Genomic DNA, 69,721 nt, shown 5'->3' with positions numbered 1-69,721 from the left:
GAGGAAGAAACACAATCCACCCAAGTGGGTACATAATTTATTTACCTATTAGCTATTAATAAGCTGGCCTTTTGTATCAAGTCTCCCGACGTCCTTGTAACAACTTCAGGCCTTTCTGCAGAGCATCACCCTTTCTGGGTGTTCCTATGCCACTTGCTATGCTAACATGATTCTTGATATGTCCCTCACCCGGCACTGCGCCTTCGTTACTACCATTCAGCTGAACAAGTAATTAATGTGATTCCCCATTACTGCACCGTAACTGTAACCTCCAGGAAATACCTGTGAGGTGGGAATATCTCCTAGGGACACTGCTTTGGGTACTGCCCAAAGATTGAGGGAGGTCTTTGGGCCCTCCTTGTGAGCTGTGTTGAAACAGAATGGCCAAGCTGATGGCCTGGTTGAGCAATGGACCTTCCCTTCCACATTTTGCTGTTCATGATTACTGCAGGACTGGTTGTGATACTTGATACCAAGCCGCAGATCAGCTGAATGTAGCAAGGAGAAGACCCTTGGTCAGCAAACTCACAGCTACCCTGCTGAACTGAGTGAGTAGTCTCCATTGTGTTCCCTCCTCCCATCTTCCTTGCCAAGCTTGAAGATGGACAAGAAGTAGGTTTAACCTTTCCCATGTATTCTTGGGAGAAAATGCACTTAGAGGCATATTTACAGGGTAGTGACCAGGACACCATACAGTAGGCTTGGAAGGACCCATTAGAGTAGCCAAGCCCTCCTATGCCTGTTTCTTCATGGTTCAGGGAATAAGGTGGGTTTTTTACTAATGGGAAGACACTTCTGTGATCTGGGACACATCACCTCTTCCCTGTTGTTGCCTAATGGTGCTGCCCAGAGCTGAGTGCATGGCTGCTTTTTTTTTTTTTTTTGCGTTTTCTTGTAGTGAGGGATGTTTGGTGCCACTTGGGAACCCCCCTTGAAAGGCTCCCAGAGCCATAGATGTGCCACAGTTCAACTGGTCCCCAGAGTATGTACCTGGTATCCCTTGGGTGTTGCACAGGACAGCAGCAGTGAAGTGAGGCCAGCACCCAAGCCTGGAGCCACACAGCTCCCATCAAGGTGGCAACATGCCTTGGTAGGACTGAGCTACAGCCCACACCTGGGCAGATAAAACTCTTTAGAGTCCTTTAATCTTAAAATGTGAATGCTGTTTCTTGAAGCAGGCATTGCTTCTAGATCCTCAAGTATGAAGTTCTTAGTGGGAAGGGGAATCCCTCTCCTTGTGTGTGTGATATCTGTGGAGCAACTACTTCCAAGTACTGAAGCTGTCGGCTAGGTGACCAGCTCAGGGGCTGAGCTCTTGGGGGTACACCCCTCTTGGGGTCAGTTGCAGAGGAGTTTTGCTTTGTTTGCAGCAATCATTACCTGTGAAGATGTGCCTGGATTGTCAGCACAGCCCTGCTTGAAATGCCATGTTTCTTCCCTGTGTTTCCTTTAAAGCCAAGGACAGCAAGGCAAGATAGGGTTTCACGAGGGTATAGGGTTTCTGAATCTGAGTCTTTCCTGAGACAAACTCTTTCTAATCCTTACCTGCGTGTCAGAGCTGCACAGACACTGACCACATCCATAATCACCCATAGGATCTTCTATTGCTGGAGGAAGAACTGTAATTTAGGCTGCCTGAACTTGGCTGCAGGTGAGTGACTGCTTTTAGTTTTATTTATTTTGCTTATAAAAGTCTGTATGGCATTAATAATATCACAGAAATGTAATGGAGCCTGACACCAGTGCAAAGCTCCTACCTACATTAAGCCACTCCTTTTATTTTATTTCATCACCCATAGGATGCAGAAGAATCACCTGGTTGACAAGGTTCCCATTTATCTCCAGATAAAATGGTGCTTGGCTTGTAGCTGTATACCAGCTTGTGCTGATATAGGATTTTTGGATGCTCTTGGGTTTGTGCCTGATCCCAGACAGATACGCTCTGTGCTTTCAGCATTTAAAGCCTTTATTTCTTTTCCAAGACTTAAATAAAGTAGTTATTCTTGGCTGTGATCTTTTTAATGGGTTTGAATGCTCTGCAAATCTTCTAATGGAAATGATCAGCCATTGCAATCTGCTTTATTGGAGGGTATGCAAAAAACACTGAAGACACAAGAGGAAATATTAGTTGCATCCAGTCCACTCAAATTAAACTGTACGGGCAAACAATTCATAGGTATTTCTGACAGGCTGAAATCCATTGCTGCCAAGTGGTCACTTAAAACCCAAAAAAGGGGAAGGAGCATCCATTTGATTGGGATGAATTAAATGCAGAGTGGGTGAGATTCAAGAGCAGGTTACGTTAGATTCAGACTGCAATAAGAAGAGATAATGGGGTCTTTCTTTTTAGTTTGGCTTAATCTCACCTGGAAATAAAGGGATGTTTTAGGCAATTCCATGGGACTGAGAATGGGGATCTCCACTGAACCCTGTGAAGTTGTACAGTGTTTACCCAGTGATGCAGAGCAGAATTTGGGGAAGATTAATGTAATTTTGGGTCTAAACTGCTTCTAATTCTGGTGGATTCAGTACAGTTTGCATTTAATAGAAAATAACATGCAATTTTTGGTGAGTCCAGGTTAGGTCATCTTCCCTGGTCTTACAGATCAGTGCAAGACTGCTGCCTCAAAGCTCCCTGCAGCTCTCATACTAATGAGCGCTTCAATCCTCCAAGTGCTAATGAAAAATCATCACTGGGGATAAAGGTGGTATGGAAAGGTTCAGAAGGGGCTAAAGAGACTTTCCTGGGTTTGTACTGGGTTCAGATGCAAGCAAGCATCAGCCCTAAGTCACTCCACAAGCATACCCGGGTGTGTGTCTGACATGTGATGAGATGCACAGTCCTGAGGCAAAGCGATCTCAAGGCAGGATGAGTGGTTTCTGGCCAACACGAGCTGATGCTGAGCCATTGTTTCCTTCCCCAGTGTGCACTGCCCAGCCCATGCTGGGGCACAGCTACAGTTAGTTATTGTCCTATTTCAGGGGGAAAAATCCAGTGTCGCACAACCTTCCTGACAGTCTAAATCTGCTCACTCCCACTCCTCAAAGAGAAAGGGGGAGAAAATACAATACAAAGGGCTCAAGGTTTAAGATAAGGACAGGGATATCACTCAGCAATTATCGTGACAGACAAAAGAGACTCAGAGTAGGGAGATGGATTTATTACCTATTACTAACAAGCTAGAGAAATGAGAAATAAAGGAAATAAACCAAAAATGCCTTCCCCCTATCCGCCCTCTTCCACCTCTTCCCCCTGAGTGGCACAGGGGAAGGAGAATGGGGGCTGTGGTCAGTCTATGGCACTTTGTCTCTGCTAGTCCTTCTCAGTCCCTCTCTGCCCCTGCTCCCCGTGGGTCCCTCCCATGGGATGCTGTCCTTCCCGAAGTGACCCTGCAGGGGCTGCCCACAGGCAGCAGCTCTTCAAGCAAGGCTCTGTAGCACAGGGAGCAAACTGCTCCAGCATGGGTCCCCCATGGGTGGGCGGCAGCTCCCCCCAGACTCCCTGCTCCACGTGGGCTCCTCTCCACGCGCTGCAGCTCTGGCCCAGGGCCTGCTCCTGTGGAGGCTCTCCATGGGCTGCAGCCTCCTCCAGGCCACATCCACTGCTCCACCGGGGGCTCCTCCACAGGCTGCAGCGTGGAGATCTGCTCCTTGTGGGACCCATGTGTGCAGGGGGACAGCCTGCTCCACCAGGGGCCTCTCCACAGGCCGCAGGGGAACTGCTGCTGCCTGCCTGGAGCACCTCCTGGCCTCCTGCTGCACTCACCTTGGGGGGCTGCAGGGCTGCTTCTCACTCCTCCCTCTGTCAGCTACTGTGTGGCAGTGTTTTTTCTTCCTTAAATATGCTCTCAGAGGCACAAACAACATTGCTTATGGGCCCAGCTTTGGCGAGCAGCAGGGCCCTTATCTAACATGGGGCAGCTTCTGGATTCTTTTCACAGAAGCCACCCCTATGGTCCCTACTACCAAAACTTTGCCACGTAAACCCACTGCAGGCAAATGGGATGTCTCATCATGTCAGCTGCCAGGAAAGTATCTCCTTTTGGTATCTGACATATATCAAAGGGATGAAGATGTGTTTCCCTACCAGTGTTTTGTTTCTATTGTTCTTCTCAAATTGCCCACTAAAAGAGCTCCAAAAACATGAACTGCTTCTCAGTTCAGATTTCCAAAAATCAAAACACTTGCTTGAAACAGCAACTTTTGCATCCAACCTGGACTATGAACCTGTGCCCCAGTGAATAATTTCCCCTCACACATGGGAGAAGATGCTCAGCCCACACCACAGCTTGGAAAGCTATGGATCTGCCATGGCCACTGCTGCGGCGCAGTGGCCAGACCTGGGCTCACCACTGGGCTTGGCTGCTGCTAGGCTTGGACATATCCATTTCCCAAGGTCATGGGAAGGAGATCAGGAAATCACACCAAAACAGAAATCAGCTCTAACATGGCACAAGGAGCCCAGGGCTGCTTGGGGGAAATAGCCCCGAGGGGGGGCCACTTCTAACTCTGTGCATTGAGATCCCTTTCCCCACATTTTGTGGGAGATTTTCCAGGGCTGGTTTTCCAGCACCTAAAAAGGTAGTTGTGTCCCTTGTCTTTCCCTTTTTTTTTTTTTTTTTTTTTTTTGCTCAGCACCTCCTCTGGGAGACCCTGACTTTGTGTGCTCGACTGCCAGGATGCTGCTGAAAGGGCTAAGCACAAATCTGAGGTTCTTTTCCCAATTCACCAGCAGAGTGTGGAAGCCTGTCCTGGTTGCACCAACTGGAAGGAAGCTCAGGGGAAAGGGTCAGCATCTCAAGCCACTGGCAGGAGGGTTTGAGATGCTGGGGTGGATGGGAAATGCCCTGACTGATGCTTGCCCCACTCCTGTGTGCTGGGTCACCGTCTAGGGCAATGCCCCAGTGCTGCCTTTGCTTGGCAAGTTTTGTGGCATGGAAGGTGATGCTGTCTGCATGGGCTGGAGAAATAAATGGAAAGGGAAATATCTGCAGTTTTTTCAAATCCTGCAGGAAAAGCAGGCAGGGGCTTGAAACAGCAGCATGGAAGCCTTCACTGAAAGCAGTAGATGATGCTTGCAGCCCTAACAGACCTTTGGACAGACCCAGTGGCTATGCCTGCATCCTGCAACCTCTGATCTGCAGCTGGCTGGGGCTGCTTTTTGGCTGTGTCCAGGTATGGCTAGGACCCTGCGCTATATGGGCAGGTAATGCCACGGCATGATCCGCAGGGGTGCACAGAGGAATACAAAAAGCATACAAGGGTGCAACTTAGGCTCCAGAACCTTCAGCAGTTTGGGAGCCAACAGCGATTGCAGGTTCCAGGAAATGGATTTTCCCAAGCACCAGGACAGAGTCAGGCCCTGCCCTTTGTAGCAGCTGAGGGAATGCCTGGTCAACAGGACCTATGGCCAGATGAGCCCCAAACCTCTCCACCTGGAATGGAGACATGCTGAGGGTGGGAGCACCAGAGGGGCTGAGCAGGGGCAAATTAATGCAGCCCATGTGAAACTGGCACCATCCTGGCTACCAATCAACCCTGCAAGCAGCTCTGCAAAGGGGGGCTGGGGGGGTGGGGTGTATCACCCCATCTTCCTTCATTTGATACTGTTCCTTTTTCACTGTCACTTGGAAAGCAAAGGCCATGCACATATCTGCAGCCAAGAGGGTGGCAGGCTGGGAGCTTGAACACTGCTGCAACTTGCAAGCAGAACCCAGTGATGGAGCAAAATCCCATTTCAGGCACAAGGAGAATGAGGGCAAGGAGTCCCACCGGGCTCACGTGGGCACTGGCATCGCCTTTCCGCCCGGTGCAGGAGGGGTACAAACGTCCCGCGCTGCCACAGACACACACTGGGAGAAGTGTGGGGGCTGGAGGAGGCAGCTGGAGGCAGTGGGACCGGGTACCCTGAAGCCGGAGCAGGATGAGGATGAGAATGATGCAGAAGCTGGGTTTGTTGCTCCCTTCCTTTCTTTTTGCAGCAGGTTAAAAGATGGGGGTGGAAGAGAGGAGGGGTTAGCATGTGACCTTAGGGGGCAATTGTGTTCTGCACTCTTTTTGGTGGTGGTGGTTGTTATTTATTTATTTACTTAATATGGGGTGGGGAGGGGGGGAAGAGAAGAGGAGGGAGGGTGGTTCTTTGAGGAAACACCAGGGAGTCAGAGGGTTGCTCCTGAATGCTGGGTGATTGTAGCAAGCAACCCTGGGGTTGCCAGGAGCTGGAGGGTCCCATTGACATTATCCCAGTCCCTTTAAATCTTAATTATGTTCCTGCTGTGTCCAAATTATAATGTCCTCCCCTGGGACCGCAGGGTCATGGTGACCATCCTGGGAGAACCGCACCAATCTCTGCTGAGGCTCCAGCTCAGTGCAAGGTGCTGCCAGTCTGAAGCAACCCCAGGTCTCCAGCCCCTGTCACTGCTTCCTTTTGCTGCCGTTGATGCATAAATCAGGATCGATACAGGTATCAGCATGACCTGATTAGCAGCTTCCTATTGTTTTCCATTTATACCACCCATCCACTTTTGGCTGCGGCCGCAGCCTCTGGGGAGGGTTTGTACCTAGAGGCTGTCGGTGCGGAGGCAGCTGGTTTTGTTGGGGTGAGGTCGTTTGCTTGTCCCCAGGAGCAGGAGGAGGTCACAGCACTGGGCTCAGTACTCAGATCCCCATGGGGCTAGGCTCTGCCTGTGCACACAACCTCGCAGCACTTTTGGGCCGACCAGGAAAGTTTCCCATTGATTTGGCATCGACTTGTCTTTATCACGTTACCTCCAAAAGCCCATTCAGCAGCACCAAAAGGCGCCAAGGCAGGTTTTGCATTAAATACCCACTTAAATCTTTTTCTGAATCAAGATAAAACACTGACTCTGGGCATGGGGAAGGTGGGGAGGGCTGCATTTCAGCAGAGCTTGGATCAGGCCCAGGCGATTGCAGCCAGCCTCGCTGCAGAACTCATTTCACCCCATCTGTCTTTTCCTGCTGCCCAAATGGGTTTGCGGCAGCTTTATGCAGGCACCTGAGATTGGGAACACTGCAGCTTCCTCCAAGCAGGGGTGGCTGCTCTTGACCTAGCTCGCTATTAAATTACATCCTGACCTGGTTAATCCATAGCTGATTAATTTGGGCTGTATGGCTGGGTATCAGAAAGGTTTCATCTGTTTCATGGTGTGTACTCTATGTACCAGGTTCTCTGTTAATCTAGTTTATATATATATATATATATATGGGAAAAAAGAAATGGGAAGATGCGTGCAGGACAGCTGGGCCAGGCATGCCACCCTGCCTGATGTGTTGGGTTGAGGCAGCAAAGGATGCCTCTGTCCTGGACTGGGAATCCAGCTTGGGAATTTCCTCCTATGCATCATTTTCCATGGGTGTCTGGCCTGGCTGTGCAGCACATCAGGAGGGCTGGGGAAACTGAGGCACAGAAAAGGTTGCAGCCCATAGCAGTTAGTGGCTGCCAGTTTACGCCAAGCATTTCTTTGGTGGTGGGATTAAAAGGTTTAAATGTTGGGGCTTATCCTAGCCTCTCCGTTTTAAAGCAAAGCCCTCTCTACACATGGAGATGTCACAGACTGGGCTGTGGGGTCCACTGGTGCTGTGAGGCAGCAGAAATTGTGCTTCTCTGTACCCCTTGCTGACCTGCTATTATTTCATCATCTCTCAGTGCCTTTTCCATTTCTCTGCTGCTCCCACACTTGAGAGTGGAGGGAGCTTTTGCCAGACCTCTATCAAAGGTTTGAATTAGTATTTCCTATTTTTTTATCATCCACAAACAACCAGTCACTCCCTTCTTGCCCCAGCCCTGCTTAGTCCGCTTCAGCTGTGAATATTTGCCTTGAATTTAAGGAACTTCATTTGCAAATACATCTCCTGAGGATGGGGATGCCCCACAAACTTTGGCAGGGTCTTTCTGGGAAACAAAGCCACAAGCAACTCACTGGTGCTGCCTGACCTCAGTTTTCCTGGAGGGATGACTCCTGTGCTGCTCCCCAAGCCTCTGAGGGTCCTCTGTGACTGAACCAGGGATCTGTAGCTCCTTTAATTATTGCCAGTTCCCCATTTCATTATCCTCAATGCCAGAGCAGTCTGTCAGGCCGGAGCCAGTCCATTGACCCAGCCATACACTGAGGGGGTTGAAGTTTGGGTTGCGCTCATTCCACATTGCAGCCCTCGTGTGTTTCTCTGTTCCCAAAATCCAGCATTCCCTGGTGCTGGGGGTTTCACTGATTTAGGGACACTTTATGCAGCACTGAGAAATAACAAAAAGTCACCCCAACGTCTCAAAGATCCACAGAAGTGTCATGGCATCAGCCCAGCCCCATCTGGGAGCAACATAGCTCAAATGAGTACTGCATCCCCAGCTAATTAGTTCTGCTAAGAAAGAGAAAAATTAACAGGGGCTCATTACTGCACTAAATTGATCTGTGGGCTGAAGCTCAGGTCTGGCTGGTGCAGAGCAGAGCACAACAGGTATGGCTGTTTACAGAAGAGTCTGTAAGCATCATTTTGCCCTAGAATTAGGGAAATATCAAGTTGGGTGCCCTCACTTCATTGCATGGAGTGGTGATGGTGTCTGCAGGACCCCTTCTGGCTTCCCCCCTGCTCCCACCCTCCTCCAGTTTCCCCATGCAGACCACAGGAGAAACTGGTGTGATGAGCTGGTTTGTCCTTTGCTGCCCCCTGTGCATGTTATAAGCTTCCCATGCAAAATAAAACACGTGGACCTGCTGCAAAAAAAAAAAAAAAAAAAAAAAAAAAAAAAACAAAAACAAAAAAACCTCAGCCGGCAATCCTTCTGTGCAGGTTTGTCCTCCCCATCCACAGCAGCACTGTGCGTGCGGTGCTGCTGGGCAGCACTTCCACAGCAGCACTTGCTGGATGTCTGCCTACCCCTTGGGGGCAAAGTTGCCCCTGGGATAAATCCTAGGAGCTGCTGCCAGGGGGATTAGTGGGACAGAAGTGCAAGAGGAGGACAGGGCGCCCAGCTGTGGGTGTGAAAATCCTTGCATGTGTAAAGTCTTCTAAACTGAATGTGAAGCAGAACTTTCCCATGGGGTTGTGGTGGGTATGTTGTGTAATGCTGCACCCATCAGCCTGCTTTGACCTCAGGGATGTTGCTGGTCACAGCAGCTTTTCCTGCCAGAGCTGATTTCTCAGCCCAAGCACAATCCAAACTATTAGCATCTTGTGGGTGGTTTTCATGCTTCAGGCTTCCCTCAGCCACAGATGCTCTTTGCCTGGGTGTAGGATGTGACCCTCATTAGCACCAGGGAGATTTGAGAGGAGAAAAACAAAAAAACAAAAACAAAAACAAAACAAAACAAAACAAAACAAAAAACCACAGAAGTCATTTTTCACCCGAAAACACCATCACCCCATGTTTGAAGTCCTCCCAAAGGATGGGTTTGGAGGGCAGACAGGCACTGGCTGGGGCTGAATTTAGGTGCTGGGAATGTTGCTTTAACTCCCTTCTACTGGTAGATTCCCAGCAGGTGGGAATACGTGCTTACATATAAGCACAATACTATATAGGGGTGCAGAAAGGGATGTGCAAAATGATGAACCAGCCCTGAAGAGCCAAAAAAAAAATCTGCATGATGTCATGTCGCATTCCATCACTGGCTGCAGCTGCAGAGGGTTGGACCTGAGTATAAGATGCCCCAAGCCTGTGGGTCCCATGCTCTCCTGCAGGACAGGGCACTTTAATGTGCTCATTAACACAATGGGTGGAAAATATCTCTGAGGACAGTGGAGGGAGCTGGAGGGAGGGAAATTGAGGTGACCGAGTCCCTCAGGAGCAAAGGAGCATCACTGTGGAGTAATTCAGGCTGTGGCATGTGGGTAGAAATGTACCAAAACACAGCGCTAAGGGGGTGAAGAAGAGGAGGAGGGTGTGGGGTCACCTGGGTGGGGATGAAGATGGCATCCATCCTTGCGCGAGTCCACCCAACAGGGCTGAAACCTCTCCAGGGTCCTTATGGCAAGGACGCAGTGGGGTTATGAATGTAACCAGCTCTAGAAAAGAAAGAAAGAAAAAGTGGGGAAGGAAAAAAAAATCTCAGTTACTTCAGTGACTCACACCATCCTGTCCGGTGACGTTCCTTGGGGCCATTTATTTAGTTACTACTTGCTGCTCTAAGCCCGGTGGCGCTGGTGCCCCAGCCAGGTGTGCAGAAGGAGCTTGTCCCTGCTGTCCATTGTCCCTGCCGATGCCCTCTCAGGACTGTGCTGCCTCTGCCTGCTGCTGCCACAGCTCCTGGACACGTCAGGGGGGACGGGGACGTCCCACGTGGTTGTGGCACTGTGGCCATCCCCTCCTGGAAGGGAGCCCACTGTACCTGCAACCACAGGCAAGAGGTAGGTGGGCATCTGGGGATGCTCCAACCCTTGGGCTCTCCCCTCCCTCCTCATTTTAATACTGTTATTTTATATTAATAACAAACAACAACAACAACAAAAAAGCCTTATTCCCTGCCGTAAATCTGTCTCTTCATGCCAGCAGTGCTTGGGTCCCTGGCCCCCTCTCCACCTCCCTTCTGGGGACCGGCTCAGACCTCACCACGTCACGGACAAGACTTGTCCCCGCTGGACCAGCCGGAGCATTATTGGGGATTAAAGGTGGCATCCGCCAGAAGGGCACATCCCACCCTGGCCCGCTCCACAATGAGTGGGTGGGGGAGGAGGGTGGGGGGCCAGGGGCCACTCCAGCCCCCCTTCCTGATGGACCCCTGGCTCTTTTCAGGGCAGAAAGGGTGCTTTTTCCCAGGGCAATGTCAGGGCCAAGGCTCCAAACCACATCGGATCCTGCCAAAGCCCATCCCTGGTGTGCTGGGCTGCCAATTATACAGTGAACCAAATAGAGGAGAGCGTTCTAAATGACATTGCCTGCTTTATCCCAACGGGACCTCTCAAGGGTATGGCTGGACTTTTTTTTTTTTTTTTTTTTTTTTTTTCTACTTCCCCTACACATCCCTATGTGTGTTTAATAACTCTCTTCCCAGATGCAGAGAGCATTGGCACTTCCATGCCCTGCGTGGGTAAGTCCCCATAGGTGATGGCATGGGGGGTTTATGGAACAAATTGTTTCTTTTCTCATTGAGCACAGGGGTGATGGGGAGGGCATGGGAGGGAGCAGTGCAGTACCTCTGATTTTCTGGGAGGACCTTGAAGAATTCTGTCATTTGCTCAGGCATGTGAGGTTTTGCTGGGGAGGGAAGCAGAACCGGTGGGAAGCAGGAGGAAGTTGTACATGGAGAGGTTTTGACTGCATGGATGCAGAGGGGCTGGTGGAAACCACAGACCAAATTTACTGATTTGCTAGTGGGATGTGATGAGAAAAACACAAACTCTCTCTCAAATGACCTTTCTTTTTTTCAGTCTCTCTCCCTTGCATTTTTTTTCCTCCCAGCCAGGGATTTTGGATGAAGCGTATTAGTTAATCAGATTCTGAGAAGCAGATGTTAGGTGATTTAGGAGGAAAAAATGAGACTTTCTAGTTCAAGCCTTTGCTAGAGCCTACAGTGTGCATTGCAAACCATGTGGCTCTGTTCTTGCTTTGAGAGATTGCTTTGCGAATTTGGGAAGTGCTGGTAATTTTAGCCTAAATCTGAAGCGAGACAGAAAGGGTGGTCTGGAGTCTGGGGACAAGTGGGATACCTATCTCTGGTGATGGGGACAGGCAGATGTCAGCATACTTTGTGGCTCTGAATGCAATGAAAAGAAAGTCACAGCCCTGAACCCTCTGGGCAGCATCCTGATGGCATAAAATGGGGCTAAAAAAACTTGGAAAAGGGCTTAAAAGCTTGAAACTGAGCTAAAACGTTCCTTTCCATGCCCTGCTGCGAAGGATGAGCACAACTTTCCACTCCCAGCAGTGACCATGACATGCAAATTGTCCCTTCACAGCTCTCAAGCCTCCATTTTCCCATGGGGGATGATGCTGGGTGGGCTCAGTTCGATGTGCATGCAGGCTTCAGAGCTAAGCCATATTTCAAGATATTGCAGATCAATATACCATGATTCAACACGCCACAATTGCCTCTGTGGTGGAAATTGTCAGGCTGAACAAGCCCCACCAAACAAGGGCTTGGGAATTTCCTTGCACAGAGTGCCAGCATGCAGTATTAGGAGTTAAGCACCCTTAATGCTTTTTAAGACTAAGATCATCTCACAGTGCTGACTTTGGATGCAATTTCACAGTCAGCTTAAGCTGCTCTAAGGTTGCTCTGGTGTTGAGAGAGCTGCCAGGCACAGGCTAACTTCTGGGCTACCAGCAGGACCGAGGACTGGTGAGCGTGGGGTCAGCTCACTGCTCTGCCTGAACAGTCCTGCTCTCCTCATTCAAACTGATTTTCTTTTTTTTTTTCTTTTTTTTCTCCCTCATTAAAAATCAACTTTGGGGTTTAGTATTAAGGAAAAACGAGAAAGCACAAAACAGAAAGATGTGTTGCTTTTCCTTTTTTTTCTTTAACACTTGTTTTTCCCTCTAAACGAGCTTTGCTCGGTCTGGGTTTATCTCAGCATCCCTTCTCCCAGCCTGGCTGCTGATGGTGCAGGGGCACTGAGGTGTGGGATGTCTGCAGCTCTCAGTTGCACTGCACTGTCTGCACCCTGCATTGCCCTGAGGCTACATCTCCCCTTGCCCACAGCAGCTTTTCAACAGAGCTGTTGAAACATCAAGTATGAGCCGAATCTGGCCCCATGGAGAGCTGCCCTCAGGCATGCTTTAACCTTGGCCATCCCAAGCAGGACACACCTCTATTGCTGGGACTGGAGGACTCAGTTCTGGGGCTCCTCATCTTCTCAACAGGCTGCTTTGAGGGCTAAAACACACCGCTGCTCCCCCCAGACATCATTTCTGCCACATTGCCTTGAATGCTCCTCCCTAAATGTCCCCACATGGGAAAATGGACACAAAAACAGAGCCAGACACAGCTGTACAGAGATGGGTACCTAAGAACAGCCATGCTCCGTGGCTTTTATCAGGTAAAGACATATGATCTTTAAGCAGCTTTACCTTGGTTCCTGGTAAGTTCTGGGATTCATCCCCAAATGCAGCATCCCTTGACTCTGCTGAGGAAACAACATGGTTAAGCCATCATCTTAGATAAGGACTCTGGCTCGTGCACAAAGTTTTGCTTTTGGGCTTATAATGCTGACAGCAGAAGAGCCAGGATGCTAACATCTCCTCCTGCAGCAGATTTGGGTTTCTAGCTGGTGTGTACCCAGTTTGGGCAGCAATGCTTCAGCACAGATGGAGGAGTCCTCTGCAAAGACAGAGGAACAATTTCAGAACCCTGATGGCTCCAGCTCAATAAGGAGGTTTGGGCACCAGCTGTGTCCCTGCGGCCCCAGCACAGGACCAGTCCCCGCGCTGCTGCTGCTCCATACAGACATGGCCCAAATTGCATTGCTATTCCTGGCAATTGAGGGCATTTGTGTTTTTCACCCTTCTGATGAACTTCACTGGGTAAGAAAGGCAGCGGGCCCTTGGTGATCAGTGGGCACACAGAAATCAGAGCCACTCTGTGTGTCCTTGTGTGGTTTCTTATGTTCAGAGAATACACTGGAGAGGAAATAAATGGGGGTGAGGTGGGGAACCTGACTAGCAAAGTGCATTTTGGGGGTAAATCTCCTCAGAACTGTTCTCTGTTAACTTCTAATTTCCCTTTGTGGTTCTCCCTGAGGCAGGACAGGTACTTTCCCAGTTCTGTAACTTGGCCTGGTCCTCGAGCTGCTCTTAGATTTTGCCATTGATCTCAGCACTACAGTGGAGGCCTGCTGGGGATATGAGGCCCAGCAGTGTTTTGGGGACATAGTGCCAATAGCACCTGCCGGACCAGTCTTGGGAAAAGATCCACCCCATGGCCTGAAAAATGCTCTCCAGTCTCTCTTAGTAACCTGAGTGCTTAAACCTCATCTTCTTCCTATGGCTGGGAATATCATTTTTACCACAAGGAAGGCCTAGGACAGCTATAGAGGATGTTGTCCTCACCCCAAATTTCAGATCAAGACAAGGGGTTCATGTCCCTCTTCACACAGATTGGAGGGGTTCTCCAGGGCTGGTGGACATGTCCTTCTCCTCCTGACCTGCCTTTCTCAAGTCCCAGCCTGGCCCTCATTTGGGAATTGCTTTTGTAGTGCCAGGTGACCCAACTCCTGGGGTTCCACCAGTGACTCTCCCAACTGTATCAGGGGCTGTGGCTAACCAGAACACCTGTGTTTAATACACAGAATCACAGAATCACACAGAATCACAGAATGTTAGGGATTGGAAGGGACCTTGAAAGATCATCTAATCCAATCCCCCTTCCAGAGCACAAACACCTAGATCAGGTCACACAGGAATGTGTCCAGGTGGGTTTTGAATGTCTCCAGAGAAGGAGACTCCACAACCCCCCTGGGCAGCCTGTTCTGGTGTTCTGTCACCTTCACTGTGAAAAAATTTTGTCTCATATTTAAGCGGAACCTCCTGTGTTCCAGCTTGCACCCGCTGCCCCTTGTCCTACCATTAGATGTCACCGAGAAAAGCCTGGCTCCATCCTCCTGACACTCACTCTTTCCATATTTATAAACATTAATAAGGTCGCCCCTCAGGCTCCTCCAAGCTAAAGAGATAAATACCTCCGAATCCTGCTCCAAACACTGGACCTGCAGCCTGTGGATTAGTGCATACTTGGAAATGTCTGAAATAGCCCCTCTTGCTCTCAGGGCTGGGACTGGTGAGGAAAGTCTGCATGGGATACCTGAATTCTCCCGTCTTCTGCTACTGCCTGACTTTTTATCCTTGGATGCTGTAAGCAGTATTGGGAGGTTTAGTGGTGATAGTGAAGCCATCCCAAAAAGGGCCTGCAGGATCTGGAGCTGAAAAATATGCTGCAAGTATAACGTCCATGAAATTAATGTTTGCATTAAAACATACAGGGTTTTCTGACCTTGGGTTTGTTTCATTCTTTTCAGTCAAGCAAAGCAATCCACATGCACAATTCATCTCTCTCTCCCTGTCCATTTGCTTGCAGATCCTCATAGCGTGGGAAAGACGCAAACTGCTGGTATCAGACCTGGGGATTTATGCTGCTAATCTGATTAGTGTATGATGGACGTGTCCAGTTGGAAGGAGATGGAGGTGGCACTAGTCAGTTTTGACAACGCTGATCAGATTGTGGAGGATCCCTGTTATTCAAATGACCTCAGTCCTGCTGGGCAGTCGCGGAAAGGCCATCCCAGCTGCCCCAACCTCCTCTCCAACTGGAGAATCCTCATCAACAGTGAAAACGCCAACAATGAGACCATTTTCTCCAGGTTCTCTGCAGAGCTCAGTGAGCACCTGGTGGGGGAACGGGTGGGCATGGAGGAGGGGGACCAACGAGTCATCATCAATATTGCTGGGCTGAGGTTTGAGACGCGGCTCAAGACCCTCAACCAGTTCCCGGAGACCTTGCTTGGGGACCCAGAAAAGAGGATGCGTTACTTCGACTCCATGAGGAATGAATATTTCTTTGACAGGAACAGGCCCAGTTTTGATGGGATCTTGTACTATTACCAGTCTGGTGGGAAAATCCGGCGTCCAGCCAATGTACCTATTGATGTCTTTGCTGATGAAATCACCTTCTATGAGCTGGGTGATGAAGCCATGGACCAGTTCAGGGAGGACGAAGGGTTTATCAAGGACCCTGAGACCCTCTTACCAACCAATGACTTTCATAGGCAATTCTGGCTGCTCTTTGAGTACCCCGAAAGCTCCAGTGCAGCCAGAGGCGTAGCTTTGGTCTCTGTCCTGGTCATTGTTATCTCCATCATCATCTTCTGCATGGAGACCTTGCCAGAGTTCAGGGAGGAAAGGGAATTTAAGTCCACCCAGGAGCTTTCTAAGAATCTGACAGACACCTTGCTGGCCCACAGCACCTTCACAGACCCTTTCTTCGTCATAGAGACTGCCTGCATCATCTGGTTCTCCTTTGAGCTGTTTGTCCGGTTCATTGTGTGCCCCAGCAAGACTGACTTCTTCAGAAATATCATGAATATTATTGATATTGTGTCCATTATCCCCTACTTTGTAACTCTCACCACCGAGCTGATCCAGCAGAGCGAACTCAATGGGCAGCAGAACATGTCCTTGGCCATCCTGCGGATCATCCGTCTGGTCAGAGTCTTCCGCATCTTCAAGCTCTCCCGGCACTCCAAGGGGCTGCAGATCCTGGGGCAGACCCTCAAGGCTAGCATGAGGGAGCTGGGCTTGCTCATCTTCTTCCTCTTCATTGGTGTCATCCTCTTCTCCAGCGCTGTCTACTTTGCAGAAGTGGACGAGCCACAGTCCCATTTCTCCAGCATCCCTGATGGCTTCTGGTGGGCCGTGGTCACAATGACAACCGTCGGCTATGGTGACATGTGTCCCACCACCCTGGGTGGGAAGATTGTGGGGACTCTGTGCGCAATTGCAGGAGTATTGACCATTGCGCTGCCCGTCCCTGTCATAGTCTCAAACTTTAACTATTTCTACCACAGGGAGACAGAGAATGAAGAGAAGCAAATTCTGCCTGGGGAGGTGGAGAGAATGCTCACCAGTGTGGTGACGGGAAATGGCAGCATGGAGTCACTCAATAAGACCAATGGGGGTTACCCTCGAGACAAGGCCAAAAAATGACATTGCTGTGATGGGACTGAGCACTGTCAGGTGGGATTGTCTGGATAAGGTATAAAGCATCTGCACGCTGTGATTTTTTTTAACTGAATGTGCTGCTGCTGTTTTTTTCTAGACATTTTTCACTCTCTGATTTCCTGTGGCTGTTCAAATAAATACCATCTTTCTTATCTCTCTTTCCTGCCCATCAGTCTATTTTTTTTTATTATTTGATGCTCATCTGCTTGACATTTAGCTTTTTTGTCTGTGATATCAGTGCCATTCTCCATATGCAAAGATTTTCCCCATATACCAGAAGGGGAAAAAGGCAAAATGACATGAACTGCTTTGCTTGGTGGCACCCAGCTGTCCAGGGGTGGAGCTGGTTGCCATCTTCCTGCATTTCTTAATCCATTTTAAATATTTCCTCCACTACTCAGAATGTGGGTATCTGAGCAATCCCCAGATCTGCAAGTGGTCTGCTTTTATTTATTAATTTATTTTTCTGGCTGAAAAATAAGTTATATTTTTAGCTAGATGAGTTCCCTGGTGTGTCTGCCTAAATAATTTTGCTGATGCAGTAGGGTGGGCAGTGATGGATAGGATTGAGCCACTGGGTGTAGGGATTAAGACAAGAGGGATGGGGACCAGCTGCACTTGCACAGCCACCAAGAAAGGCCCCAGGGCGTGGTGGCTCAGTGCCCACGGACATTCATCTCTGAGAGGGACAGGGGGGATTTTTCCTGCCACAAATGCTTGATGCGTGGGTTATGTGGTGCACAAATGCCTTTGGGGATGTACCTCTGTGACCTTGTAGATTTTTTGTCACTTGTGTTGCTGAAAATGGGGCACAGAGTAATGAGGGCTGACATTTCCTGACATTTTGGTTTTGCGTTGTAAAAATCACTTCTGGTTTTGAAAACATGCAAATTTCCATAGGCATTTTCAATGGGAGAAACAGAAACAAATCATTTTGCTGTTCTCTCTAATGCCAGCAGGTTTCCTTCTGACAAAAACATTTTATTCCAACTTCACTGTTTCAGTTGGCTTTTTTGATGTTTCTGCCTTCATTAAAATCACAGTTTCTCATACAGTGTCTACACATCTGCTTTTATATCCCACATCTGTTATATATGATGTCTCATCTCCTCAAGGTTCAGCATGATCATTGCACAATGTGCCAACATCTTTGGTTTGCAATTTCATTCAGAAAGGAGTGATGAAAGAATGTTTATTTATTTTTGTACCTGTTCTGATTGAAAATGTGAGATAGGGTGTGCTGGGATTTTCCCTCTGGCAGAAATCCCACACCCACTTGCTGCAGAGCTCGGGGTCTGGGGGGATTCTTATTCTGGTTTGGGGTATTTTTTTTGTGCGCTTTCCGCAACACCTTTGGTCCACCTGCACCCCAGGCAGGTGGATCTGGAACATGATCAGGACAGGTGTCCGTCAGAGACAAATCTCCCTTTTAATTTTCTCCCATCCCTCACCCTTTTCCTCACCCCATCCCTCGCCACCCTCACAGCATCATCACCGACAGAGGAGGAGCGGTGAGAAATGTTTACTCTTCCCTCTGTGCTCAAGGGAGAAATGCCTCATTATCTGCAAGGATGGATGGAAGAAGAAGAGCTGGGCACAGCTGGAGGAGGCACAGCTGGGCACAGCTGGTGAGCAGCATTCTGAGACATCCCCAGCTCCTCTCCAGTCACTCCTCATTTCTCTCCAGCTGTTCTGCCACTTCTCTATTTTTATTTCATAGAAGAAAGAATGAAACTTTTAAAATCCTTTTATTTTTTCTTGAGCTCTCCTTCCCAAACTTCACTCCCATTATATCAAAGCTGAAACACTTTTGGTGTTTATTTCTTGGGAAGTGATCATGAAAAACTGGTGAAAAGATTTGGGTTGGGAAATATTCAGCCTGCTTCCTATGGAAAATCTCTGAGCACGTCCTCACTGCTCTTGCTCCCGTAGCAATCAGAGAGGGATTGAAATGGAGGGATGCTGGGATGGATGGATTGACAGATGGATGGATGGATGCATGGAGAGATAGGTAGCAGGATGAACTTGATTCTTATTAACTTGTAAATTTTATTCTCCAATAAAAGAGTAGATGCTTCAAAGTCGAACATACAGAAAATACTGGTTATTTGGATCCAATGTTTTGTTCTTGTGTTTTTGCAATTACACAAGCAGCAGGAGCTGGTCCCTGCCTGGGAATCATGTGTGCAGGATGAGGCATGGGACATTACAGACCTGAAGGCACAAGACCTGTGGGATGAGGACAAACTCTGCAACAGTTTCCCCAGAAGTTCAGCTTATGACAGCTGTCACAGGGTGGGGGACAGATACAAGGGAGATCCCTAACTTACGCTATGAGGATGGGGGTCAGAGACATTAAACTTGTCCAGATACAACAGCTGATTTCTGATTTATCATAAAGGGAACAGTAGAAAAAACAGACTATGAATATCCAATCAACACCCATCTAGTGTCTGATTTAAAAACAAAACAAAACAAACAAACAAACAAAAACCACACATTTTCCCATACAATTTGCAGCTTAACATTTTCCCAAATACAGCCCCAAAGCTCAAAGCTCAATGAAATCCATAAAAGGGTCTTATTAACTGTACATTTCATGAGTCAAGCCCTAATGAGGGCTTGAGCCCTATCATGTCATCTGGCACACAGGAAAGAATTCCCCAGAAAAAAATAAAAATAAACATAAAAATAAAAATTCTGAAGATGGCATGAAACCTCTTTGCTTTGTCAGAAAGGTGTCCTGACTACTTTTCTTTCCATGGAGCAAGCCCGAACCTTGGACATATTTGTCCACTAGGAGCATTTTTCTCCTCCTTCAAGTCATAATTTCCAAGCAAACCTTGGAACATCCTTTTGCCACCAAACAGATATTTCTGTGCATCCCCTATGCACGGTACAGTTTTGGCACCGCAGCCACGAGATGGCACTCCAGGATAGACATTTCCCAGGACACAGTAGGGAACTACTACAGCAGTCCCAATGTGTTTGTTCCCCCTTTTAATTTTTGCTTGGAAGCCTTTAGCTGATTTCTTTCTTTATTGCCTGAGTGCATGCAGATGTTGGAAGGGCTCCCCTGGCCATGGGGGATGCTCACATGGAGAAAGCCCCTTGCAGAGCTGTTTGCCAAGGTCTTCTGGCATCAGTGCAGAATAGCCATGTCCAGAGGATCTGGCTATGAGGAATATGCCACCTGGCAGAGCGTTTGGGATATTAGCCCTGCCCAGGCCAAGGGCACAGCTTCCTTTTCCCTTCTTGTTCATCATGAGCATGGGTACAGCCCCAGGTGCTCCTACTGGAGCTGTGGTTTCAGCTACATTGGGCCCATTTCATGTTGGTTATAACAAAGGTGGAGCCAAGATAAAGCCCCATCTGCCCAGAAGTCTAGCCTTGGGCCCCACCTCTCATGCACTTTTGAATCCCCTGGCGTTAAGTGACCCAGGGCTAAGTGAGCTCAGGGAGCCTGGGCATAAATCACATTTCCACCATCCCACATTATATACTCATTATATTCTCATTATATATGTTATATGTTATATGTTACATGTTATATCATAGAATCATAGATTCAGAATAATAGAATCCTAGAATCACAGAATGGTTTGGGTTAGAATGTGTGGGACCTTAAAGATCATTGGGTTCCAAAACCCCTGCCACGGGCAGGGACACCTCCCTCCAGATGAGGTTTTAACAGTGAGAGGGGAGAGAAATTCCTTTCTGATCACCCAGACTTGTCCCTCCATATCATCCAGAGCTGGTCCCATTGGGTAAACAGCCTCTTGGCCCCATCAGTGGTGGAGCCTTGTCTATTAATAAATCAGGCAGCCAGCCCCTAATCTCCCAGCCCAGCAGAAAGGCAGAAGCAGTGGTCATGCCTGAAGTTCTCTTCCAGCCTCCTGCTGAGCACTTTCACTACAGCTGCTAGGGAGGAAAGAGACAGCCTCCAGTTTTAACAGGGTTTTATGTGGATGGTGGTAATTTCCTTTTCAAAAATGAGAACTGCTCTTTGAGAGGAATGAAGCAAAATTAGGGAAGGAATCATCCTGACCATTGTGGGGGGGTGTGGGGTGTGGGGTTGGAAGAGTATAAGATAAAAGTATTAGTTGTTCTTTTATTCCCCCTCAACAGTATCAAGGCCTATAACTGAGGATTAGTTGGTGTTTCCAATCTCTTAGTACCAGTCTGAGAGCACAGGCTGGTTTGTTATTTTGAAAAGGACCTTAAATTGAGATTCTGCTGGGGGAAAGAAAACTAAGTGTGAATGGATTACTCTAAACCATGGAAACCGAAATGAGACATCACTGCTACACACAAGCAGCTGTGGATGCTCTTCTGTAAAAGTTTCACAATGGGCAAGTATACAATGAGCATGAACTGTCTCCAAGCTGTCCCCTTGGGTGTGGGTTTCCAGAGATCTGCTCTGAGTTGGGCTGTGTTTGGGATGGAGAGTTTATCCTCCCTGGTAGTAAATTTGTTTTTTTCAGAACCGCTTATTTGATGCAGCCCCAGTACAAGAGACAGCCTTGACTTGACCTAGTTTTCAGCCCTTCCCAGCCACAACCACGGCTCCCAAAGGCCCCAGTCTTGTAGAGTTGACTGAATACTCTGAAGCCACCATGAAGCAGTAACTGTATGACACCTCCTTCATAATTCCTGCCTTTTTATCACAAATAAATGTGCAGCCACCATCTCTATATCATCAACACTTTATTCGTGTGTGAGCAAGGGATTCCTTATGAGAGAAGATCTCTTGCTGCTCCAAAAAATATGGTTGTGGTCTGGTTGAGTGATCAAACCACAGCACTGCTGGCATCACAGTAGTTTTAAACAGCCTTGGCCAGTCCAACACGGTTGTTGGCCCGGTCAAAGATGCTGTAGTACACTCTGATGAAGACATCTCCCAAGATCCAGAGGTCCGCAGAGGTGTTCTGGAAACCACTGATACATGCTTCTTCATTGTTCTGCATTTGAGCAAGAGAAGGCAAAGGGGAAAAATGTGGGTTAGTGCCTTTCGTCAGGTCGCTCTGGAGGCCCATGGCCATCCACCTGCTGTCCCCCACAGGAATGGGAGAGGCCAAAGTGATGAGAGCCATTGGAGAAAATAAAAGAATGTAGAGACAGGCTCTTGGAAGCTGGGTACTCACTCCTCCTTACCTGCTCAGTGTAAGCTGAGGCAGATACTGGATACTGAACCCCATTGATGACAAAGACAACATCAGGCATGGCAGAGATGTAGCTACAATTCACATTGTACTGCAGGGAGCAGAGGAAAGAGGCTCTTAGGTAAGAAGCAACACATTCAGCTGGTGAGGCGGGAAGGTTTTTGATTTTGCTGGTAAAAACTAAAGACTGGGAGAGTCTCATGGAGCTCTCCTTTGGAGGTACCACTGCAGCAGGATTGCTTTGCCATGAGCAGTGATGCTGTTTGCCTGTGTGTGGAAGCAGCCTTGGATCCAGGCTTGTGCCAGGCTGTCTCCAGGGCCAGCAGAGCAGGACACAGATGCTCTTACCTCTCCGTACGTGTTCTGCCTGGCCCCAATGGCACTCTGGATGTCACTTATGTCAGAGGGTGGCCCAGCCACAAGGGACGTTCCCGTGTCAACGATGGCTTGGCAGCCACCACTGCACGCAATCTCCTGCCCATCCACGATGATGCTGGCAGCAGGGAGGGAAAAACAGACAAGGGAGGGGCTGCTAAGCCTGATGAATCTTCATGACACTTTCAGACTTGTTCTATAAGAGTTAGAGCTAGGACAGCTTTCCTCTCCTTGAGCCCTCTGCTTCTTGGGGTTTGCAATGACGGCTGGTATCACAGCCCCAATGCATAAATGAAGATGTAGGCACCAAACAGCCACAATCTGGGACCCAACCAAGCCCAGCAAAGTAAGTTGCTCTGCTCATCTTTGTGCAAGAGAAGAACTAGGCTGTGTCCCTGTACAAAGCATACCCAAATCAGGTAGAAATTGCCAAAGTTCTGCGGGTTTTGGCTCCTTGGCTTTCTGCACCACAATGTGTTAAATGCCAGTGGAAAGCCCATGATGTTCATGGGTCTCAGTTCTCTTCAGAAGTGATGGCTAGAAATGAACATAAATCAGCAGAGTCATCTCCTTACCCGTCCATGGAGATCTGCCAGTAACCCTGGTAAGAGACAGGAATCCAGTTGATGGAGCCAGTGAAATAAGCTTCATCAATTCCCCCGAAGATGACCACGCTCCCCATCGTCTCACTGGATGATGCATAAAAGGAAAACACCAAAGGGTTTGCCATGTCGCTTCTGTGCAATTACCTTAGAATGAGACCATGAGTCCCGTGGGGGAAGTCACGTCTACTCCCCACCTCATTGCTGGCACTACAACAGCATATTCCCCTGCCCTTAGGCATCATGGCACAAAGACAACAGCTGGATAGCAGCAGTGACAGTGGAGAAGCTGGAGTGACCAGCAAATGCAATTATCTGAACCAGACACATTTGCTACTTCCCCCAGCTGTCACAGCTGATGCATCTTACCAGGATAGATAAACTGAAAAGAGGTTCTGCTCCAGCAAGCTCTCATTCACCAAGTTATCAAAGACTGGAGTGATCCCATCAGCAGCCAGACTTGGGTAGCCCAGTCCCAGGATCCCATCAAATTTAACATGGACAAAGAATTGGCCAGGCTCTGTGATGCTCAAGCCAAAGAGCTGGTTGGTGTCCATCAGTGATGCAACCTAGGGATGAGGATGACAGTTAGCTGGATCAGGCATTGCAATATGGGTGTGAATTTGGTGGAGAAGGCACAGAGGAACCCCCTGATATGCCATTGTGACACTCACAGTGACAATGTCGCAGCCCACGATGCCCTCCATGTCACCAGTGCCATAGTGAATGGAGAGGTTCTGCCCTGTGCTTCTGTAGGTGGATGACTGCGATGGGTTAAACATCTGATGGCTCTCTAGAAGGTAATTGGGAACCAAAAATGAAGATTTTCAGGAAGGCTGAGCCATAAGGATAGCGTGGAAGTAAGAACCATGCTGAATTGCTGTTTAGACCTGCCATTTATTACTTGTGCTGCAGGAACAATTTAGCTGTAAATATTTGCCATATGTTACGGCTGCTTCTCCAGCATCCTAATGCCAAGGATCTGCAGGATATTCCATTTCCCCTTTGGGACAGATGGGGAAACTGAGGCACTGAGCACTAGGAGTATCACCCTGTGGAGTACAGCATTGAGTAGGTGCTACATCCCAAACACTCATCCCAGCATGTTCTGCAGAGTTGAAGGGACCCAGCACCATGGGGTCTGCTCATTGTACTGGCTAGGGGGCCCCTGGTTTCTTTGCAGTGCCACCACAAAATCGGGGTTTGATTCTGCAGAGATAAGCCCATGATGTGCTGTTGGATCCCAGCTCTGGCAAAATGGGGAGCCCTGTCTGATGATACTTACGGCAAGCTGGGCTGGCACAGGAGACAGAGGGAACCCAGAGGTTGGAGGAGCCGGTGTCGAAGACCACTGTGAAGTTCTGCGGTGGGGTGCCAATGGAGATGGTCCCGTAGTACTCCATCTATAGGGCAGCAGGACAAAAGGATGCTTTCAGGGCATGAACCCAGGCCTGGAACTGCCCCAGACCCACTTGTAGCCTTTGTGGTCCCCTTCTGCACATGCATGGGACTCATGAGTCTCAGAGCTGCTGAGGAGATATTTCAGTGTCCAGGCTCTGTCCAGGGCCAACAGTATGGGTGGGAAGGGGCAAAGTAAGTGAGCTGAAGACTTTGGGGGAAAAAAAATATCAGGTTTGGCCTGCACATGGCACAGACACAGAGATGGGTATCCCACAAACCACCCCAGGGCTGCACTACTGTGGGTCAAAGCCAGCACTCACATCCAGGGTGTTCAGCAGGGGCTCGGCGACCACGTCGATTAAATTGGGAAAAGCGTGCGGAAATTTTGTGCCAATGTCATAGCGGTGGCGCTGGAAGAAGTGGCGCAGCAACCCCTTCTCCCGGAGGATCTCTCTCAGTTTCTTCCCCCTTTCCAAGGGCAGCCTGGCACAAGAAACAAGAAAAACAGAGTTAGCCAGGAGCTCACTGCCTGCAGCTCCTGCAAGTAGCACTTGACAGTGTCACTGTTGGTGCTGAAGCCCATCATGATGCTGTGGGGTCTTACTTGGTGAAGCCCTCAGAGAGGGCAAGGACCACGCAGAGAAGGACCAGGGATTGCATTGTGCCGGGGCTGAGGGGACAAACATCCTGTGGCTTATATAGTCCCAGCACTCCCCAGCTTTGGTGCCAAGGGCGGCTAGGACTGCCACAGAACTGTCCCCTCCCTGGTGGGCACCCAGCCAAGACCCCCCCGGTGACACCCAGGGACTGGAGCCCATGGCAAACAACACCCAATGTCGTTACGTCACCCAGTGAGGGGGTGATGGCCAGGCGCTCTGTGCCAAATTCCTACCACAACCCCTGTGCTCCCCCTCTGCCCCCCTCCCTGATCCCCTCATCCTTTTAGCACCCCAAATCCTTCATCCTGACAAGGATCTGCACATTGTGGGCATCAAAATTAGCCATTGCTTTACACCTGGGCATCCAAAACATAAGCAATAGTGGGTCCCCAGCTTCATGCTTCCCTGCCCCCACTTTAGGGGGATCTGTCCCTGGTAGGAACACAGAAGAGGGTCCCACTGGGTGCCACCATGTGCGTACAGTGTGGGGACATGGGCATCTGGGCTGTGCGCACGTTTTGGCCCTCCGCCACCTGCTGTTATCTGCAAAACTGATTAGTAAGTCATATGCAAACAGGCTGCGAGAAAGGTGACCCCGCACCATGCTGACCCCTGTCCATGTGCTGTGTGCCCAGTGATACAGGGACCATTAAACCAAGATTAAAAGCCTAATGAGTACGCTGCTATCAGCAACATCAATAATTGCTAAAGGCATTGGCTCACCTTTTGCAGTTGGCCAAGAGGAGAGCACGAGAGAGCTCGGCTGGAGGACGGAGGATGCAGGGCGATGCTGTACCCCACGGGATAAGGAGCTTCCTATCAGCTCGGTGCTGGCGGCTTCTGTTTGAGTACCTAAAGGCCCCAAAAGCTGGAGGCAGCCACCAGCATCGCAGCAGGGTGTAGGATTTCTCTGACGACAGTATGGAAAAGCTGTCGTGTTCCTTTTATGTTTGTCATTGGAATCCCCTCTCAGACTTTTCACTGCCTGGATTAGAAGTGATGCTAAATGCCCCTGAACTGCTGGGAAGGTCCACTCCCATTGCTGCAGGGTAAGGCAGCTTTCTGCAATGGGCCCTGCTTTTGTAATAGAGTAAAGCAAGAATTAATAGTGATTTCTTCAGCAGCATTATGGGAACCAGCTGAAATTGTCCCATTGATTAGTACAGAATTGGGAATGGGCTGGGCTGCACTGGATGGAAAAACAGCCCCTGGCTGCTCCAGGGATGCGTCCAGCTTTGGTCTCACACAAGGAAAGCCCCTTCCCATCTGGTCAGACACACCATGGCACATCCCAGAAACCACCCTGGGAAACAAAACCTCTCCAGCTGAAGCCCTCAAAATCCACACTCAACCCTACCTATACCAAATTGACTTCTCGAGGGCTGCTGTTGGAGTTACGACTGTCCCAGTGCCATTCAAAGAAGGACTTGGAAGACCCAAACTGCACCCCTTATAGGGCATCTGATCTGAAGCCCCAGTGAGCACCATGGTTTTGTCTTGCAGAGCCAAAGGCAAAAAACATGGCCCCATCCAACTGCCAGGAGCAGCAAATCACTCCAGGGCACCATGAGTTGCTGACAGGAGAGATTTGGGTGGGAGCAATGCTGCATTCCCAGACTTGAAAGAGAAATTCAAGCAGCAGGAGGCTTGATTTCTTCTTGCTGTAAAAGCAGGGTGAATTTGATGTGGATTTTAGGGGGAAATTGCATGATGCTCTTTAGTAACCACATTGCGGTTACATCGGGTGTTGAATATCCAGTGCTGGGAGCGAGCATCCCCTGGGCACGGCGCTGGCACTGTGGTGCTGCCACAAGCCATTTGTTGCTGGGCGCAGTTCACCTTGAAGCCAGGACATTGCAGGGAGGACGTTCCAGCAGGCAAGGGGGTGCTTGGCACCACACCGCAGTGGGAAACAAGCATGTGAGGCAAACAGCCACTAGTGCTCTAGGTTAAGGGCTGTGTCGGCTTTTCCCCACGTCCCGCGGGAGGACGTGAGCTTTTGCTTCGCTACATATGTTTTATCCCCTCTGAGAGTGTGCACAGAGGTTTTCTTGCATGGCAGCTCTTAGGATGAAAAAATGCAGGGGGGAGACTTGCTGTTGTCATTGAGTGATTTCCCACTAAACTGTGATCTCCTGCAGATTAAAGCCACCAGGAGATTGGCAATGACAATCTGTAGAAAAACCAGAAGAAGCAAGTGAAACAACGCAACATAATAAAAGAAACCCCAAACATGAAGCTATGTATTTTTTACACTGCTACAAAATAGTAATAGTATCATGGTTTTTTGTTTGTTTGTTTGTTTTGATTCCCACTACCCCCTTCCCCCTGTTGCTATGGGGACCCCTTCCATATGGGGAAAAGGGTCTGTCCAGGACAGCTCCAGAGCCCTTCTGCCTTTGTGTCCTATGCCAAGCAATGGGCAAATGCCCTCAAAATCAATGAAATGCATTTGTTTGTTGTTTTATCCAAGCTGCCTATTGAGGTAAGTCTTTCTTCACATAAATAAATAAATAAAACCCAGTCATTGCAGTGTTTTATTTTCATCCAATTTACAATCTTTTTTGAGGGACACACAAGTGTGGGGAAGCTTTCACCTAATCTCAGTTATTTTACATTCTACATTAACACAGCATCTGCCACAGAAAAACAATTGGTGTCCTTAGAAATAGAAATTGTTGCTACAATAGCACCAAAACCCAGCATAATCCAGCAAAAAGGGGTACCCAGGCCACAGGAGGGGTTTGCAGCTCAGCTCCCTTCCATGACGCAAGGCGCTGCTCCCGAAGGTAATCCCCTGCAGCTTCCCAGGCAGCAGCTCTGCGTCCAAGTGCTTTCACACTCCAAAACAAGCTTCTCGCTTAAGCGTTGCCACTTCTTTAAAGGAAACATTTTTTTTTCTGTTAATGCTGATTATTCTTTTTTATTTTTATATATTTCTCCTCAAGCTGGTGGAGGTTACTTTGGGAAGTCAAAGGGATGGTCAAATAAGGCAGGCCATGTGTTTTAGGAGGGGAACTGAAAGCATGTGTCTGAGATAACCTTTAGGACCTAAATTAACAACAACAACAACAAAAACATTTAATTAAATTTAATGTCCCCTTTTCCTCTCAAATTTGACCAGCATAAAAGGAAGCCAGCATAGTGCCTGAACCTCAGGCAGCTGCTGAGCCTGGAAAACTTCTCATGTCCCAAAGACCCACATCAGGCAGCTCCAGCCAGCTCTGCTTCACCCCCTGCTAAAGAAGTTGCATTGGAAGATGCTTTGCACCAAAGCTTGAATGTTGGGGAAAGCCCAACCCTTAATTACACAAGACAATTGATGGGCTTTTAATTGCAGGCATTAGCTCATTCATCACCAGCTTTCAGAGCTGCTTCCAGGAGGAAATATGTGGAAAACACACAATCACAACAGGAATTGTCTTGCATCAATCACAAAGCAGATTTGTGCAGGAGGAACTGCACAGGAGCCAGCGCAGCTGGGAGGCTACAGGGGCACTGCAGAGGCTTTGGGTTTGTGTTGGCTTGGGAAGAAGCTGAAGTTTGGTTGTCAGTCAAAAAGCTCAGATTCTCACAAAGGGAAATTTCTGCTCCTCTGACTTTCCTTTTGTTTTTTTTTTGTTTTTTTTTTTTTGTTTTTTTTTTTTCCTGCACAGTTGAAAAGTGCAGAAATAAGCTTTCCATTCCCCTCTTTGGCCTGCAAAATATGAAAATGGGATGGCTTGGCACGGCCAAAAATCTCCCCTTCCCTGAAATGAATTTCTAGTGAAAGCAGCCAAAGATCACCGTTCATTTTGGAGGCAGCAGGAAGGGGCTGTGCAAAGGAAGGTACCTTGAGCTCTGCAGCCAACGCTCCTCAGCCTCCCAAAAAGGAGCTCAGGTTGCCACTGCCACCTCCTCCTGCTGGCTTCACTCTTGCAGACACTTTGGCAGGTGCAATGGTGCCAATCAGCTTCACCTCCCAGATTTTATTTTGCACTGGAGCAAACCCCATGGGAGGAAGCACTTGGCTGCAGAGGTGGGAGTTCTGTGTTCTCACTCTTTCCAAATTTCATCACCCTTTATTTTGATAAAATAAAGGATGGAGGTGAAATGTATCTGACAGCATCTGTTACAGCCAGACAATATCCTCTGAAATGTTTGTTGAGGCCAACAAAAAAGAGGACGTGTCCTGTCCTCTGTCCGCTCCTCTGCAGGACAGGGCTCTGCTTTGGGGCAGAGCTTTGCTAACCAATGTGCCAGAGCAGCTTGGCCCAACTGTGCCTCGGTTTCTCCATATACATAGCTTATAACAAAGTTTTAGGGTTGCATGGTGGAACAGTGCATTAAGCCACAGGAGGGAGCAAAAAATGGCCACTGCGGGCTGGCAGCCAGGATGAAACTCACAGCTCCATCACCTAAAAGTCAATGTTCTTGAAGTCAAGCGAGCAACGGTAGCGGCCATCAAGGAACCTGGAGCAGATGAAGTTGGGCAAACAGGGGCAGGTGTGGTGCTGGCGCTTCCCCAAGAATGGGACCTACAGAGAGAAACAGGAGAGAGGATGGGGAAATCCCCCCTGCGTCACCCCTGTGTCAGCCCTTGGGATGCAAGCAGGTAAGAAAAACTATCAAATGTAACGAAAGCCCTGGGAATTTCTCTCTGCTGCTTCTCAGGAGTTTAATGGGTATGCCTGAAATTAATTTCTGATCCTTCTGCCTTTGCTCACTCCTCATATGAGCAGGAAAAGAAGGCACAGCATCACTAAATCACTACCACCATGCAAAATCGATCCGCGGGCCCGGAGGCAGAACCTCACCCCCTCCCCCCCGGCTGGGTGTCTGGCACTGAATGCACTCAGAAGAGGAATGGCAGCTCAGGATAATCCAAATGCTTCTTATCCAACAAAGATTGCAGCTCTTGGGTGACTCTGCAGTATTAACTTGGCTTCTCCTTGCTTGGCAGAGCATTTACAAGTCAATTTGGAGCACTTTCATTTAAACAGATGTGCTGGGCGACTCAGCCCCAGCTCCCCAGGCACCACTGGCGCATGGCAGCAGGGTTTAGGGTGGCAGGGACAGACAGCGGGAGCAGAAAACACTTCAGAGGATGAAAGCAGCTGCATCACGCCAGCCTGGGAACCCCCACAATGCTGCCTCCAGCCTCGTCCCAAATGCATCCCAGCCCCCTCGCCACCCCAGGGCATTAGTTGAGTTTTTCTCCCACATATGGAGCTCAGTGCCCTGAAAGAGCCAAGCTAATGTTTGGCCCAGGGTCCCTGAACTGCCCCGTTTCCCCCACCCATGGACCTCCCCCCCTCCGGTACCTTGTGGCTGAAAGGGTGGCACTCGTCCCCCTGCTGCCCCAGGGGGGTGCACATCCGCAGACCCCGGAGCCAGAGGCTGACAGCACAGCACGTCCCGCTGCCGCACTGCAGGTCCCGCTCGCAGGCCTGGGAGAGACACAAAGGTGATGGGGGGGAGGAGGTCAGTGTGTCTGCCCCCAAAATCCCTTGGGGAGCAGCCAAGAAATCTGCTCCCGGGTGACTGGGTGCAAATCCTGCATGGGGATTTAAGGGAGAGGTGAGGGATGCTCACAGCTTTCCCATTTGGCTGCAGGGGTTTTTGGGCAGGGCACAGTCTGGAAACAGGGTGTAAAACCAGGAAAACCCCACATGTGCAGGGAGGGAGCCATGCCTGGGGGAGAAGTTTGCAGCTTCCCAGCTCAACCCCCTAAGGGAACCTGAATCTCCCAGAGCACCCAAAGCACCTCTTAGCACCCAAATAATGTTAAAAATCAGCTCCCAGTGGCGATGGACCATGGCTTGGCTCTCTCTCAATGCAGCCTCTTTCCTCAATCACCAGGGGCTGCACACTCCGCTGAGCCCCACCAGCACCCAAACACAGCAGAGAGAGCACCTGGCCTCTTTCAATTCAACCAGACATTTCCCTCCTCTTAAAAACTTGTCTCAACTTGGGAGGGTGAAAGACAATCCAAGATGCTCCAAGCCCTTGCTTGGAACACAGTCCCCATCAAGGTATTTTTTTCCCTATTTGGAAAGCTTTGCAAACTTCCTCATTTTCCTGTGTGCTGAGTCCAATCACAGTCACAGAATCACAGAATTTCCAGGTTGGAAGAGACCTCAAGATCATCGAGTCCAACCTCTGACCTAACGCTAACAGTCCCCACTAAACCATATCCCTACGCTCTACATCTAAACGTCTTTTAAAGACTTCCAGGGATGGTGACTCCACCACTTCCCTGGGCAGCCTGTTCCAACGTCTAACAACCCTTTTGGTAAAGACTAACAACCCTTTCAGTAAAGAATGTAGTGCTTAGAAAAGAAAAGGAGGGAAAAAGCTGTGCTCTGGGGTGACTACACTCGTGTGCAAAGAGCAGCACAGGCAGAAAAGCAAGGATTGATAGGGAACAGAACTGACGCACTGAGAAAGCAAGTAATAAACTAAAAAATACCTAAAGCAAACAGTGAAAGGCACCACTGGCATTCCAGTGCCTCTCCTGATCATTTTCTCAGTGCAAGGAAGGGGGGGGGGGGGAGAGAGAGAGGCAGGGAGTTGGTTTTACATCCAATTTGACTTTGCACCACACGGGTGGGGGACGGCAGGGCAAGTTCAAAGCAACTTGAACTCAGGGTAGCATATACAGCTGCTGCTCCTTGCGCTTCGCTCCACACAGATAAAGCAAGATAAACTGGTAATTGATAAAGATTAAGCACAAAACCTGTGCAATGAACTCTGGAGAGCAAGAAGATCTAATTACAGTGTTATAACTGCAACCCCCAGGGTGACAAGCACAATTTCTGCCCTATTTCCAAAAAAAAAAAAAAAAAGACAAAAAAAATGGCAAAACAACCCCAAACCCCACCCCAGGCTGGGCACAGGAGCAGTGAGACTGCACTTACCCCCGTGATGACAGCGCCACGGAGCAAGGGCAGCAGCAGGAGCAAGAAGATGGTCTGCAGGAGCCGTCGCATGGTGCCGTCTGCCTGTGCTGACTGCAGTCCTGCACCCTATATACCCCCTTCCCTCTCCTCCAATGTGTGTTTGGTTTTTTTTTGTCTCCCCCTGATGATCTCAGAATAAGCAGATGAGACCTAAATCTCTTAACATCATAGAAGAAATATTTTCCCCACGTAGGGTGGGGAAAAAAAAAAAAAAAAAAACACCAAGCAGTCATCCACCCTCATCTATTTCCCAGGATTATTTTTCAACTAAGCCAACACAGCTGGATTTTCCAAGTACATACATATTTATCCCTGACAGGTGTACTTAAGAACTGAAGTAAGAAATTGTGATTATTGAGCTAAAAGAAAATAAAAGGAAAAGGTTAGCCTGGCACATCCATGATGGTAAGAGTATAATATGTAATAGTGTGGGTCTGTGATAAGTACCCTGTAGAAAGATAGACTCATCTGCATTTATTTGTGACAATAAAACAAGACAGAGAGTGAATAATATATTTTTCAGTAATGAAAGCATGTTTGTACATGAACAGAATGTGTAAATATATCTTGATTTAAGGTTTGAAGTATGTCCCCCATACCTGTATTTGGAATGTCTCTTGAGAGCACACAGAAACATGACTAGGGATTGCTAAAGTGGCTAAAAAGGCAGAAACAGGTGGAATTATCGACTTCTGGTTTTGTTTATACATCCTGGGAGGGTGCAAGGGACAGAGCAGTTTACAGATGCTGGCATCATAACCTAGGCTGGCCAGCTCCCACAGTGACATCTTCCACATCTGCAAAATTTGCTTTTTTTGCATGTGTGCATCAGCAAAACCCCAACACGCTCACTCTGGGGCCCTTCCCCAAAACCACCAAAGTGCACCCAGGACTGCATCTGTCAGGTGAGAGAGGAGCCATAAAACCCCACAGCCTCCACAAGGCGATGTCCCCACAGAGGAGGCCATTCATCACTCACTGCCATGCCCCACACAGCTCTGTGACACGAGCCCCCATCACAGTCCTGCAACAAGAAATAACAAGATTTACGAAAATAGCATTAGTCTATTCAAATACCCACCCATGACCATCGCATGGTCCTGGGCTCCCATGGTCCCGCCTGGATTTGGTCATGACCGAGCTTGTTCCCACCGGCCAGGGCCACGCAAGCCCAGGATGTGGTAAAGCTCCTTGACACAAGGACAGGAAAGCAAAGCAGGGTTTGTGATTTTGATCTAGTTAGCGAGATTTTACCAGCCCTGGACTGCGAGATACCACCCCCATGGCAGCTAGGCTCTCCAACGACGTTACAGGTTTAGTCCCTGCTGTCTCTGCTAGAAAAGTTTCTCTTGCAGAGCATCAGTGCAATGCTAAATTGTCAATTTAACTGACTAAAAATAGCCCAGCCATTTTCCCTGCCAAAGACCAGCGTTTCTTTTGAAGTGGCAGCTGTTCTGTTGCTTTGCTGAAGTCTCCTCCACCTGGTTTTGAAACGATTACTCCCAGCCTCCAGAAATCCCCCCACCAGAAATCCCAAAGCCTTTCTCCAGGGAGTGGACTACGAGCTGTGGTTTGGGGGAGGTTTCCTCGCGAAGGTCCCTGCAGGGCTGTGAGGCTGCAGCCCCTGGCCTGGGTGGGCACAGCCACGTCTGTGTCCTGCCTTGGTGCTCCCCAGGGCTGTGCCAATGGCTCCAAACAGGGCTGTTTGGGGCGCAGCAGGGAGCCCGTGGGCAGGTGGGATCAAGGCACCTGCTGCTGACTCCCAGCAAAACCGAGAGAAGAAATATGTAAAAAAATAAATAAATAAATAAATAATAATAATAATTAATAAAAAAAGAAAAAAGAAAAATCACCACTGCACTGCACACCCCCCATCAATAACATTTTAATTTTCCAGCCTGACAAGGCGAGATCCGTTGCCAGGCACACCTGGGCTGCCGCCAGCCGGCTCCGAGGCCCCGTCACCGGCCCCCTCCGGCGCCGCCTGGGCCCGGGCCCCCCCCCGTGTCGCTCCGCGGTCGCGCGTGGGGCTCACGCGCCGGTGGGCCCGGCTTGCGGGGGGGGGGGGGGGGAGGGGGGGCGAGGAGACGCGCGCCCCGCTTTCGTAGCCAGCCCCCGAGGGCTCGGGCTCAGGCCCGGAGGCTGCCGGGCGTGGGAGGCGCGGGGAGCAGGTCACGCGTGGGGTCCCTCGCCTCCCCCACGAGCCCTTCGCGCACCTCGGCGCGCCTTTTGGACCCGCGGCGCCACCGTCCGCGCGCGTCACGTGACTGGCGCCGCTGCCAGGAGTTGCCGGAGCAGGGCGGAAGCGAAGGCGCGGGGTTGGCGGCATGGAGGGGACCCTGGAGCAGCACCTGGAGGACACGTAGGGGAGGGGGGGGCGGCACCGGGGGGCGGGGGGACGGCACCGGGGGACGGGGGGGCTCCCGGCGCTGCCCCGGCGCTCACCGCCGCTCTCTGCCCGCAGCATGAAGAGCCCGGCCGTGGTGGGCGTCCTGTGCACCGACTCGCAGGGCCTCAACCTGGGATGTGAGTAACTGGGCCGGGGCCGGGACCGGGAGCGGGCCCCGAGGGCCGCGGGGTTGCTCCGGGCCGGCGGAGGGAGGGGAAGGGAAGGGAAAGGGAAGGGGAAAGAGAAAGGGAAAGGGAAAGGGAAAGGGAAGGGATCGCCCCGCTGCACTCAGGCACAGCCGCACCTCCAGCGCTGCCTGCAGCTCCCGGTGCCGCGGTACCGGAATTTGGAGCTGTTGGAGCGCCTGGAGAGGAGCAACAGCGGCGGGGAAGGGTCTAGGGAGGAAGGCGTGTGAGGGGCGGCTGAGGCACCTGGGTTTGCTCATCCCAGAGCAGGCCGAGAGGAGGCCTCATGGCGGCCTGCGGCTCCCTCACAAGGGGAGCAGAGGGTCAGGCGCTGAGCTCTGCTCTCTGGGGACAGCGACAGGACCCGAGGGAACGGCTTGGAGCTGGGACAGGGGAGGGTCAGGACGGGGGTTAAGGAGAGGTTCTGCACCCAGAGGTGGTCGGGCACTGGGACAGGCTGCCCAGGGCAGTGGTCACAGCATCGAGCCTGCCAGAGTTCAAGAAGTGTTTGCACAATGCTCTCAGACAGAGGGTTTGATTTTGGGGTGATTCTGCGTGGGACTAGGAGTTGCACTTGATGGTCTGTGTGGGTCCCTTCCAGCTTGGGATATTCTATAATTGTAAACCTCAACCTGTTCCTGACACTTAAAATCAATTTTTCTTGGAGGGGCCACAGGTTGGAGGGGTGCTGTGTCAGCCTGTAGAGGGACAGTGGGGACTGGCAGGAGCAGATCCATCTGGCTGTATGTGGGGGCTGCTTCACGTGTGCGCATGGTTTTAGTCAGCATCTCCCTTGCCTCACAGGCCGAGGAACACTCTCAGATGAGCACGCCGGCGTCATCTCTGTCCTCGCCCAGCAGGCAGCCAAGCTCACCTCCGACCCAACCGATATACCTGTGGTATGCCTGGAGTCAGACAGCGGGTGAGCATCCAACCTGGGGGTGCTGCTTTTCTCTGCATTCACTTTTGCCCCCATCTTTTGGGATCTCCTTGGGGGGGGTCAAATCTCTAGAGCAGTGCTCTCTCTCTTTTAGTAAACTGGAAGACTTGGAGAAAGCTCCATCTCCAAAGCTACATGGAGAGGACAGTCACAAATAGGCATGGGAAATACTAGACTAATGGGACCTCAAATAACAGGAATTGTAAAAGCTGAAGGAAACCTTTCAGGGGCTGGTGGCTACTCCAGCATGATAATTCTGCTGTTGGGATCTCCATGGATAATTTAGCCCATGACATGGTATCATTTTTATGCTAGTTTTGTTAGTGAAGACTTTTCCAGCACTCTTCCTGGGAGCGATGGGAAGAGATGCAGCAACTGAGAGGTCTAGCACAGAGCTGCCCATCTGGTTTTCCATCCAAGTCAGCTTCTGCTCTCATAGCTGGCTTCTCAACTGTCTCACTTTCCTTGTTCTAGGAATATCATGATCCAGAAGCATGACAGCATCACTGTAGCAGTGCACAAACTGGCATCCTGACTCTGACATCCTGATGCTCCACTCCAGACCAGCTCCTCACTGGACAATGTCTCTGCTTTCTGTGCTCCAGTGCAAAACATGCTTCTAGTACCAAATTTGGGCTGAAGGCTAGCCTTCTCTATTTAACAGTTCCTGTGCAGCTATCAGGGTTTCCAATTTGCGTTTTAGTACATGTGCTGCTGAGGATGAAATGTGGGTCATTCACCGAGCTTGTGTAATGATAGATACTACAAAGCGTGTGTGTGTATGTGTGTGGCCTTATTTGTTGGAGAAATCAATAAATGACCTACAAAAACATGCCTTTGCTTCTCTTTGCTCCTACTTTGAAAACTGTTGCCCAGTGCCTTCCCAAAAGCCAAGTGAGGTAACATCTTCCAGTCTGTTCTTCATTAGCGTTTCTATAGAGAAAAGGAGTAATGCATAAAGACTTAAATTAATGGAGGGTCCTCCAGGGGGAAAGGTACAAACACTTTCCTAGGAATTTCTCCTAGGAAATGTTTAGCCTCCTGTAGTTAAATTGTCCATGTGAGAATGAGTTGCTTATTAGGTCTTGGATTGAAGTTCAAACCTAAACTTGTTGGCCCTGTCTGTGCTGCCTGCTGTGGCTGCATGAACTGCAAATGGATGTTGACAACATCCTTACAAATCCAGGTGCTTCTTCACTTTATATATGAAATGGTACAGGGAAACAATCCTGCAGAAAGGCTTTTCCCTTGAAAAACTGCTACACTCAGATGCTTCCTACGTACAGGGAAAAGGAGCTAGCCTATAGCTGTCCTCATGTGTAAAGCAGAAAGGAAGCTTCACAGTGAAGCATAAGCTAACAGGGCTGGGTCAGAGAAAAAAACGTGCATTCACACTGTTTTGACTTTACTACTGCACATGTCAGTGATGTTTCCAATCTCATAGTCACTGTTTTGAATGAAACAGGTACAAGGGACAAGCCCACCCTGCCCAGCTGGGCTACACTCTCCCGTTAAGTTCAATTAACAACGTGACCTCTAAGCAGGAGTGGAGGGGGATCTGCACTCCCCCCCCAGCCTGGCTGGCTGCTCCAGAAGGAGAGCACTGCCACCACTGCAAGGTGTCCATACCCAAAGTAATCTGCACTCTGCTCAGGAAGACGCTGTGGGATGAACAGCCGTGTTTTAGACACCCAGCCTGCAGGCGTGGAGGAGGGATGTCTGCTGCCTGCAAACTCAAGAGTCCTTCTGAGAACTGGCTTTCCTGACCTCCTCCAGCCATGGCCAGCCCCTGCCTGTGTCCTGCAGCTACAGTACAGGCACCTGTCCCAAAAATGAAAAGCTGCCATGTGCCTAAATCACCACAGGGAGCCTGCCTGAGTTGTGGAGTAATGCATACACCAACCTCAGGCACCCCAGTCTGTGCTCAGCTCCTCAAACCTCCCTTTTGGGTGCTATGAACATCCCAAAACTTTGAGCAATTTCATTTCCCATCTATGCCTTGTGTTTCCAGCACCATCAAGGCACAGCACACAAAGCTCTGCGCTATTAAATCATTCCCTCCCCCCTTTTCTTTGTTGTTTGATACTCAAATTCCAGGCTTATCTATTCAGAAGAGAGTAATATTGCACATTTTAAATAGCCAAAAGCCAGCAGAAGCTGTTGTCCCTCAAAGAGCAAAAAGGCAAGGGGACTGGACACGTGGCTGGTTTTCAGCACTCCAACGAGCACAGAAGAGCACAGCAGCACTCAGTGCTCCCAGTAACGAGCCCTGGGACCACTGCACTCATTAACAGGGACCCGCATCTGCTCCCTGGCCACACGCAGAGTGGCTCAAGCCAAGGAGGCAGAGCGGTTCCTCTTGGACATCTGGAGCGCAGTCACTGCACCCAACGCTGCCACCGCTGCCTCCTCCCCAGCATCCCCGGCCGCAGTGACCTGCTGTGCTCTGAGCCTTTAAACCATATGCACTGCAAAACCCATCCTACTTCAATAAAAGCCCAATGCACACATTACCAGCCCTGCTATAGTGAAGGCTTCTCCCTAGCCTCTGATTTGCCCGTCCATCCAACCCTGTCTTTCTGTCCTGGGATCCTGCAGTGAGCTGGAGTGCTGCCTGCTCTGCCAAGGCAGGGAAGGGACAGATCATGGTCATGATCCTAAAGTTCTATCTTATTTTAGGAACATCAATCGGGGTGACAGGTCAGCCGAAATGGGGTGATGAAGCGGCTGTGTTTGCTTGGAGTTTGTGCATATTTACAACAGAGGCATGGAGCCAACTCAAATGCACTCAGCTACCAGCTCCTGCCCTGATCCCACTGCAGAGCACCTTGGCTGTAAAACACAAAGTTTTCCAGGTTCTCTCCTATTTCTGGGGCCAAGGGCTGGGTGGCTGCCAGCCGCCTACGGCTTAGCTTCAGGCCACCATTGCCACCTACTGCTCCACTCCATGTCTAGCAGGACCCGGAGCCTTGCCTGGAGCTGGATCCTTGCAGGCTTTTCCTCCAGAGGCTCCATTTCCTCCAGGCAGGATTTCTGCTCAGTGAAAGCCCCTGCCAGGGAAGGGGAGGGACTCCTGGCCTGGAGGCAGTGCGGAGGAGGAAGGCTGCGTCCACAAAGTCCCAGTGCAAACGTCCTGCCTCGGTTGTCCTCACCGGAGACAGACGAAGGACTAGACTTGGGGGCGGCAGGTCCCAATGTGGGGATTTCATTTCTGGAGCAAATGAAGAGACGATTCATCTTTGCAATCTGCTGTTTCAGGGAAGGCTTTCCAGCATGCAGCAGCAAGACGGTAAGGAACAGTTTAGGGTTTATCAACCCCACCACAGGAGGTGCAGCACAGGCGAGGCAATGGGAAGGAAGGGAGCAGAGAAAGGAGGGAAATGGACAGCTTCCCCTGAGAGCTCAAAGATTGGTAACAGACAGACAGTGAACCCCCAACTTCTGGCAAACCTGTGCTCTAAAGCCATAGAATGTGTGCTCTAAATCAGCAGGGAGGTGCTTGTCACTTGAAATCACTGAATATTAAATAGCTTTAGCAATTTGGTAGGAAGGAGAAAGGAGGCTAAGCTGTTTGCAGCCAGTGATTACGTGCAACTAATATCCATTGGAAAAGAGCTTGGTAAAAGCTTCACCCATCCTCAAAAGCTTTCTCAAGTTGAACACAAAATGCTGCTTCCTCTTTAAAGGGAAAGGACCAAGGGGGTTCAAGGGCAGCTGATGCTCTCAGGGAAGCATTTCACAGGTTAACTGCAAAAGCAAGGAGCTACTACACCCCAAAACTCTCATTTCCAGGGGAAAGGAAAGAGGAAAAGCTGGAGCCAGAGCCACCAGCAGCGACGGGAGACTCAAGCCGAGGCACAGGTGGAGGGTGGGCATGGGTAGCGGTGCTCCACTTCTTCCTGGTAAGCAGAGAACAAACTCATCTAAAACCTTTGGAAGCTGGGGTCTGTGGAAAGTCTCAAGTCTGGTGCATGCAGGACAGTCTAATCCTGTCCAACTGATAGCAAAATAAGATAGGCAATCACTAAGAGACAGAAAGTGCTTTGCCACACTGCGGACAGGCAGACAGTGGTCCCTGTTTTGCTGCTGGCTGAGCAAAGAGCTCTTTCACCAAAGGCCCCAATCACAAGGATGCAACCATCCTCACTTCCCCCGAGCCGCCTCTGTCCCCACGCTGGTTTTATAATTATGCAGGAGCCATGAAATCCCACCTGGAAAGCAGTGGTCCTGCACATCCCCATGCCATGTGCTTCAATACCAGCACCCAAGCCCAGGCGATCCCCCCCACCAGCAATAAAGAAAACCCCATCACACAGCTAGAAATGCCAGGACATGCAGGAAACCTTCCCCCATTCCACCCCACTGCAGAGTGGATCTGGCAGGGTCCACAGCTGCCAATCGTTAACCCCAGCTCCAGGAGGAGGGAGGCAGGACATCAAGGGCACCAACTGTCCTTTGCCCTGTGACAGGGCCAGCCTAGGAAATGGGGCTGGCAAACACCCGCGCCTGCTCCACTCATCTCCCATCCTCTGCTGGCGATGTTTCATAGCACTGAGACCTGTTCATTATTATTATTATTTAATATTAAAAACACAATTTGCAAAGCAAAACACACTAGCAGAGTTAAGCTCTGGTGTTATTTTGCTTTTTCTTTGAAAAAGCCAGTTTTGCACAGGATTCGGGTGAGCTTAAAGCACAACATGGCCACCACGAGTCCGCCCTAACGATATTGCCCAACACCCACTGCACCCCTTCTCACAGTTTCTTTCTCCCAGAACACAACAAATTGTCCAGAACGAGGGAGCACACAAAGCAGTAGGAAAGTAGCACCTGTCCCCTGCAGCACCTAACCTGCTTCTGCTCTGAACTCAGGTTAATGTGCTCGTGATGGGAATGCTCAAGACCTTTGGCATTTTCTTTGTGGCTTTTCAAGAGGAGGTAGGGGGCTCCTCAGAGCAAGTCAGCTGGATCGGCTCCATCATGTCCTCGCTGAGGTTCCTGGGAGGTGAGCAACTCTGCAGCATCGGGTTGCTCTGATGGAAGGGGCCCTGGGGCGTTCTGGGGGTGGCACCTCTGTCCCCAGCCACGGGCTCACAGCACCTTGCTGTAGCTGCTTGGTTATAGAGGACATGAGCAAATCCTCACTCTTAGCAGCATTATTAATATCTCCAATCAAACCAGCTGCTGAATAATTCATTGGAGCTGTGTTGTGCATCAAGAAACAAGTTAAGGAAATCTGGATGTTCAGGGCTTCAATTCCGTCCTCTTCCCCCAGATTTCCAGGGTCCAAATTTCCAGGCCCTGCAGAGTATCAGCTGTCATTTTTGGGCACAAGAGCTCTGCCTCTTTTCCCTTGCAGCCCCACTGGTGGCCGTGGTCTGCAGGAGGCTGGGTGAGCGGCCAACCTCCATCATTGGTGCCAGCTTGGTCAGCGGCGGCTGCCTGCTCAGCACGCAGGCCACCAGCGTCCCCTTCCTCTGCATCTCCATGGGACTCCTCCTGGGTGAGCTGCCTGCAGCAGACGGGCACACGGGGACCTTGCTGCACACGAGCAGAAGCAGCTCATTTAAACCAGGTTGTGCCCCCACTGTCACCGGCCCCTTTACTGCCACCAGCCCCTTTCCATAAGATGTTGCATGAAACCCCAAAGCTTCGTGCTCAGGAACATAAGATACCAATTTCAACATGTTAGACCACACTAACTTTGTTATGTTTTCCCCTGGACCCAACATATGCCACAAATCCTGGCCTTTTAATCCCTTAGTGAAAATGCACAGCCTCAAAAACCCTGGTCACTAAACATGCCTGAAATCCTGTTCTCCACTGATAGCAACAGCAGTCAGTCCCCATTTTCATTTTCACCTCCACCGCAGGGAGAATAAGCTTAGGACAGCATGCCTCTGAATCCCCAGACCTCACAATACAAAGCATCCACTTCTTGGCACTAACATCCCACTTCCACCCGTATCGCAGGCATGGGGTTCTGCTGCCTTTACCAGGCAGCAGCGGTGATGACGGCCAAGCGCTGCAGGAAGCGGCTGGCTTTCTCCAACGCCATCGCCCGCTCGGGAATGGGACTGACGTTCCTGATAGCACCCTTCACACAGCTTCTCATCAATTCCTATGGCTGGCAAGGTGAGCACATCTCCCAGTTTCCACATTCCTTGGGGTGAAGAAGGCACCTGAGGCTCTTTTTAAAAACTAAAATTGGATGCACCAACCCTCCTCCCCAGATTCTGTTTTCTTTTTGCATGCATCAGAAAGAAAGGGACTTCCAGCACAAAAGGCAGAATAGTGGCTCTGGCAAGGCACCTTTACCTCTTTGCTGATCTTACTCCACATCCAACATGGATTACATCCTGTCTAAAAATAGATCTAAAAAAAAAAGAAAAAAAAAAAAAAAGGCATCTTTTGTCTTTGCTTAGGTACTCTCCTGATTTTTGGAGGCATCATGCTAAACCTCGTGCCTTCCAGCATGCTGCTGCGTCCCATCAGCACCCAGCTGCCTCAACACTCCTCTGCTAAAAACCATGACAGTGAGTCTTCAGTGCCAAAAAAAGATTCAGAAACCCTTGCTAGACACCTGGATGAAGCCCCTGGCACGGGAGTGCAGCTTGGCCACACACAGGACCTGCCCACCACAGAGCAGCCCACGGCACACTGCAGTGGAAACATCTCTGGGCCGGCAATTGCAGAGGCGTCGGAAGGGCTGGAGAAAGCCCCTGCAGACCACAGCTCCCCAGAAATAGCCAGCGAGGACATGAGTAGCTGTAAACCCCTCCCAGTGACCGAAGAAGAAAATCCACAGCCTCTCCTCGACTTTTCCCCTTTGAAGGATCCCCTCTTCTGCATTTTTACATGGTCTTTTTTGTTCAGCCACTTGGCCTACTTCGTGCCCATCTTCCACCTGGTAGCAAGAGCCAGGACGCTGGGCATAAGCAGCATGGATGCTTCTTACCTCATTTCAGTGGCTGGTAAGCAAAAGAATCTTTTAAACACATTTATAATTACAATGATGCCAAAATAGGAAAGAAATACAACACAAATCTTGCCAAGAAATAGTCCCAAATGTGTTCTAGAATAAATCTTCATGAAAGAGCTTGAGCTCACAGCCCTTACCCCCCATTCTGTATATATAGTGTTGCCTTCTGTACAAGTACAAAGTCGCTCTCACATGGTGGGTGGTTCTCTCAACCTAAGCCAGATGATCACCCATCCCTTCTGCAATGAACAAACACAAGTTTCAAATTGCATAGGTGCTAGCAGTCCTCCCAAGCCTTCCCACAAATCTCCCTGCTTTGCTTAAACCCACAGAAATCCAGATCCTCTAGTCTGACCCAGGAATGTATGCAGAGAGAAATACGGTATTAGGAGAGAAAAACAACAAAAACACACTAATAATTTGCATCTAGCCATTTGGATTTGGCATATTCACCTGAAAGGGGGGAAAAAAAATACCACCCACTCCCTAAAATAATAACATAAAGAAGGCATTACAATGAAGTCACATCAGGTTTAAAAAAGTGGCTCCATTCTCAGTCATGATAAAATATTTTATTATACAAAAATAAATTTGTCTTCTACAATGCTGTATAACATTTAGAAATTATGCATGCTGTGGAAGTGTCTAGAAAGAGATCACAGCAATTCATCTGACATTTTGAATTAAGAGTAGGAGGGTCACCAAGATAGAGCTGACAGTTACAAGTCCTTTCACCTTTAGTTTATAAAAAGGCATCTGGAAACATTAAATCAAGTATGAAAGGTTTGCTGATCCTTTAATAAAAAAAAAAAAAGCTGGGCTTTTGTCCTTTTTTGCTTCTTAAAAAAAACACACAAACGCTTCTCAGTAGTCTGCTTTTTCTTCATCTTGAAAAAGATCAAGTGACAAACCTTTCTTTCCTATTTTTACTGAAGGGCACTTCAGAGTTTTCTGTTGAGTGCACAGCCCTTAATTGAATTTCTACATACCACTTTTGTGCACCCACAGGCAATGAAGGCACCAAGGTAAAGAAAAAAGCATGAATTTTACAACAGCCTAAAAATGCCTTCCTGCAGCTTCTTGGCATTGCAGCCCTTTGTGGCCACATCCTTAAAGCAAGTGGCAGGCGGAATGCATTTCACAGCTCTTCACAAAATAGAGAAAAAAAATGTATAAAAAAAAAAAAAATCTTCTTTGAGGCTCGATGACCTCCTTTTCCCCAGGCATCACAGAGACAGTCAGCCAACTTCTCTCGGGGTGGATCGCCGACCAGAACTGGACCAAGAAGTACCACTACCATGCAGCTTACCTGGTGCTCTGCGGCATCACCAACCTTCTCTGCCCTCTGGCCACCACGTTCCCGCTGCTCATGACCTACGCTGTGGCCTTTGCCATTTTCTGTGGTGGATTCCTGGCTCTGGTGCTCCCTGTGCTGGTGAGGATATTTCTTTAAATAATAATAAATAATAATAATACACAGTGTTTCCAGCAATATTCCACAAAATACCTAACAACCTTTTCCTAAAGCTAAAGTGCCCTGGGCTGTCGCAGACTTGCATCAGAGGGGTCTCCCCTCCAGACCCCTCAGTTTGAGCCCCTCGAGAGCCCCAGTCTCCGCCCCAGTCTCCCCACCAGCCAGCTGACTGGCATGCACAGCCCAGGTGCAACAAAAGCACCCAGAGTCTGCTGCAGATTGTCAGTGATTTGACTCAGCTAATTGCTTCCCATATCCTCCTTTCTAAAGGAGATGGCTCCAGCTCCTGGGAACCAGAATGAATCCATTCATTTACAAGCACTCAGGCAAAACCAGAGAGTTGTGAATATCTGGTCCCAACCCCTGAATTATCTGTAACACACAGACCAGTTACAGCAGGATCTGGATAGGGAAACAACATTACAATTTGGGATTTCCTCCCGGGAAGGAATGCAGTCAGATTTTACACCAGCCTCCTCAAAGCCTCAGCAGCATCACCAGTTTCAGGAGATGCCCAAACAGCGGGATGAGAGCAATGCACCTTGCATCCCTGTAATTTCAGCACCGACCTTAAGGAGGCGAGCAGATTCAAGGCTAAATCAGACCTACATGTGCAAAGTCCTCCCCAAACATTACAGCAGCTGGAAAGGAAACTCCCGAGAAAAGGTGCTTTGTGCCTTGTTCATTCACATGAACCCTACCGATAATTACTGATTTGGTTTTACAATCAGGTAGATCTAGTTGGTGTGCCAAAACTCCACAGCTACTTGGGATTTGCTTCCTTCTTTGCTGGGATAGCAGCCATCGGTGGACCTCCTCTAGCAGGTAACTCATACATTACACACCACATATACCCACCACAGATATCCACCAATTAAGTGTACTTCTGGTTCACTCGCCTATCCATAAGCATCCACAGATGGTCTTTCTGTCCAAGTAGAAAAAAGCATATTTAAGAACATTATCTTTACACAGGCAATATTTTTGCTCATGAATTTGCAAAGCCCAACCAGCAGTCTAACAGCTGCATGGGGAAAAGGATGCTGGCCTCCAACCCCTCCCTCCCCCCCTTTATAAGCCTGACCACAGCAGACCAATGGTGACCACACTACCACAGATTTTACCACCAAGAACGCATTATTAACACTGAGCTAGAAACAGAGGGATAGGAGGGAAGACTACTTCTGTGAAGACAGCTTGATAAAGGCAAGGCTCGAACAGACTCAGCAGCAGCCCCGCCAAGGCACTGAAATGTACAGCGAAGCCCCAGTAATCTGTTTTGAAAACGATTACACTACTTAGCCATGAGAGCTCCTGGGCCCAAAGATAAGGAGGATGAAAAGCCTTTCCTCTTCTCTCTCTGCCAGGAAACCAAGACAGTTTTGAGTATCTGGCAGATTTCAAGCACTCAGAAATGAGCTTCTGTTCACAAGAAGGGCTCATTCTCTTCCACACATCCAGGCCAGGACAAAACTCATCCTTTCCCTGACCCTTAGTCACACCTCATATCCAGAATGAAGATCTTAGCTGTTCCTACAATGAAAGTGAACAGAAAAAGCTGCAAGGTCAAACACTGGTGTGAACGATGTTCCACGACTCACCTAGCAGATGTGCCCTGGACTCAGACTAAAACCTGGCAAACCGTTCTTCCTCTGCTGTTCCCTGCCCCGCGCTAGCAGCTGCCCCATGCCTGCAGGCACACTTGGCTCCAAACTGCCAAGTATTCTGAAATACCACGTCCGTGCTGCAAAGTTTTAGCAAGCCTGCTGTACTGCAGGCATGAGAAAGATTGATTTCCCTAATCAATATTTCTAGGTTGGCCAAAATCTGTATATGGATGCAATTTCAAGCAACTTAAGTACTTCATTGACAGTGTGCTTTACACTGTCACAGTGATACATAGCCTATACTGGGGAAGATCTCTTCTGCTGATACAAGATGTATGTCCACCACAAAGCAATACCTGTAAAACCATCTGAGTAAATTCTCTGACAGTACAAAAAGAAATAAGTTGGCTATCCTTTATCCATGCATCATACACGCTAACACAGCAGCTACACTTTGATCTGCTTCCAATGTATTTTTGCTAATTGGAAACCTTCTGCATTCTGAAGATGCTAACCACTCACTGCAAGAACATGTCTGGATTTTGTAAAGCAAGCAGGTTTCTTGCAAAAGGCCTTGCACAGAAATCAGTCTTCTTAATACAGATGGGATAAATAAAGGCCAAACAAAGCCAAGAAACAAAACTCTTGCTGATCTGTCTCAATGTAAGCAGAGCAAGAGGGAAATGATTCAGAGATCAGGATCTAGGTTTGTGATACAAGATAATTTTCAGTTTTCTGCAATTTTCTCTTCCAATTCTTTTTCTTCTGCAATTTTCTTCTTCCAACACAGCTGTATTAAGCATGAATACTGAATGGGACTAGAAACTACTGACTAAGTTTCCAAAAGCAGCTGCTCCTTGCAGAATACAGGATGGGATTTAAATGCTATGTATCTTGGGGTTTAGTGCCTTTGCTGCCAACCTTCCTAAAACTTTGACTTCAGAAGTACGATTTTTAAAATTTTATGAAGACAAATTTTTATAGTGAACCCCAAGACATAATATTAACACACATATTAAAAAAAACACTTATTTTGCACACTAGAGCAAAGCCTAATCACAATGCAACGAAAAGGTGACTTACCTGCAAATCTGTTTAACTTAAAGCCCTTGAGTCTGGAGGCAGCCAGCCTGACCGAAAGCCCAGGGCGAGAAGCCTGACAGCTTGCTCACAGCTGTTTGCCTGCCAGCATTGTTGGACGATCCTGCCCTTCTGAAAAGCAAAACCAAAGTGGAACAAGACAAAACAAACATTATTTTGGCAAGCCACAATCAAGCTAAGGAGGGAGAGTATATTTTATTTCCATAAACAGGGCAAATCAGTAACTCATGCTGCAAAAGGAAAAAAACCAAACAAACTACATAATCCAGGATTACAGAACAGAATCCAGCAGCCAGCACACAAAAACTCCAGCCCCGACAAACATGTGCAGTGAAGGGGGAGAGGAAGGAATCATTTGAAAGCTGCATTGGCACATACATTTAGATGTTCTCACCTAAATTCTGCCTGTCTCTTCACGCTAGATATTGCTGCTAGGACATCTGTAATAAACAAAACCCAGAGGTGCCAGATCCCTCCGCTGATCACAGAGCAGTGGTGCAATTTCAACAACCCAAACACAGTTCACAGCAGAAGCATGTGCAGCGCTTGTTTGCATTGTACCACTTTACATGCCAGGGATTTACCAGAATTGCTTGCAAAACTGCTGCTCTGTTAGACTTTGCAGACCATTGGCTTCTAATTCTGCTCTCTGCAGCAGGAATTTGCTTTTATTTTTTGCTCAGGGAGCAGGAACTTTTTGCTCAGGGAGCTTTGAAGGCTGGGACGTCTGGCGGTGAAGGCTTCACCATCGCTGCTCTGCCAGCCAGGAGGCTATGCTCATGCTTCAGCACTAGCTTGAGCTTATAAAAAAAAATAAATAAATAAAATCCCACATTTATAAATATCCAGAAGGCAATTTTAAAAAATAATAGAAATACTCAGAGCTCCATGACTAGAGCACTCTGTCCTGGACACCAACATCTTACAAATGACTACATTAGCATCCCTTGTCCACATCTCACAGACTTTCAGGCAGGAAAAATCAATCCCACCTCTCAAAATAAACAAACCTGCACAACATACAGGGCCCTGGAGCAGGACCCCAGGAGCAGGACTTGCATCATCATGTCCTACATCACAGGGTCCCCTTCTGACAGACAGCACCGTCACAGAATGGCCGAGGTTGGAAGGGACCTCTGAAGATCATCTAGTCCAACCATGATGGGTTCTTGGCTCTGCCTTCTGGCCAAGGCACATGCAGGGCTCAACCAATATCCCTGAGAAAAAAACAGCGCTGAAACTTCACAGCATAGGCATAGGATAATAGAAACCAAATGCCGCTGGCAAGCCCACAGGGAAGCAGCAGTACAGCAAAGCAGCAAGAGCCTTTCCCCTGTTCTACAGAACTCCATGGCCGTACAAATCTGCAGGAAGGAAACGTTAGCACCTCTTGCCAGTCACACAGCCACATCCCAAGCAGCATCACTCCCTTTCCCACTGAGTGCTGGGGCGCTCACGGGTACAGCAGGAACAGTGCTCCAGTGCAAAGCCAGGATCTCTTGGGACAACATTGCTGTTTCCACTCCTTTCCAGTTTTAAGAATCCCAGACTCAGGCCAGATCTAACACCGGTGTAAATTGTGTAAATCTGTGGATGTCAGGGAGGAATTCTGATGTACACCAGTAGCAGATCTAGCTCAGCTGGTCACTCTGCTGCTAACCCACCTTGTGCATCCATATGCTAGATTTGGGAGTATGTTATAGAATTTATTACACACAGTAGCAACTCCTATTGCTTTGTACATTTTAGATGCAAACAGAGGAATTATGCACATTTAAATTGAATGTCCAGATACTAGATGATATGATGTAACCAAACAAAACACTTAAAGGTCATTTTTAAAAGGCAGTCTGCCCCCTTGCAGATACCTGAGTCTCTACTGAACGTAGGTTTTCCTTTTAAGTGCCAGCAAAGCTACCTTTAAGCAAGTTCACTCCCTGCTCTTAGTCTGGGATCTTTCATATTAGACAGGTTGTGTTAAATTGGGTCTGCTCACAAGGCAGCAGGTCTGGAGAATCCAGAGACTGCAGCGCGGACATTGCAAAGGAGTCATCTCATTACCAATGAGACCTAATGTCTGCTGCAGCAGCTGCTACTTGCCCACTTACTGAAACAGGAAGAAGTTGGGAATTAAATTCCATCAGATTAAAATCAACTTCCACTACAAGGGTCCAGCAACATCAGCCCCAGGAAGAACATCCTACATGTTTGCCAGTTACACCTGTCACAACTGTCCTACCTGATCAGGCACCAGCTGTCCATGCTGCACAGCCACGGGCATGCAGAGTTAAGGTAACCTAAAGAAAATATCGGAGGCATTCTGAAATGAGAACACACGTCCTTCACTTCCCGCACACCTCACAAAAGATTTTCAGTGAGAAAATCCAACAGCTTTACTAACGATCTTTCCTCCTGCAGGGTGGCTGTATGACTACACGCAGACCTATGCCTGCTCTTTCCTCTTTGCTGGAGCCTGTGCTCTCATCTCACCCATGTCCTTCTTCTTTGAGCCACTGGCCCAGAAGTGGAAGCTAAAGGAAGCCAACCCGAGCAACATCCCCACGCTGGCGTGAAGCTTTAAAGCAGTGGAAGCTTTGAAGAACCAGCCTCATTGCACCCGCAACCAGATGCGACAGCCAGCACAGACATTCTGCACCTGAAGCTACTGACGGCAGCAAAATCAAACCAGGGATTTTCAGATGTCAGATTCACCATTAGCATTACTAGATGTTTCTGGTCCATGTGTGATTAAAGCCACCTGAGAACCACATAGGGTAACGCGCTGTTTGACAGGAAGGAACACAGCTGACAGCCAGGGGGACACAGGGGCTCTGCCAGCTCCCAGCTGGGGACAAGGGGCCCAGCAGCCCCCGGCCTCACCAGTCTCTGCCCAGCACAAAGCTGCCTCACCTCTGGGACATAGCAGCCAGGAGCTCCTGAGTGCCAAAGCGCAGGGGGAGGTTTCAGCTTATTTACTCAGATATGACTAATTAGCAATGGGGAGGGATGCAGGGACCCAGACTGGTACAAGAGATAAGGTTTTAACTTCCAACAGGATGAGAAAAACAGCTGGGCATAGAATATCCTGAGTTGAAAGGGACCCATAAGGATCATCAAGTCCAACTCCAGGCGCCAAACAGGTCTACCCAAAAATTCAGACCCTGTGACTAAGCGCACAGTCCAAATGCTTCTTAAACTCCGACAGGCTTGGTGCCGTGACTACATCCCTGGGGAGCCTGTTCCAGTGCACGACAACCCTCTCAGTGAAGAACCTCTTCTTGATGTCAGCCTGAACCTCCCCTGCCACAGCTTGACACCATTCCTGTGGGTCCTATAGCTGGTCACTAAAGAGAATAGATCGGCACCTGCCTCTCCACTCCTCCTCTTGAGGAAGCTGTAGACCACAATGAGATCTCCCCTCAGTCTCCTCTTTCCCAGGCTGAACAGGCCGAGTGACCTCAGCCACCCCTCATACGTCTCCCCCTGTAGGCCCTTCACCATCTTAGTAGCCCTATTATCCCTATTTTATTAGGCTTTGTGAAAGGAATTTGGTTGGAGAGCTTGGAAAAGCTCAAAGGCCATAGCCTAAAGAAACTCTAGTATGGCATCAGCTGTCACGGCAGAGGATGTGGAACCAAAACCTACAGCAGGGCAAACTTCCAGCCCCACAGCCACTCGTCAGGCCCTCGCCCCCACTTTCCCCAGCACAGCACCCGGAGCCTCGCTGGTGGGCTCAGCAAGCCCGTGCTCCTCCAGCACCCTACAGCTTTCATTTGGATGGGCACAGTGCAGCTGTCCTGCCTTTCTAGCTGCTATTGAGGCTGCAATTTTTTGTGTTACTACCTTTAAAATTATTATGTAGAGCTGCGATATCACAGGGGTTTTACATGGCCACCAACTCAGCCACTACCGTGATACTTCCCCACTCGCCCCCTTTTCTTTTATAGCATCAAGAGTTATTCCCCTATAGAAGCATTCCTTTAAACTGCCCAATGGGTTATTTCAAGCACAAAATTAAGCAGTCTATGTTTAATAAAAAGCTGCACAACTTCACAGCTGTATTAAGCAGCTAAGACATTGCTGCAGGCACGACAGCTCACTTGCAGATGATGGGCCATATTCAGCAGTTACACAACTAAAAAAAGCCAAAGAAACCACGCATACTGAAATAAGGGAAATATTTTAGCCCTGAATTTGCACTCAGTGGGGAATATCAGTGGTATAAAATGCCTGTTTTCTCATAGATCTGCCTGTTCACAGCTTCCTCCAATTCCTGCAGAAATCCACAGGCAGCAAACGCTTCAGAAATTGTCCTTTCACATCCAAACTGCAGCATCAAATACAGCACATGATCCACCTGTACCAGCTTATGCTTAGATTCGCGAGAGGACCTTGCGTGTCATTTGCTGAGCAACCAGGGTTTAAGGATAAAAAAGGACTATTTGGGGCGTTTAAGGCACTGGGGCTTGAAGAGGGGCAAGCGGATCCCATGTAATTTGTCTCAAGCCAGTCCTGCACTGCACATTGAGCTAAGACCTTTAGCAGGGATGAAGCTTTCATTTGCAAATTTAAGTATTCAGCTCTTGAAATATTCACGCTCCTACTGAACAAATTAAAGACTACTGGTTTTGTTGCTGTAATAGAAACTATTCAGGCTTTACTGGCTTATGCTTGGCTTCAGGTTTCCAAACTCAAGAGCTTCAAAAATCCCTCTCCTTCTGCATTTCTAATGCACATTTAAGCTCACTAGTGCTTTTTGCTATCCAACAGTGCAAGATCCAGAGACCAAGGCAAGATGCAGACAAAGAAGAGCTTACACATCACATCCTCACCCTGCTGCACTGATCCCACCCTGCCTGATTTATAGTACCTGTCCTCACGCTCTAAGTTCTTTACCCCTTTCCCTAAATAAACCCACTCTGCTGAACACCGCCTCTCATTTCCACACAAGCACTGCTGTTTTCAGCTCTTTTGCTACCAAGAACCAACCTGCAGGATGCGGTGGGCAAACCTCATCCCATCTGCTCCAACCTACCTCCCCAGCCTCCAGGATTTTGAGGAGAGTCCACTGTCCCCCTTGCTTGTGCTCGCCATCAGAGTAGCACAGGCCACCACTTCCTTACCCTTATATAAGAAAATGTAGGGTCTCCAACATCCTTGTTCCCCCATCTCCTTTTGCAGACAGCTCACGAGTCCCCATTTCCTGCAGCATCCTACCCCACACACGGGCACCACCAGCCTTTATGTGCCTCAGAAATAACTTTGCATAGACAAGGTACCTTTCTCAAGCCCAAATCACTTCCTCTTATCTGTCCAAAAAGGTCAAGGAAAAGAAATCCCTGCTGTGAGAAGCTGCTCACAGCTGCCCTGCACACCGTCCTACCATCAGCCGGGGTGGTAGGAGAAGTCTTCAAGCCACCGCCTTTGCAGCTCAGCAGGCTCAGGATAACCTCTGCTGGTCACATCCACTCCTCTCCTCTTGTACCTTTTGCTGAGAAGGCAAACACAAAACAGATGTCTTAGTTTTCCTCGCAACACTGAAAACCAAAGCCATTTATTTACTCGCGAAGAACGCACAACACATACATTAGAGAAACAAACAGCAACAACAATGGGAACATCTGCCCGGAGGAAGATTTTCCATCCCTTTGAAGTCATCTTGCGAATAATTTCATAAAGACAGTTTTGCATAGTAAACAGCATCACACGTTGATCGGATAAATGCTGAAGTAGGGTTTGCTGGGACACAAACAAGTTCAAAAGAAATCTAGCTGTAATCTCTTAGGCTGATAGCAAATCCCCCTCATTCCTGCTCCCTTAGTCAACTGCAGAATATAAGGTGGAGAAAACAAGCAGTGTTGGCTTAACATGATCGTCAGCACGGACAGGGCTTTGCTCAGCACATGGTGCCCTCCCATTTCTGCCCGGTCTCAAGTTCCACACGCTTCACAGTGCCTCTCAAGCATCATCTCTGCCCACGCTCTGTAGTGCTCATTGCTACCAAGCCACTAGAGATCTTTCTCATGAAGTAATTTAACTTGTAAAACAAATAAAACATCCTCAAGAAACCCAGCACTTGTAGTCACCAGGTATAGCATCTTCCTGTCCCAAGCTCATCTTTCGCACACACGGTGCCCATGGGTCACTTACCATGGTGGGCTGTGCCCCACTTCCACCTAGATGACAAAGCAGGTTTGGAAGCACGTCAGCAAAGAGCCCTTGGTTTGAAAACCTCCCTAAAATTCACACCAGGAGAACAGTGCAGAGAAACCAGATGCTAGAGATCTTGCAAAAGATAGAGCAAAGCTTGTTACTGATGCAGCAGAGCAATAAAAGCTTTTACACAAAGCCTAATGAAACAGCCTCCAGTTTTCACCATATCTCAACAGAAACCTGGTGCAACATCCCTGAGCACCTTTGAAAAAAAAAAAAAAATCTACTTTATTTAGATAAAAAGTCTTCTAAGTAATGGCAGGCAGGGAACTGTTCGCCTGCTTCCTGATTAATTTTAGCACCATAAAAATGAAGAAAGAGGGGGGGAACCAAACACAGGCTCAGCTTCTCCAGTGGGAAATCGCAGCACCTGCTGCTGTCACTACAAATCAACTACTGCTGGGATGTTGAGAAATGCACAACTGAGGCCCAAAGAGCTTGGCTACAAGGCTGCAATCCTTCCGGGGAGCTAAAGGGGCGAAAAATGCTTTTCCATCATTATTCACATTCTGCGATTTACTCCCACGTATAACTTCTACAGCAGCAGCTCTGGCCAAAAGGGAGCAAGGAGCAGCAGGAGCTGGGCCAGGCATCCCTCAGGAGGGATAAGGCAGCACCTGGCAGACCTGAAACCCACATCAATGGACTTTGCAGAAGCCAAGGTAAAACGCTGGTTTAGATGGGATTTATCATCTCTCTCTCTAAAAACTAAGGATGACAGTGCAATTCGAGATCATATCAAAAAGCATACATACTGTGTAAGTCCTTAACTCATATTGGAATTTTTATACAAAAGCACGCTCAGTGTATGCTTTCTAGGGCCCTGGCTATCAGCTGTAGCCTCCTCTTGATGGTTGTGTGTTGGTGGAGGCCTCTTCTGCGTCATCAAAAGGCAGGGCAAAGATTTAAAAACTCAGCTTTAGCCATTCCTCACTATACAAGCAAGCGTCTCCTGTCTTGCCCTCAACATGCTCTCAGACTGTCTTAACAAAGAAGATCTGTGATAACCAAGCCGGGGACTTCCCCACTGCTGCTCTCAGATGCTGCCAACTGATAAACCCAGGCACTGAACACGGAAAGCCGATCCCGATCTTTATTGCGTAAAAAGCAACAATCTTTATCTCGGAATAAAATGCGCTCCACAGGCTGGGCTCGGTCATTTCCATCCCTTCCCTCACGTGCACAAGGTGAACTCTGAGACCAGGCCAAGAAGCTGCAAGCCTCCGGGAGGTGCGAGCAGGTCAGGACGCCTGGGTTCAGCCCCACCACCTGCAGCTGGCTGCCCTGCGCACAAAGCCACACCAAGGCTACTGCCTGCAGCAGGACCGTGAGAAGCACTGCCTTTGCAGGACGCTCATTAACTATGAGAGAAGTAAGGCCTACTTAATTCAGGGACAGTTTAAAGAACAAGAATGTTCGCTCGTTGCTCCATGAGCCTTTTTGGGTGGCGATTCCCAGCACATCCACACCCAGGTGTGCTCTGGCTCACGGCACTGCTGAGGTCTCTGCTTTTACCTTAAGCCACAGGGACAAAGCGGAGAGCAATCTAAAATAGCTCGGTAAGGATATGACAACACAGCCTTCCAGCAACAGGAAACAAGGCTGTTCTTCCTTCACCCGCTTGTTTGGCAGATACCGCATGTGGTTTCTGCTGTTTACTCGCCCTTACGTACACTGATAACAGGCACGCTTGGCTCCTTCAGTGCTCGCTTCCCTCCTGCCCACAGCACACCCCGTGTTGCAGCCCCTCCAGCATTGCTCTGGTGATGCAGGCTGCCACTGTGTGGAAATTCAGCACAGCCTGAGCTTGGAAATTTTACTTCCAGCCAGATGAAAGCCACCCTTGGAGGTGAGCTGCTTTGTTTTTAAAAACATCTTTAAAGGTAGTACAGCTACTTTCACTGAAGCTGATGGGAATTTATCAGCTACCATAATGGAAAAAAAAAAAAAAAAAAAAAAAAAAAGATGTTTGAAAATACAGACGTCTTATCTAAAGCTAAAGTAAGTTTACAAAGACGGAGCCTCACTGAAAAGCTTTCAAGCCTGCAGCAACCACAGAAGATGAGGAATTCATGTTCAAGCCCATGGGCAATTTCAGAAGCAATTCATAGGTCAAAGTCCCTATTTCCAAAGCAATGCAGACTTTGCCTTCTAAGTCACCTCTGAGCTTTTGAGCACTTTCCCCTATAGATGTGTCTCATATGGGCAAGATAGGGCCAGGGAGGTGTCTGCACAACCCTCCAGTGACCCCATCGCTCCAACAGCTCCATCCCCGTGTCCTCAAGCCTTTACCCAAGCAAGGGAAGGGAACTATGGAGGAGGAAACAAAGTCAAGGAGGAAGAGAAAAGGCATTTGTTATCAGCTCCCTGACAGCCGGGAACACGTCACGCCAATTCGTTTTGAATCATGCCTTAGTGCAAGAGAAAGGGAGACAGGCTGGCAGACACAAGGAGCGAGGTCTCTCGTTCACCCAGCCAAGGGAAGCAGCACAAGGGACGGTGATGTCCCCTTCCTCACCATGCCCAGGCTGTTCAGAAGCTCACCCCACACCAACACTGCCTAAGGTGAGGACCACGAGCAGCTCCCAGGCAGTGCTGCTCCACCACAAGCACCCCCGGGGCACTGCTGCTCCACCAGCCCCCAGAGCTCCACAACAGCCTTTGGGAAGCTCAGCCAAGTGAAATGCAGGCTCCCTAACTGGCAAGCCTCCTGCACCCATGGGCAGTCCCGAGGCACGCTGCAGTTTGGGATTTTGCAGGCCTGGAACGTGGTGCTTTCATAGGAACAAAGATACACACTTAAGTACCCTGATGCTCGCTTGCTACAAATTGCAGGTGTTACGGGAAAGCTGCCAGCTCAGGGCAGCACACAGGGCTCTGGCTGAAGCAGTACATACTGCTAAGAGTCAGCCTGCCCTATTGCTGTGTCTGGGGACAGGAAATACTGGAGGTGGCTCCAAACCTACAGACTGACCTTCCAATCCGATTGCAGAACTAGGTATGAAGGTCAAGGCAGGGAAGAAAGCAGCTGAAATACCTGCCACCCACAATTAACCTGTGGCTCACTGGCAGAGCCACAGCAGCTGCGCACGGTCCCTCGCACGCTGTCCCGACCTGGGATAACATGTGACAGCCCCATGCCAACACGGGCACGGCTGGGAGCTCAGCAGAGAGGCGGCCGCAGCACCACCACCACCGCATCACCGCACCCACGTTTAATTAACACATCCATCACTGGTGGAAGATACAAAGGACTGTTAAAAGACATTGTCATAAATGTCAGTGCCGCCCCGTCCTCAGTCTCTGCTCCTCCTGCAGGCACCAGCAGCGCACAGCCCCACAGGGCAGACCCCGTAACCTGTCACACAGGGCGACACAGACAGTCCTCCAGCAGCTTACCCTGCCTTAAGAGTTTACCTCACCCAGTTCTCAAGCTGGCTATAATTACACACAGGCCCACAGCTAACAGACAATAAAAGGAGGAGATACAATAGGAAACACAAAGCCATCTGCCCAAGGTGCTTTCCACTCCTTTCCCTCGCCTTTCTGCAGGAGACTCGCCCAGCCAGCTCACACCGACGTGGGACACATGGCAGAAGTATATCCTCAAGGAGCATTTGCTATTTTACAGTAAACCAGTAGCATGAGGCGAACGTAAGCTTGTTATTAGCTAAGAGCAGAATCTGGGCCATCTGATGTTTAAAACTTACTTCTTAATTCAGCTGTGGCTGGTAAAAGCGCAATTCTGAAAAAATGTGTGAATTCAAATCACCGGTTCCCCATCTAAGCCATCACTTTCTACTGCAGTGCAGTTAATTAAATGGTTCTCTTTACAAATCCACTTTCCCCAGATTGCTTGTCTGAAGTCTCATCAGCCAAATTAATATGATGCATATAGAGCACTTAACCCTTCAGAGGGCCCAGCTTTAACAAAAGCACAGGTTTTCCTGGAGCCGAAGCATTCCTCTAACCAATTCAGCAGGCAGATCCAGCACACAAAAACCAACCTGGTGTTACAGAACAGCCGCAGGAGAATCACCCTACACCACATCCCACAGTACCTCCAAGTCTCCAGAATAACCACATAACATGAAGGAGACTGCAACAAGCCCTCAGTTCAGTAACGGAGGAGTCTGAGTCAGAGCCACAGAACCCTCCTGGAGCAGCCGCCACCGGCCCTGCTTGCTGCAGGAGCCAAAGCACATCCAAGAGGTGGGAGCACGCCGAACCCCGAAACACACGCCTGGCTGCCCAAGCAGATGGCCAGCTTCTGAGAAGCATCTCCTTTACTTGGGTTATGCTAACAGATCGCTCTTCTCCTGGTGGCATCAACCACCAGCCAAGTTGAAGCTAGAGAGGCTCAAGCAAGCCTCCTGTCACTGCTGCGGGCCCTGGACCTTCCGTACAATGCTATGAGTTATCACAGATTCAGAGGTCACAGTTCAACAGAACATGAAATACATTGCAAAAACATCAACTTCAACTACAAACACCAGCTTCTGGAAGAAAATCCCATCTCAAAAGTCTCCCCTCATTACCAGCAGTATCTAAAAATGCTCTCATTTGCAATAAACAGCTTCATTTAAATGCTTATACCAGCATCCCATAAACACATACATAGCTTTGCCTAAGCATCGCTTGGCTTTCCACATCAACATACACAGATTACAGATAGTGCTTGGTTACAAGTCAGTGTTAATTCAGCAGTTCATGAAGTTAAAATAGCAGCTCTAGCTCTCCACACCAAAGTCCTGCAGCTCCACTCCCAAGGCACCTTGCCCCATGGGTGAGGAAACCTTGTGATCACCAACAGGAACCCCAAAGCAAACACAGAATGTACATCGAAGAGTTTGATCCGTCGCTACCATCCCCAAAATGGATGGGAGCGGCACGCTGACCAAAGCAAACACACATTAGTAAAAGTTAGTTGGCACTCAAGGCTAGAGAAGCAAAAAAAGGTGAACAACAAAACTATCTCCTTTTACATTACAATTCAGTTCAACCTTTTAAACCCCCTTACCTGTTTCAGGGATTTACACAGCTCTTTGCCCCAGGAACAGAGACACCTTGCGGAGCACAACCACGGCATCCTTTTGCTGGAAGGCACCTGCAGCCTAGCAGTGATCCTGCATGGCTGCAGGACAGCACTAGGTTCGTTATCCACAGGAGGTTAAAGTATGTCAAGGCAACCAGGGCAAGCTTGCATTTCAAGGTGTCTTCATCTGCATGTCACATTAACTCTAACAGACCGGCAAGCATAACACAAGAGGTGTCTGAAGCCAATGATGCCGCAGTGTTAGCTTCCTCTTCGTCTCAGCGGTTGTCAAATGTGCCCCGAAGTCTCCTGCAGCGAACATGGAGTTGAGCTCCTGCACTGGAACAGCCTTCCACAGCTCAGGAGCCCCCATACAGGAGAAGGCAGGACTACAGCACACAACATTGTCAGGATGCCTCCATTTTTTCCTCTCACCATCTGTACTACACATTGTGGTGACTGCAAGCAAACATGCAGCCGTACCTGGGACGCGATCAGGGTGCATGCACATCCGAGGCATGTGGAACATTTGCTTCAAAACCGGTCAAAATAAGGCACTGACACCAACGCAAAGGTTTTAAATTACCAACTCTAGCTCTCAGGAACTCTTCATCCATTCAGAACTAAACCCAGCACTGCATAACTGCTGAAAAGCCCCTGGAGATGGAGGAGCGCCTCGTGTATGTCAGGAAAGGCTTTATTAACAGCATTTAAACACTCTTAAGGACTCATTTCGCTTTTTCTTTTGGCAATTTGGTGCAAAGGTTTACGTGCAAGATTCAACGCAATTTCAAACTTTTTCTTCAAACTTAAAAAAAAAAAAATCAAAACTAAAGCCAAACAAGTTGGGTGAACAAAATAAATCAGAAACATAAAATTCAGGAACTCCAGCTCGTCGAAGCCCCAGACTTGTACACCGTTCTGAGATGCAGGGTGGTGCTTCCCTGCTTCTTGCATGCCAGCATCAGCACCGCTTCCTCGTAAGGATGAGGAGTAAAGCAGCAAGTGACCCCCTTCACCGCAAACCAAGGGGGTGCCACAGCCAGACAATCAACTAGATTCTTCAGATTTGGTAAAACACGCTGGTCAACGCGAAAGTGCCAGTCTCCCTGCTTCTTGCTCAAGACCCGCAACTATCATTGAGCAGTAGCAGCAGCAAGTACCCCTCTGCTGCAAACAAAGGGGTCAAACGTTTGTCGTCAATTCACTTCCAGGCAGAAAAACCATTTTCCTCAAAAGAAACAATTTATTTAGAATGAAACAAAATCAGCTCAACTGTGAGCGCATGTTTGAGTGACAGCTACTTTTAAGCTGTGTGAGCCATAAAAAGGGTATTCCTTTACTTTTCCAGCAATCTTGTGTACACAGCACAAAGCAAAGAGGTCATTTTTTTTCCACTTAAAACACGGGCATTGGCATCACAATAGCAGATACACAACTTTTTTTTTTTTTTTTTAAAGCTGCCATTTTAGTAAAATGCACAAATACTAAACAGATAAGCTTTCTTCCATCAAGAGGCCCATGTAAATTCCACACAAGCCACAGCTTCTCTTCCCAAAGGTCCATTAGAGCTTGGTATCCCACGTGGTTGTCTTCTGCAGTCCACCAGCTTTGCTTGCAGGAGGAAAGAAAATGTTATTTCAATACAAATGTATACGACAGATTTTCGCCTCCCAACGTTATACCACCCACGGGCACGAAACCTTGCAATGAAGTCACCTTCTATGTATAGATGCATAACAAGTAGTGCAGGGCTTGTTTTTGGACCGAGGTTAAACTAGGCTTACAGTATTGATGGTTATTCAACTTTCAGCAACAGTTAATGGGACATGTCAAAATAATTAACCATGAGAAAAATCAACGGAATTTTTGACAATTCAGTTGACTTTCCTCAAAGAACATTTCCCGAAGGCAACTTATCAACAGAAATGTGAAATGTAGTGTTCACAAGTTTCTCTTTTGTTATTATTTTGCTGCATAATTCCAACAGCAGGCAATTCCAATATTAAAGAGGGCAAATCAAAGACACACCTAATATCATTTAAAACTGTTACTATTCAAGTAATATTTCTCATCCATAATTTTAACACAAAACTGCAGGAAGTTGCATATTCAATTAACCATTCAGTTAATTCTACAATACAGTCTGCTTTAAGCCCGATATAAAAATCATCTCATCATTCCTTTTATAACTCATTGGAATACCTGTCCTTCGGTGCTATCTGCAGAAAGTTGTTAGAAAAAGGGGAGACAAGGGGGAAAGAACCCCAAAAACTCTGTAATTGTAGCATGGCAACGATTTCCTCCACTCTTTTTTCTGTTCAACAGGCGTACAGCAGACTCCCCACGAGTACTGCCCTCAGCACTGTTTGTCTTAAAAGCCAGGAACTACAATTTTCCAAGCCATTTTCCCTGAGTCCTCAGAGTTTTTGAACCTGTCTTCACAATTTTCATTGGTTCCTCTTTCCCATTAATACTTAAGGCCTTTCACCTCAGTTACCATCAACTAGATCGTTCCACTGCCAACGCAGGAAGCCTAAACTCTCTTCTCCACCCTCCACAGGAGGTTGAGCAAGTTGTCACCAAAGTATTTCAGACTTTTGACAGCCATATAAAAAAATAGGGTTAAGATTTGCCTGGCACATAAATCGCTTCTCCCTCTGCAATGCTTAAAAGGCTGCACCAGGAGTCATAAGCCAGGAGTCTAAAACCTCCAGAGCTGATGGTAACCTCAGTGCTCGTGCTGCACTCCCAGTCCACAGCAGACCATGCACTAGACCGGAGCAAACAAAGCCACTGGCTAGCACCCAAGGAAGTTGCGTAAAGTTTCCAATTAAAAAAAAAAATAATTAAATAAAATCTTAAACAAAAGTATGAGTCATTTGAGGTTCTTTCCCCAAAGCATAAAGCACAGCTACAAAATGATTCAGGAAAAGGACATCCTTTTTCCACATTAATTCAACAAACTAACTCATGAAATATAGGAACATCAGCTGCACATAAAGTTTGAAGAAATACTGAGCTCTGACTAGAGCAACATAATGCCAAATACGACAAGAGAGCTGAATTCTGCTACATCCGTTTTGCTCTATACAGAAGTGATATTACAGATGGACTTCTACTTGCGCTCAGCCCTGGCCAAGGTGACTTTTAGTGGACAGCTACTCCAATGGTGCACACTTCAGAGCTTAAGAGAACAGCACAGCCACCAAAGCTGTACCAGACATGATGGCAGCACGTGGCCAAGTGCCGGCAAAAAATATTGCCAGTCAGCTATGTTTTGACATTAAATACCCTCAAAGGGTGTTAAAATCCTTGCTTACAAAACAAGAGCAGCAACCACATATAAACCAGATTTAAAGAAGCAGGTACTCCGTTCAGTAAGAAACCAGAAAACCTGGAGTCAAATACAGCCTTGCCTGTTCCTTATTGCCCTCCAGTGCAGAGAACTTTGACTTACAAAAGCCAGTGGCAGGTACAACCACTGTTATTTTATGAGGAAAAAGGAAGTGCACCCAAGATGCTCCTCCTGAAAGGGATCCCACACCACCTCAATTAGCTGTCAAGAGTTTGCTTTGACAAGCTGTGTTGACCCCAAGTTTCACGGGCTTTAAAAACAGGTGTCTGCTGTGTATCAGCATAACAAACACTGTGCTTCACAAGTTGAAGTGTTGGACACAAATGATGTCAGTGCTTCTTTTTTGGTGTTGGACAGGTTTGAATTCCCAGCAGTTCAAGTTTCTTTCCTTTAAAACTCTGCGCTTGCAAGTGACTCACGTCAGATGCCACTAGAGAACTCGCTCTAAATGCAAGAAGCTCTTAGAGCAAGTTAGCAGCAGTGTTGATTACATGCAAACACACAACAGACACCTGCAAGAATTAAGACAGACATTCTTTGCAGTAAGTGGTAAATATGCTGTATCTTCTCAAACACAGTTATTTGCATTATTGGTGTCATTTCAAGAAATCCTCATTGTTAATAGCAAGATGAACAGCTGATTTCTGCCATCTAAATCTACTACATTCACGTGGAAGGACAACAATCCAGAAATCCTGGATTTCACCCTCAAACACTTAAGAGCATTAAATGAGGCTTGTATGTTTCCACTTTAAAAGAAAAGTAGCTCTAAAACCAAAATTTGTTTTCAAGATATGCTGCCGCATTCGAGTTCTCAGTTCACTGCGATGCCTAGGACACAACATCTACTCTTTCTGCTCTGAAAAAGGAAATCACACCTCACAGAAATGAGAGCACTCTCTGAAGAGAGGCTCTGTAAACTGGCATTACAGAAATTCACCTCTCTGTGACAGCAAATCTCGAACAAGTACTGTCAAACTTGACAACTTCTGTTGTCAACCCATCCCACATCTGAATTTGATTTTTGTGTCATCTAAGTTGAAACAGAAATCAACTTGCCCCACAGCAATTACCCAGGGGATGCATCGGAGGATCAATGGAGTGAAGCAGCATTGTGTTTACATTGTCCATCTCTTAAAATGTGGCTAAGTGCAAGATTACATTCTGGCTTTAAGTGCAAGATTATATTTTAGGGCCTTTATATGGATACAGTCAGATTTACACTTCAGTTTAGAAGCTAGCTGCAACAGCCTTGCAGTTGTTAAACAGTACGAGAGATTTGGATCCCTTACAGAAAATGAACGACTTACTTTGGGAAAAAGGCAAACTGCTTCCTCCTAGAATAACATGAAAAAGAACTCTCACCTCAGCATCCCAAACTACTTTTAAACTTCCCCAAGATGCTGAAAACACCTTGCTCCAGATTATCACAGAACTATAAACCTCATGTAATGCCCACTGTACTGTACCTGAAAAGTCTCTAGCAGACAGCAGTTCCTTGCTATTAACAAAAAGGTAAAATGATAATGAGAACTTTTATGTAATTAAATTATTACAGAATTAAAACCATCTCTGGAGAGAAGCACACTTGCTCAGAGTTTGCACTGTGGAACCAGACCCCACTGTACCTGCAACTCTTTGAAAAAGGCAGTAAAAACAAAAAACCACAATATAACTAAAGTTATTCTTAAAGCACCTCCTTGTTTCTTGCATACCAGAGTAAGCACAAGACATTCATGGTTTGTAACAAAGTCCTCAGCAATTTACCAAACATTGTCACTGCTACAAACCCAAAGTGCATATATGGGATACAACAGAACTCAGAGAAATAGGAGAAATACACCTGTTAAAAAAGCATACCTTCAGTGCATGCATTTTGTGGGGCTGGATGAAATTATCAAACACCCAATAAAGGAATTCATGTTCTGCAGTGTACCCAAGAGCAGGTGCTGGTCACCTGAAAGAAATCAACCTCGAGCCATGCAACTCAAAGGGAAACCATTCAGGCTCCTGAGGAAAGGGATCATGCGTGCCAAAGGGCCGCTGGCCTGAGGCCGTCACAGAATTTCAGTGACTCAAAAATGAGTTGACACCAGTCCTAGCAGGGATGTGGTTTTCCATTTAAAATACTGAGTGCTTTAAATCTGGTCTTTCAGGTTTGTAACTCTAGAGAATGAGCTATTGAACTTGCTTTAAAATACATGAAATGAAAAAAGGACACGAATCAAAATTACAAAGTTGGGAGTTTGTTCTTCCACCCCCTCCCCCCGTTTTTTTCTTTTTTTTTTTTTCTTTTTTTTCTTTTTTTTTTTTTTTGTAAATCAAAGCAGGCCTAGCCTCCCAGCTATCCCCATGGATAAGGGATTCTCAAAACATCCTATTCACACTAATGGCTAACCAACCTTTCTGGCTTCTAACTTTATAGAAAAATGTAGTAACAGAAAAACGGGCAGGGAAAGTCACCTACAAACAAAGATCTAATTAAAAATAATGACAGGGCTGGCTAAGGCTGTATCCCATAGCACCTGGCACACGCTGGAGGGGCTGTGTGGAGGAGTAGGCAGGGTTGGGTACAGAACACGAGGGCCTTAGGATGCCCCACGGACAATGATCATGACCAGATAGTCGTCCTCTGATTTGGCCAGTGCCTTGGCCGTGGAGTCCAGGAACTGCTGGGAGAAGTCGCAGGGTGGAAAGGCGTGCAGGACCCCGCTGTTCTCCTTGTCTTTGTTACCCCCCACAGGGAGGCTGATCACCCCAGCAGCCTGCTTTTGCTTTAGATAGGACACCAGATTCCTGAGTGGCCTCTGGGTGGAGGTTGTAGCGGCCTCGCTAGCTCCAGTTGCGGAGCGGTTGTCTGATGTGCCAGGCACAGCCAAAAGGATGGCATAACCATTGGGGCCCGCCACTTTGATGCGGCGGTTCACCTCATCCAGCTTGGGCTGGTCCAGACGAAGACGCTGTGTGATCTTGAGCTGAGCTACTTTCCCCCCAGTAGCTCCTTCCACTAGGAGACTGCTGGCAACTCCGAGGTCCCCCTGAAGCAGATGCATATTGGACGGGAAATTGCTGTTCTTCAGCAGAAGCATCCCCTGCCAAGCCAAGCACAGCTTGGAGGCTCCCCCAGCCTGCGACGCTCCATCCTGCTGCTGTTTCTGAGGTGGAGGTTTGAGCCGGGAGCCTCCGCCACCTCCTTCTGTAGCACGTTCATCCTTTTTGGCTGGACTTTTGCACTCCTGTGCGGCGGCTGCTGCAGAAGCACGATGCTTCCGCTCCCTTTCAGCGGAATTCTTGCGGTCGCGCTTTTCATTCTGGCCCCGCTCCAGGCTGCCCCTGCGCGACTCCCGAATGGGTGAGGGCCGCTCCAACAGGAGCAAGCGGGAGGACGAGCGCTCTGGGTCACTGCTGTAACGCTCCCTCCCTCCAAGGAGCTCTGGGCTGCGGTCTGGGGGGGAGGTGGTGGCCAAACAGTGACGCTTTCGGGAGGAAGAGGAGCGCTCACTGTCTGGAGAGCGGTCCAAGTGTCGGCCTCCATCCTCTGCCAGCCTCCGTTTTCTAGGCTGCTCCCTACTGCTACTGCCCAACTCCCGCTCCCCTCGGTCCCGCTCCAAGGACCAACCATCCCGACGCCGTTCTAGGCTTTCCAGCGGATCATAGGCAGCTGCCCGGTTACTCCTATCCCGTACAGGGGGCGGGGGTGGCACCCACTCTGTTTCGGGATAAAGGTCTCTGTCACGGTCTCTGTAGAGTAACGGTGGCGTCCTGTCCCGGGCCCCCCGGAGGGGATCAGGTGGGGCCCCCCGGTGAGCCCCAAAAGCAGCTGCCTCCGCCACTAGCTCGTAATGAGCAGGGGGTGGCAAGGGCAGAGGCTGCAGGTAGGGCTGCTGGTACCGATGCTCAGTATCCGCAAAGTCTACGCGGAGCCGGCGATCCGGCCCACCCAAGGGAAAGCCTCGCATGTGGGCACAGGCAGCTTGCGCCGCATCCAAGCTCTCGTACTGGATGTAGGCCCACGAGTCACCTTTGCGGTAATCAATAGTGCGAATGGTGCCAAAACGATCAAACTCCCTGGCCAGGGCAGCAAGGGGCACCCAGGGCCCAAGGCCACCCACCCAAAGCCTGGTAGTTGGAGTGGCTTTACCATACCCAATCTTGATGGGGTTGCGCAGAAGCACCTTTCCTGACATGGCCAGCTTGGCCCGGTGTGCCATGTCCAGATTTTCAAATTTAAGAAAACCGTACGTGCTGGTTTGCCCACGACCCGGTCTTTTGATGTCCACCTCAGTGATGACCCCAAAACGGTCAAAGGCTCGGCGTAAATCTGTCTCGCTCACAGTGATGTCCAGGTTGCCCAGAAACAAAGTGCGGTTGGCTCTCTGGTCGTCCTCCGGGCTGATCTCCTCCTCACTGGCGGCTCCAGCGCCCCCACCTCCTCCACGGAAGCCCCCAGCAGCCGCCACACCAGCCACCCGCTCCAGCCCATAGGCAGGCCGCACTCGCGCTTCATAGAAGCCCCCGTAGTCCCTCTCCCTTTCCAGCTCCCTGGGCAGAGGGGGCGGAGGCGGCAAGCGGCCGAGGGCGAGCTGCTGCAAGCGGTAGTCTCGATAACCCAGGGCCCCACCGCTGCCGGCGGGGGACAAAGCCCGCTGCGTCGCCCCGGCCGGGGGGTGCCGCACAGCCGCCGCCGCTGCCGCCGCGACTCCCACAGCCGCCGTGCCGTAAGGCGACTCCTTGTCCAGCAGCGCCGGGGAGCGGCTGCCACGCCGCCGGCTGCTCCCTCCGCCGCTCCCCACGTAGACGGCCTCGATCTTCAGCGGGCGGTCGTAGAGCACGAGGCGGCCGCGGGCGTGCTTGGCGGCGCGGGCGTCCTCGGGCCTGCGGAAGTTGACGAAGGCCACCCGCTCGTCGGCGGCGCCGGTGCCAGGCGGCAGGCGGCTGATTTTGACGCTCACGTCGCCGAAGCGCTTGAACTCGTGGAAGAGCCCGTCCTCCACCGCCTCGTCGCTCAGCGCCGAGCCCAGCTCGCTGATCTTCAGCGTCTTGTACTCCCCGCCGCCGCCCGACTCCGAGGACGGGGCCGCCGCCGCCGCCGGGGCCCGGGACTCCCCCCCGCCGCCCCGGCTGCCGCCGCTCCGCGACGCCTCCGCGGCTTTGCCTCCGCCGTAGCCGTGCCGCCCGCCCCCGCCGCCCGCCGCCGCCGCCGCCGCCCCGGCTTCGTACTCGCGGCTGCCGGCGCGGGCGGCCTTGTCCGGGTGCGGGCCGCGCCGGCCGCTGGTGCTGTCGGCGGAGGCCGCCGCCGCCTTCCCGCCGCCGCCGCCGTTGGAGCCGCCGGAGCCGCTCGGCTTCTTGCCGCTCCGCTCGCCGCGCGCCGCCGCCGCCGAGGAGGAGGAGGACGCCGAGTCCTCGCCGCCGCCCCGCGACCGCTTGGCCTTGGCGGGCGAGCGCTCCTTGCCCTTCATGGCGGCGGGCGGCGGCGGGGCCCCCCCTGCGCCCCGGCGGCCTCCCCCACTGCCCGCCCGCCGCGCTCACGCACCCGCCGCCATCTTGGAAGCCGCGGCGGCCGCCGGCCCCGCCCCCTCGGCGCCCATTGGCCGCCCGGCCCCGGCCCGCGGCCCTTGTTGGCCGCCTCGGGCCCGCCGAGCGGAAGACCCGCCCGGCCCCACGCTCTCCTCCTCGCGATTGGCTCGGGGAGCTGTCCGTCTGCGGGCCGGCCTCCCGCGCCCGCGAGGAGGGGGCGGGAGGAGCCCTACCCGCACCCCGCCCCGCCCCGCCCCGCCCGCTCACTGGACGGTTAGAAAGGGAGCGGCCCTCTGATTGGGCGCCCGGACCTGTCAATAGCGGCTGCCGGGCGGTGAGGGGACCTCCTCTGCTCGCCGGCCATTGGGCGAACGGATCTCTTCCTTCTGATTGGCTTTCTTGCCTGCCAGTTGTAGCGGTCCCGCTGCGGCCCCGCCCCGCCACTCCCCATTGGTCCACTCGCCCAGACGCGGGTTCCCGTCGTCCCTCTCCAGTTCTCGCGAGCAGCGCTCTAACCGCCCCTTTACCCCATTGGCCTCCGCTAAACCGGCCCGCGCTGCTCTGATTGGCCGAACGCTGCGCCGCTCCCGAAGAAGCGCGGGCTGCGGCTCACGCCCCGCCCTTCGTTTACCATTGGGCGAGAAAACCTCCTCGGGCATCCGATTGGGCGCGGCAAGAGAGCTTGCGGATAGGCTACGCGGCGGTCAGTCAGGCGCTCTCAGGCTCTGATTGGTCTTTGCTAGGAGGGGGGCGGGATCCCGGCAGGAGGGCTCGGCAGGCGCCGGGCGGGGCGGCTCCGTGCGCCCGCAGCGCTGGGGCCTCGCGGGGCCGCCGGGGACAGCGGGGCCGGGCCTGGTTCCCGCGGGCCGCGCGCAGCAGGAGGGGGCTGAGGGCGGGAGGAAGGCTCCGGCTGCGGCCCCCCGCCGGGGCTGGGAGCCGCTGGGAGCCCCGTGTCGGGGGGAGGCGGCCCCCCGGGGCAGCGGCAGCGCCGCTCCTCGCCGCTGGGGCGGGCGGGCCCCTCTTTGCCGTCCCCACGCCGAGTGCGGGGCGGGAGCGAAAAGGCCCCGAAGGGGGAGGGAGCCGCGGCAGAGCGGCCCTGCTGCCGGCCGCGGGAACGCTGCCTGCGTGCCGCTGCGCCGAGAGCCAGCCCCGCACCCCCGCTTAGCGTTCCCTGTGACCCTCCTCGTGCCGTGCTGGGGCATTATCCCTGCTGGCCACTGCCATCAGACCTCGCTTGGCAATGCAGACGTGTCAGAGGAACAGAACCCCACAAGGATGCTGCAGGGGGAAGAGCTGCATTTAACCCAACGAGGCTATGGCCCCCCCCCCGCCCCCCCAGCCATGTTTTGTAATCACAGTAAGTGGTTTGAAATGAGAGCAGAAAGCACAATGTTCCCTTGCGCTGCCTCTGACTGAGATGTCCCTGCAGCTGTGCCACCCGTGGAAATCAGATCTCTCCCCAGGAACGTCTTAATCTAACAGAGGGAGAATCGAATCAGACTTTTTAATAGCAGTCCATTAGGCTGCATTTCTCCCTGTCACCTCATCTCCTTCTGACAGAGATGGTACACAGAGGCTCCCAAAACCGTGGGTGGGTTTTGAATGGTGGGTAAATAGCTGATATCTAAATATAGACCTAGGAGTGAAAGAAATTGTGTTTGAAATGTATGTTGAGCTTTAAAAAACAAGTTCCTCCTATGTAACAACACTGAGTTAACCTAACAGGCGTATTGGAGACAGACCCACAATGATACCGGAGATAGCTCATGTGGATATAATTATTGTAGACTATATGGGAGACAGACACAATTGTGTGGATGTGGGCAGCCAGATGAAGTGATACAAAGGTATGTGAGGGAGGGGTAGCACCACAGGCACAGAAGAGCAGTGGGTGAGTGAGACACAGAGAATGGGCCAGGAGCCTGGCAGACAGGCTTATCGCAACTGCTGCTCATCTGATCCGTGCAGCTTTCCTGGGGAGACACATGAGAAGGATAAAACACGGCCACTTTTTTTCCGATAGAAAAATCACTGTTCTGTCAGGGTGTTACCGTTTTACAGAAATGCCTCGCTTCCAAGGCCAGTGTTGCTGGAAAGGATTCTGGAGCCTGGGGTAGGATTGCCTCAGGAAGGAGACCTTGTCTGGCACAGCATGCTTTGGGGAACAGATTATCACAGTTTGAAATAAAAAGAAGCATCACCTTGTTTTGGAACAGACGCACCCATGTTCCATGCAGGTACCCTCCCTGCCAGTACCTCTCCCGTGCATCCCATGGCGTCTGTCAGAGCAGAGGAAGCACTCCTTGGCCAGTCACAATAAAAAATACAGGGAAAATCTTATATTGACATATTTCAGCTGCACCTTTGAGGCTACATCTGGTAAAACCTGGCACAGCTCCACAGGCTTGAGAGGAAATGCATCACTTTAAACAACTAGCGATAGAGACTTCTATCTGCTGAGGTTCTAACTGTTTCCTTGTGGTGCCTCAGGTTGCGAGCGAAACCCAAATTAAAATTCCACAGCTGATAAGTCACAGTTTAAGAGACACCTTGGAGGAGCACTGGGCCACATCGCTGAAGGGACAGGCTCTCCTGACAGGCATTTCATCTGATTTCTGTCCTCCAAGCCTGCTCCTTCCAAGCAGAGACATCTCCAGAGTTTTTCCACCTCTGCATCAGCCAGCAGCAGACGCAGACCTGTCTAACGTGCAGTTTGGCAGCACTGGTGCATTTGGAAGAGGGTTTTGGCAGTGGGGAAAGGCAACGCAGCACCCAAAATGAGCTCTGGAGGAAAGCACGCTTTGTCAGACCCAAGAAATGGTCCTGCATAAGCAGGAATCGCTCCCCAGGCCCAGGCTAGATAACAAGCACTCTGTCTGCATTTATTTACGTGTATGAATAATTAAGGAGCCAGATGGCCCTTGAGCCCCTGGCCTAGATAGAGACGTCTAATTACATTTGGTGTCAGTGGGAGTTGGGCATCGAGGTCCTGTCAAGCTGGGCTCATCCTGGACGATACTTGGGTGTTGCAGAACCGGAGAAACTTGCTGTTTTCTGCAGAAACCTCTCTCTAGAGCTTAAGTGTTTGACTCCTTCTTAAAGCCTGGATGGAGATGACAG

At 49.6% G+C, this 69,721-nt stretch overlaps 6 protein-coding genes across 6 annotated transcripts; 3 read left to right on the top strand and 3 right to left on the bottom strand.

Annotated features, from left to right (window-relative positions):
* Positions 1-15,094: 15,094 nt before the first annotated feature.
* On the top strand, positions 15,095-16,645 carry KCNA10 (potassium voltage-gated channel subfamily A member 10; the record flags this gene model as incomplete). The annotated part of the gene is made up of 1 exon (XM_084302090.1): positions 15,095-16,645. The coding sequence occupies one exon, from the start codon at positions 15,095-15,097 to the stop codon at positions 16,643-16,645; it is 1,551 nt and encodes a 516-aa protein (XP_084158216.1).
* Positions 16,646-21,483: 4,838 nt separating this feature from the next.
* LOC311218966 (embryonic pepsinogen) lies at positions 21,484-24,860 on the bottom strand (the record flags this gene model as incomplete). Its single annotated transcript, XM_084301905.1, has 9 exons — positions 21,484-21,621; positions 21,815-21,913; positions 22,171-22,315; positions 22,773-22,886; positions 23,169-23,368; positions 23,474-23,592; positions 24,085-24,202; positions 24,521-24,683; positions 24,805-24,860. 9 exons carry the CDS (start codon positions 24,858-24,860, stop codon positions 21,484-21,486), a joined length of 1,152 nt encoding a protein of 383 aa, XP_084158031.1.
* Positions 24,861-29,256: 4,396 nt separating this feature from the next.
* Positions 29,257-31,830, bottom strand: PROK1 (prokineticin 1; the record flags this gene model as incomplete). The annotated part of the gene is made up of 3 exons (XM_084301988.1): positions 29,257-29,376; positions 30,163-30,288; positions 31,759-31,830. 3 exons carry the CDS (start codon positions 31,828-31,830, stop codon positions 29,257-29,259), a joined length of 318 nt encoding a protein of 105 aa, XP_084158114.1.
* Positions 31,831-34,069: 2,239 nt separating this feature from the next.
* On the top strand, positions 34,070-36,140 carry LAMTOR5 (late endosomal/lysosomal adaptor, MAPK and MTOR activator 5). Its single transcript, XM_084301745.1, has 4 exons — positions 34,070-34,162; positions 34,265-34,326; positions 35,179-35,296; positions 35,789-36,140. Exons 1-4 carry the CDS (start codon positions 34,128-34,130, stop codon positions 35,847-35,849), a joined length of 276 nt encoding a protein of 91 aa, XP_084157871.1. The 5' UTR covers positions 34,070-34,127; the 3' UTR covers positions 35,850-36,140.
* A 2,447-nt stretch (positions 36,141-38,587) lies between these two features.
* On the top strand, positions 38,588-49,051 carry SLC16A4 (solute carrier family 16 member 4; the record flags this gene model as incomplete). Its single annotated transcript, XM_084301969.1, has 9 exons — positions 38,588-38,603; positions 39,107-39,216; positions 40,187-40,319; positions 40,674-40,817; positions 41,288-41,449; positions 41,740-42,288; positions 43,520-43,731; positions 44,502-44,595; positions 48,897-49,051. 9 exons carry the CDS (start codon positions 38,588-38,590, stop codon positions 49,049-49,051), a joined length of 1,575 nt encoding a protein of 524 aa, XP_084158095.1.
* Positions 49,052-61,394: 12,343 nt separating this feature from the next.
* Positions 61,395-66,617, bottom strand: RBM15 (RNA binding motif protein 15). Its single transcript, XM_084301842.1, has one exon. The coding sequence runs from the start codon at positions 66,541-66,543 to the stop codon at positions 63,673-63,675; it is 2,871 nt and encodes a 956-aa protein (XP_084157968.1). The 5' UTR covers positions 66,544-66,617; the 3' UTR covers positions 61,395-63,672.
* Positions 66,618-69,721: the final 3,104 nt, after the last annotated feature.

Source organism: Netta rufina (assembly GCF_964035555.1).
Source record: "Netta rufina genome assembly, chromosome: 26".
NCBI classification, from domain to species: Eukaryota; Metazoa; Chordata; class Aves; order Anseriformes; family Anatidae; genus Netta; species Netta rufina.
This window is presented reverse-complemented; position numbering and strand designations above follow the sequence as displayed.

What these genes read in the sequence shown, in the direction of transcription:
- LAMTOR5 (XM_084301745.1), top strand. Translation starts at nt 34,128, where the DNA reads ATGGAGGGGACCCTGGAGCAGCACCTGGAGGACAC. An exon ending in GAGCAGCACCTGGAGGACAC is followed by an intron (nt 34,163 to 34,264) that starts GTAGGGGAGGGG and finishes CTCTGCCCGCAG; the next exon opens with CATGAAGAGCCCGGCCGTGG. An exon ending in GCAGGGCCTCAACCTGGGAT is followed by an intron (nt 34,327 to 35,178) that starts GTGAGTAACTGG and finishes CTTGCCTCACAG; the next exon opens with GCCGAGGAACACTCTCAGAT.
- RBM15 (XM_084301842.1), bottom strand. Translation starts at nt 66,543, where the DNA reads ATGAAGGGCAAGGAGCGCTCGCCCGCCAAGGCCAAGCGGTCGCGGGGC.